The sequence below is a fragment of the Canis lupus genome, chromosome 7, assembly GCF_048164855.1.
Source record: "Canis lupus baileyi chromosome 7, mCanLup2.hap1, whole genome shotgun sequence".
NCBI classification, from domain to species: Eukaryota; Metazoa; Chordata; class Mammalia; order Carnivora; family Canidae; genus Canis; species Canis lupus.
In genome coordinates this window covers 27,326,626-27,398,714 of record NC_132844.1, presented here as the reverse complement: position 1 = coordinate 27,398,714, position 72,089 = coordinate 27,326,626, and the positions used below count along the sequence as shown (strand labels likewise).

Here is a 72,089-nt window from a genome sequence, read left to right as displayed (position 1 = left end):
AAAAACAAAACCCACTTTGAACCTGAAATTTTATACCCAGCCAAAACCTAAATGAAGTGCAATGATAGAATAAAGACATCCCTAGTATCATAAAATTTACCACTCATGGACTTTTTCTCAGAAAAATTGAAGTATGTGCATAAGTAAAATGAATGAATAAGCCAAAAAAAAAGAGGAAAATATGGAATCCAGGAAATGAGGGTCCCAACATGGCAAAGTGGCAAAGAGGATCCCCTGGGATAACAGGGATGGTGGTGAAGGAGATCCCCAGATGACACCTGGCTGGAGAGAAGCCTAAATATCAATCAAACTCAACAGAGCAGGTCAAAAGTCTGCTGAGATTGGTTCAGTCAGATAAAGCAGATAATCAGGTATGTTTGAATCTACCTGGAGGAAATTACTGCCGAAGAAGTTTGGGGATAAATTAGTGGTATACCTATGGAAACCTAAGAAATGATGGGGAGAAAAGGCCGTATACAAGTTCCAAGGAAACCAAAGATGGTGAGGAAAGGAAAAGTAATAATAAAATCTTGCACAATTTTCAAATGTGTTGACATAATGAAAATGTAAATAAAGATATTTACTGGCAGGGGCACCTGGCTGGCTCAGTGGGTAGAGCATATGACTCTTTATGTCAGGGTTTTGAGTTCAAGCCCCACATTTTGGGTATAGAGATTACGCAATTTTTAAAACATAGCTACTGACAGACCTAATTTATCCAAAATCAGAGCTAACTATACTGGGAGGACAGCGCACATGTGCACACATTTGGGAGTGTGTGTGTGTGTGTGTGTGTGTGTGTGTGTGTGTGTTAGGAAGTGGGGGAGGGCGTTGCGAAAAGAGATCAAAACCCTAATTTTCATAATGGAAAGGCAATAGAAATGTCTAAAACTAGAAAATCAAGTGGAAACTCTATAGCATTTTATCAGAAATACAAAAATCCAGACAAAAAATCATTCATAAGTTGAATGTGACTGCTTTCTGGGAGCAGGAACTGATATGTGGGAGAGGAGGTAATGCCCATTAATAAAAGTAAAAACCAAATTTAAAAAAGAATAATTTGGTTTTGAACTTATTTGTTAGCTTTATTCTACCAAGGAATCTCACTATGTCACCAAAGGTTTAATTTGAGTACCTTGCATCGAATAGCCAGAGGAATATTAAAAAAGAAAACCAAAGCCGGGGGCATCACAATGCCGGATTTCAAGCTGTATTACAAAGCTGTGATCATCAAGACAGTGTGGTACTGGCACAAAAACAGACACAGAGATGAATGGAACAGAATAGAGAACTCAGAAATGAGCACTCAACTCTACGGTCAACTAATGTTCGACAAAGCAGGAAAGACTATCCCCTGGAGAAAGGACAGTCTCTTCAACAAATGATGATGGGAAAATTGGGCAGCCATATGTAAAAAAATGAAACTAGTCCATTCTCTTACACCATACACAAAGATAAACTCAAAATGGTTGAAAGATCTAAATGTCAAAATCCTAGAGGAGAACATAGGCAACACCCTTTTTGAACTTGGCCACAGCAACTTCTTGCAAGATACATCTATGAAGGCAAAGGAAACAAAAGCAAAAATGAACTATTGGGACTTAATCAAGATAAGAAGCTTCTGCACAGCAAAAGAAAACAGTCAACAAAACTAAAAACAACCTACAGAGTAGAAGAGTATATTTGCAAATGACAAATCAGATAAAGGACTAGTATCCGAGATCTATAAAGAACTTATCTGAGACACCAGGGTGGCCCAGCACTTGGGCATCTGCCTTTGGCTCAGTGCATGATCTTGTGATCCAAGATCGAGTTCTGCATCAGGCTCCTTGTGAGGAGCCTGCTTCTCCCTCTGCCTGTGTCTCTGCCTCTCTCTCTCTCTCTCTCTCTCCTCTGTGTGTGTGTGTGTGTGTCATGAATAAATGAATAAAATCTTTAATTAAAAAAAAGAACTTATCAAACTCAACACCCAAGAAACAACAAATCCAATCATGAAATGGGCAGAAAACATAAACAGAAATTTCACCAAAGAAGACATACACATGGCCAAGAAGCACATGAAAAATGCTCCGTGTCACGGCCATCAGGGAAATACAAATCAAAACTACAATGAGATACCACCTCACACCGGTGAGAATGGGGAAAATTAATAAGGCAGGAAACAACAACTGTTGGAGAGCATGTGGAGAAAGGGGAACCTTCTTGCACTGCTGGTAGGAATGCAAACTGGTGCAGCCACTCTGGAAAACAGTGTGGAAGTTCCTCAAGAATTTAAAAATAGAGCTACCCTCCGACCCAGCAATTGCACTACTGGATATTTACCCCAAAGATACAGAGGCAGAGAAACGCAGAACACCTGCACCCCAATGTTCATAGCAGCAATGTCCACAATAGCCAAACTGTGGAAGGATCCACAATGTCCTTCGACAGATGAATGGATAAAGAAGATATGGTATATATGGTGTATATATATATGTATCATATACATATATGTATCATATATATGAAGATTGGTATATATATATATGAAGATACGGTATATATATATATATATATACACACACACACACACACACACAATGGAATATTACTCAGCCATCAGAAGAGAAAAATACCCACCATTTTCTTCAATGTGGGTGGAACTGGAGGGTATTACACTGAGTGAAATAAGTCAATCGGAAAAGGACAATCATCCATGGTTTACTCATATGTGGAATATAAGAAATAGTGGAAGGGATTACAAGGGAAAGGAGAGGAACTGAGTGGGGAAAAAATAGAAAGGGAGACAAACCATGAGAGATTCCTAACTCTGCGAAACAAAGGGTTGCGGAAGGGGAGGTAGGTGGGGGGATGGGGTAACTGTGTGTCGGGCAATGAGGAGGGCACTTGATGGGATGAGCACTGGCTGTTATACTACATGTTGGCAAATTGAATTTAAATTTTAAAAATGTGAAAATAAGTAAATAAATGTAAACTGCTTAGAAAAAAATAATTTAAGTGCCTTGATTTTGGGTTTGTATTAGTAGTAGTGTGGGGGCTACTTCATTCTTCTGGGGATTTTTACTGGATCAATGAAAATGGCAGAAAGAAATCATTTGCAAACAAGTTTGTAGGATTAAATGCTTCTTTTATGTAGACTCTTATTATTTTTTCCCAAGATCTCATTTGGCCAAGCAGTCTTCAGAGTATACACTTTGAAGCACAATATGGTTTTTTGGTATACAATGTACTTAAATTACAGTAATTTTTAATCAAGGATTAGAAAGCTGACCACGTCTGGTTTTGGAATTAGGTAACATCCCATGGGCTCACTTGGGTGGCTTTGGGAGTGACAATGGGACATTGATGCAGAAAGGGCATGGCAAAATGAAATTCACACCTTTCCAATACTAAACAACTGGGTCACCACACCTTCTCCACCCTCAATATATGTGGTGAATCAGTCCCTGGGGTGAATGGAACTGATAGAAACTCTCCGGGGATCGGAGAAGGACAAACATTATATGGTCTCATTCATTTGGAGAATATAAATAATAGTGAAAGGGAATAAAAGGGAAAGGAGAAAAATAAGTGGGAAATATCAGAAAGGGAGACAGAACATGGAAGACTCCTAACTCTGGGAAACTAGGGATGGCGGAAGGGGAGGAGGGCGGGGGGTGGGGGTGACTGCATGGCGGGCACTGAGATGGGCACTTGACAGGATGAGCACTGGGTGTTATTCTGTATGTTGGCAAATTGAATACCAATAAAAAATAAATTTATTATTAAAAAAAAAAAAACAGAAACTCTCCGGAGAGAGGAATCTTGGCCTCAGCTTATTGATTATGCATGTGAAGAAATACCCGTCACCAAATGCCCCATGGCTTAGCACTAGTGCCAAGCATGGTGTATGGCATACAGAAGACGCTTGATAAAAACATACTGGGGGATGAGATGGCAGGTACAAGTTGTAAGTGCTCTAAGCCCCACCTTTTAGAGACTTAAGAGAAAAGTTGGCAGACTAGCCAAAGTTGGTTTCTTAAAAATCTGCAACCATTTAAGAAGAAAATTCTCTCCCTGCATCATGAGCAGCAACACAAGCAGCTTTTCTTTCCTAACATTGGAATGGCCTAAGAAAAGAAGGGTTCCTCAAAGTATAGGAAGTAATCAGAAGCTGGAAGGGATAATCAGCTTGTGGAAGGGTGATAGGTGGAAATGAAAGCTCCCAGGTGAAGGGCGAGCTTAGCTGGACCTAAAGATGACAGCAGAGCACCATTATTGAGAACAAGTACACTCTTGATTGGCATGGATATTTGAAGAGGTGTCAAGGAGCAATGGCCAATGCCTGGTGAGCATAGGCACTGACTATGCTCCAGGCACTATTCAAAGAGCTGTAGCTGTGTTTCTGTATTTAATAATCACAACAGCAAGGATGTGCTGCATAACCCAAAGTCTGCCACCTTTCATACTGTGAAATGCCAGGGCTCCTCACAGCACAATGTCCTGTGGGTTTATTGCAGAAGATTTGGGGATGGGTGTTAAGTCCCAGAAAAGTCATCAATCTTGACCAAGAAGTAGAGTTTGTGGCAACCACCAACCCCTGAGGGTTGTAGAATCCAGTGTGGGTGGTGTACTCTGGAACTATTGCACACGAAAGAGATCATTTTATTGGCCTCGTTTTTATAGTGAAGAAACTAAGGCCCAAACAAAGTAGGTAGCTTGCCCTAGGTCACCTAGCTAGTCAAGTGGTGGAGCTTGTATTCAAATTCAGGGAGTCCCGATCCTATCAGATTTGTGTTTTAATAACCACACTTTACTCTTTTTAAAAAAATGGGGGGAGGGGTGAGGAAGGAGCAAAGTAACAGGAATCAAGGTAATAGAATGGAAAACTGCTGAAGGAAAAGGAAAGGAAACAGAGGGAAAAGCATTTGCTTCAGGTACCAACCACAGGTGTGGTTCCACATATTACACTGGAGAACAACAATCTGGTAATTTTCTTCATAGGGGCTCTCTTTCTCCTCTAGTAGGAGAAGACCTTCACGGAGGAGAAATTTGTCAGGAAGCACCTTCTCATGCAGTGAAAGTGGGGTTTGGTTTCTTCTGTTTTTAAGGGACAGCCTTACTATAGGACACCCCAGCTCCCGAGCACTGCATCTGCCTCTGCACCCCACCTCAGCTTCACGGTCTGCTTGCTTGAACAGAAGGCTCGTGCACCTGCAGGGCGGGAAATGTGACACCATCCTCCCCTGAGCTGGAGAGTGGGAAACAGAGATCCATCAACCTGAAAGAGATAGTTTGTGGGTGGAGGTGATGGACCTTAGTGGGCGGAAGCGACTGAAAGGTCCCCCAAACGCTCAGCTTGCCTGTCAGACACACCTCATCCAACGGGGAGGCGGCTGCCAGGATCATGAAATGGCTTTGCCTGTGCTCTGCTTTTGTGGAAGAAACATTACTTGCTTTGTAAAGTGAGAACTAGGATTCATGTTCCTTCATGTTTGAATAACTCTGCATATTCTGAACAATACCTATTAAAATATAGCAGTGGACATTTTAAATAGTGAATTGCTCAGAGTTCACTGGAGGTTCCCCTCCCTCACAGCCTGCCGCCACCCCAGGAAGCTAGATGAGAAGGGGTCATGCTGGAGCAAAAGAACAGGTGAAATAGCAACGTGATTAGCAAACTGCAGAGTACTCATTCCAAATCGGGAAACAGCCAGTGGTGTGTTTCTCATGCTCACAAACATTTCTTGGTTCCGGACACATGAGTATCCTGGAACAAAATCAGTGTCCTCCACATCACACAGGTGAGAATGTGACCTTTGGTTTGGCCAGTGTCTCTAAGATAGCTCTCATTTCACCATGAAGGAGGAATGTTCTACTTGCAAAAAAAAAAAAAAAAAACCAATTCACTTCACATCGAGAAAAGCACCACATAATTAAGCAACCAAGATGTTTACTGAGTAACTGAAATGTGCAACATGCTCACACTTCATGCCAGAGACACACTCCAGCTTTCACAGAGCTACCAGTCTAACTGGGAGGATATGTACACAGATACACCAAATAATAATAACGAAACACAATAACAATAGCTAACATTTACTAAGAGTATGTTCCAGACACTAAGCTTTACATACATTACTCTCAATTAATCTCATTTAATTCCTACAACAACCTTGAAAATAAAATTTACCCTGAAATGCAATTGTTATTTCCATTTTACTGAAGAGGAAACCAAACCAGAGAGTTAAGTGACTTGCTCAAAGTCACACAGCAAAGAAATGTCAGAGCTGGGATCAAACCAAGGCAGGCTGGCTCCAGAGTTTGGTCCACAGTTTATACTTCACCTTACAGCCTCTTTATAGGATGGAATGAGTATTTTGGGTGAAACAAAAGGTTATTATAAAATAGTGAATTGAAGTTTAAATGTCTTTTTGTTACTATTTTATTGTTAAAGATGGGAGAGAAGATTCTACAAGGTCAGAATGCAAACCCTACAGATCTATACAGAAATCCCTGATTACCTACAATCTATTCATTCTTTTTTTTTTTTTTTCCAATCTATTCATTCTTTAAGAAGCCTCCCATCCTTCAGGCTGGCTTGGAACAGTTGGAGGTTGGGCTCCAGGACTTGCATTCTTAAGAGTTTCTGAAAACTCCTTCACTATGGCCAGGGTCTGATGGCCTTTAATTGTCACCAAGAGTCCCCACGGATTCATTCACTCTCCACTCTGTGACCAAGGATCAAAAATCAGACGGCAAATAGGACTTCTTGCCAAGTCTGCACAAGGACAACAAATAGCCCATAAGGGAAGAGCAGAGCAAGCTACAAAATTTGCAGGGCTTGGGGCAAAATAAAATGTGGGGTTTCCTGCTCTAAAAGCTGCTAACCGTACTTAAAATTTTAAGTTATTAGTATAAATTTTACTGTTAATCTTCATATTGTAGAATGGCAGTTTTCAATGCAAATATAAGAGCACACATATATTATATACACATAGGTATATTACATATATGTATATAATGCCCCAGGTGGGACTCAGGGCAGCTGAGTGAAGAAACATTCCTGAGGTTTCATCAGTGAGAGCTTGACTAAGAAAAGTGTGACATTTCAATGAGGTAACACAGGCTTTCATGCCATGGGCTTGTATAAAATCACACATGCCCACGAACTGAGAAGGAGTCTTCCTTGGACCCACTTTATGTGCTTTTTCAAATTCATCCATTTCTACCTGCCTCCCAAGTCCTTGATCATTTACTCACTAGAGAGTCCCGGCTGATCACCTCATCTCTGGATTTCACCAGTTATCTCAAACTCTCTTAAAATAAGGACAGGCTTAGACAGAACCTCAGCTGCACTTCTCTGGGGCGGGGGGAGCCTCAAGCCCAAGGCCAAGACAATCAGATGCATAGAGGTTCTGGCTCCTTCCACCACACCTGGACCCAGAAAGCACTGTGCTGTGGGGCACTGTGTGCCACTGGGTTTGACTTCCCAGCAGATACCCAAAGGGACTAACATAACCTGGAAGGGTAGAGAAACCCACTCCCTATGGTGCAAACTTTGACCAATTAGAGACAAAAGACAGGAAGGACCAGCAGATAAATTCTTTTCCCGAACTGCAAGAACTGTTCCAAGGTAAATATTTCCAAGAAATCTATTCAAAAATGAACTCATAGGACAAGCCACCAGGGTGGGTGTGTTTTCTTGTGACCAGCTTTGCTAATATACCTTGTATATTAGCTTTCCCTCCGTCCCTGCTTTATTTCCTTTTACCCTTCACCTGCAGCAAAGCATTACCTAAACTTTGCATGGTCTCTATTTTTAGGAAACCAAGGCCAAAACACTACTCAAAAGCAAAATCCATCTCTTAACTATCATCTGGTACGGGAGTCCCCTAGCTAAGTGATCAGCATAGAAGATGGGTAGTGGGAAATTCAAAACAAAACAACTAACACCGAACCCTTTAATTTTATATCTTTTGAATCATCTCCTTTATAGTGTTATGGATGTCCTACTGTGAGCCAAGTACTAAAGATAAAGGGAACAAGAGAATTGTAATTCTTGTGAAAGCTCACAGTCTAGTGGGAAAGACAGAAAGAAAAGAAAAGAAAAAAAGAAAAGAAAAAAGAAAACGAAATGAAACGAAAGGAAACCTAAACAAAGGAAGTTTTGTTATGAAGACACAAATGGTGCCTAGATGAATATACTGGAAGGCATGGATGTGGACTATCCAGTGGTAAATGGTCAGAGGAGGCTCCTCTGAAGAGGCAGTGTTTAAGCTGAGACTGAATAGATTAGAGGATACCTGTGAGCAAAGATCCAAGGATGGGGAGCACTGTGGAAGAGGATGTGTCAAGTCTCAGAAGCAGAAACAAAGTTAAAAGTGTCAAGAAGCTAAAAGAAGATCCATGGGGCTGAAAGGGGGCAGCAAAGGTATCAGATAGCTTTGGAAAGCTGGCTAAACAGAAACTCAGGCTGGGCCATATCAGCCACGATAAGGGGTTTGGAATTTTATCTCATTTCCCTTGTTTTTGAAAATACAGTCAAACATCAGGATTTACATTATGTTTTAACCCCAAACCACCTTCAAGGTGGGTTAACCTAGGGAATGTTAACTTTAAGGAGACACATGGTTAGCACAATGAGACTAGTGAGGGTGGCTGAAAGCAGACATAATGAAAAAAATAAACTCTTAAACAGTCAGAAATTTGAATTCTGAAACAGAAATCATGATTCCGTGATTTCATTTCTTTTGTGACAGCTTGAAAATGTAAGATATTCGTCAACACTGAAAGTAAAAGCTTCTTCTTACCACAGCCAATGATCCTGTGCCCCCAGGACCCAAAGATTTCTGTCCCCCTGCAACAGAAACCCTTCCTTTCCAAAATGGCCTCTCGTCTTCACCATCAACGGTCACTAAATGAACTGAGTGTGACTCAACTAAAGCAGGCCTTCTCAAGGTCTTCAAACAACCACACAGTCTGAGCTCTAATCCCTTGGATTAGAGACTCTAAATCCAGCCTTTTGATTTGGACACTGCCTCCATGCTTACTTGAGAACGCAGGATGAGAGGAACCATTTAGAAATGTCAATCCCCCACTGAAACATAAAACTGACAGTCTCCTCGTCTGCCTGGATCTTTCAGTTAGCATTTCTTCTCTAGAAATGCCACTTGGAAAACTCAGAAACTATCCCTTTGTACAGTACAGCACCCCCTCCTTCACTAAACCTCCCCTAGATTAATTGGCAATTCTACAGCCGTTCACAGCTGTATACAAGATGTTGAGGAGTGCAGCAGAGAGAGGGGCGATTATGGTTGCCTGCACACTGTCATTGCTTAGTAAGAACAGACTCCCCTCCTTCAGAAATGGCATGATAATGAAATGTAATAGCAGAGCCTCTTGGCAATCAATGCCATGGTGGAAATAAGTGCATATCTCAGTGACAATAACAAAGATGAAATGTGAAACAACAAAGCCCTTTCTCTCTTGGCCAGAACTCTTGAGAGCAGCTCATTACTCTAACCTTTCCACCTTCACTGGATGCACAATTAGAAACATGCATTTCCACGGGCATTAAATCCACTTGCTTGCTCACTCTGCCCTCATTAGAACACTCAATGGGGCCCAATTAGCTGGATGGCCATAAACAGATGTTTGTGACTTGGGAAAACAGAAAGAGAAACTTTTTGGAGCCAAAAGAGTATGGAGAAAATCCGGCTTACCCCATCTTATTAATTACCTGAAATCTAGAGTTTTACTTTTGACGTGAACCTACGATCTTTATTTTGATAGGAAAATCTTACAGTCAGAAACATGGAATTCTACTATAGTAATGTTTCATGTGGATCATGGAATATTTTTAAAAATTTAGTCAACCTTTTAAAATTGAGAGATTTTGTAGATTGTCTGCATCCCTTGAAAAGATGTCAGAAGATTAGGCAACAGTAAACCAGGCCACTTTCCCACTTGGCCACCAAAGGTTGAAGATGACTCATGTCTGCCCCTCAATATGTCCTCCACATTACCACTGTCCCCAATACCCTGCTTACCTCCTGGACCTGGCCCACTTCTCTTGCTCATGTTGCCTACTTTGTATTCATGGGAAGAGACTCACAACTCTACAACTTATGAACCTGGGCAACTTATTTTCTCTGTGCCTTAATTTTGTGTTGTTTTCTTTTTGTTAGTATAAAATGGGGTCACGTGAGCAAAATGGGTGAAGGGGAGTAGGAAGTACAGGCTTCCAGTTATAAAATGAGTAAGTCACAGAGATAAAATGCACAGCATAGACAATACAGTCAATGATGCTGTAATAGTGCTGTATGGTGACAGATAGTAGCTACACTTGTGGTGAGCATAGCTCACCTATAGAAGTTGAATCACTATGTTGTACACTTGAAACTAATGTAACACTGTATGTCAACTATATTTCAATATAAGTGAAAGAATGAATGAACAAATAAAATGAGGTTATAATATTCACCTATTAAGTAACTGTGAGAATTAAATGAGTTAAAATATATAGATTGTTAAGAATTGTGCCTGAGACATAAGTACCCAGTCAATTTAGCCATTACTGGGTTATCAATGTCATCATCAGCATCATCAGCATCACCACTTGTTCTAGGGAACATAACTCAATCTGGTTTCTTCATTCCTCCCGTGGAGAAGTCAGTGCAATGTAGTTATCACCAACAGCATCACCTATCAAAAAAGATCTGAGAATTTTTATACCAAACACCACACCAATAATTTGTATTCTAATTCTACTGTGAGGTGAGCATTTGACTAGACACAAAATACAAAAATAAATAATAATCATTGTCCTAACCCTGATATCCTCACAATGTATGAAGGCAGGCAGGAGTATATGAGTATGTAGCATATATGGAGGAAGTGAAGGAGCACATTACTGGATAAGGAACAATAGCAAAGCAATGGCCTCAGGCGCACTTGGGAAATAATGGTAATTTGTTTTTTGAGGAGCTCTCAGGCTCAGACCTTAATATATTTCAGCCCAGTACCCAAATAAGAAAACTACTGTGGGAGCAGGAACCAGGCTTTGCTCCAGCAAAGATTATTCACTTTCCTGGGTCTGCCTGCTTCAACACCATGTCTTCCAGGGAGTCTTCACAGGGCCTGCAGCAAGAGAGGATGATGAAGCACCTCACCAAAATGCAACTAACAGGAGGCATGTTTCCCTATGTCTTAGTCAATTCAGATGGTTGACTCATATCACACTAGGAATACCTTTTAATCAAGGTTTCAGGTTTGATATCACTATTCCTCTAAGGGGCATTTGCAAACGTGAGCGTTTTTTGGTTGTCATAGTGATGAGAGAATGCTTTTGACAATCAGTGGGCAGGAGCTAAGGATGTTAAATGTCCTATTAATGCTCAGGAGAGTCAGGCACAATTGAAGTCCATACCAAAATGCCAAGGGGAACCCTCCTGAGAAAACCAAATGATTCATTATTATTCCTGTTCAAATAGAGCATAAGCAAAATCTGCCCTGGGCAGCATAACAAATGAATTCTGATAAACCATCATTAGTTAATACTTGACCCCAGCCCCAAACACCATTGTCAGAAAGCAGTTGAACTGAATTTTTAGTTGAGTTGTATAGGTGGTGGCAACAGTGGCATTGATTCAAGATGACTCTCTATAACTTCATTTGAATAAGTACACATGATTTCAAAGTTTCTCCTAGCGACTCAAATGTCCCCTTTACATGGAGATGCCACCAAAATCTTAGTGTGCATTAGTTCCTATACTGGGTGCTGGGTTATATGTTAATAGTCCAGATAGATGAGATTGATGTTCTTACCAGGCTCCCATTCCAGAAAGGGAAGACAAACAATAAACTAGTAAATTATGAATAATATAACTTCAGGTGAAGAGAATGGCCACACATGTAATAAATCTTTCCGGCTATGATAGAATACTGTGGGGCAGGGAGCCTTACATGGAACAGTTAGAAACAGCCTCCCTTAGAAGGTGTCACTGAAACTGAACTCACCATGTGAAGATGGATGGTGGGTAGAGCATCCCAGGCAGAGATAATAGCAAGACAAAGGTCCTTTGGGTAAGATGAAGCAGGCATGCTTCAGGAAGAAAAAGAATCCAATGTGGTTGAGCAAGGGGGAAGAGAATACAACATCAAGTTCAAAGGGAAGTTGGGAACAGTCCAAAATGGTCATCATATACCATAGAGAGATGTCTGGATTGTATTCAAGGTGCAGTGAGAAGCCATGCGAGAAATGTTTGCAATGTGAGACAGTGGATTGGAAGGCATAAGTGTAGAAGCAGGGATACTAGTTAAAAAAAGCTGTCAAACAAAATTTTTGATTAAATGCCTCCTATAATCCATTTCATCTTTAAAATTCTATCTTTGATCCAATGATATCATAAAAGGTGATGAATACAAGACAGAGCCTAGAAAACAAGAGTCTTGGTATAACATGACCACCTAAGGCCATTTGCCAGCAGGATCTTTTTTCCACCAAAGATATCAATTCTCCAGAGAGACCACAAGGGGCCTGTACTTTTCTGTCCTCATCCTCTGCAATCTCGACAGAGCTCTATAAAAAGGAACCCACAGTGGTACTAGTATATACTTGTAATGGTTTAAACCCAGAAGGGCTCTACATTTTGTTTTAACCACAAATATTTCTAATTGCCTACATTGGACATAAAATGTAGAAGATACTGATTTTTTTCCATTGTGATTGTTAAGCAATTTGCTTTTTTCAAAGTTTTCCCTTAATGGTAACTTTGAACAAGACATACATTTAATAAATGCACTGTCCCCCTCCCCCAATAGCAGATGATCCACATTCACCAAGAACAGCATCTGGCAACCATTATTGCACTGGGTTTGCAGCTGTTCATAGAGGAGTTAAAAGGACTATGAGAGAGGACATGGAAATCAATTTTTAACTCTTATTTTAATTATTGGTTGCTTTGGTTTATTACTCAGTTACTTTTCATAAACATCTTGCATTAGGTAGGCAGAAGATCTTTCCCTGATTAAAGGGCCCAACTTCTTAATTCATGTTTCCACCCAAATGACTGCCTTCCATGCCAAACAGAACTTGGCTTCCTCGGGGTACCTGCCTAAGCTTAGAACTTTCTTCCATGTGGATATTTGGTTATTCTGGAGGGAGACATTCAAACCCCTCCACCTGCATCCCATGAGCTCCCATCACATAGCAAAGCAGACTTCCCTGGGACAAACTGCCTCCTGTAGACACCAAAGTGATCATTGGTGCTTGCTACATAACTATGCTATTAGTAAGAAACTCTAAAGAAATTCTTCAATGCTGACATTTGCCTAAGAAAAGAGATAAGACTTAGACTAAATTTTGACTTCTGCACTCATTCAAAAATATGTATTGAGATTTTACATATACCCCTGCAATGAGAGAGAACTGAATCCTGAAACAAAATAAAAACAGGAAAGGAATTGGCTATACCACTGCCAGCAGCAGCTCTCTGTCCCCCATGTCCATCATGACACTGCTATATCCCGCTTTCCCAACTGCACTTGTAGCTAATGGTGACCTTATAACCCAGTGTGGCCAAAGGGACATAAAAGAAAAATGTGCCCTGATGTTTTTACTTTCCTAATAAAAAGTAACAGACACAGCTAGCATCTTCCTGGTCCTATCCTCCTGCTTCATGCTTGGAATTCCAAGATGGACGTAGCTTCAACTGCCCTGTGACCACGAGGGAAAGAACCACTTTCCTCAGAGGACAACAGAGAAGCCAGACTAAAACCCTGATAATGTGAAGCAGCTCAACAAGGACCTACAATTACCGGCCTCTGCACTTGTTGTGTAGGAAAATACAGTCCTATTTGATGTGAGCCATTTTAGTTAGGTTATCGTATCTAACATACTTTTGTTCCACATCATCAGCCATGGATGCCAGGAAGATCCAGAGCTTCTTTCTTCTCTGGATCCAGCCTGACATTTCCGTAGAATGTTATAACTTATAGGCCAACATCTACTGTTTCTTGGCACTCAACCCTGATATTGCTTGTGACAAGTCTTGATTAGACATTGCGTTGGTCAGGGTCCAGTTAAGAAACAAGAACCCATGTAAGGGAGTTTGTTAAGAAGGATTTACATCAGGAAGTAGTTCCAAGGGCATGGGTATTGCTGAAAAACCTGACCCATATGGTGAGAAAATGTGGTCAGTAGCCAAGCTGGATGCCACACCAGGCCCAGGGCTGGAGAGACCCAGGAAAGGGAGCCAGGGCTGCTCAATAGAAAGTAGCACCATGGAGGAAGCTCTCAGTGGAAGCTGATACCATAAAGGGGATATCTATCTCTATTGTGAAGGATCTGGAACTGTGGACAGAACACAACCAGGGCCTCAGTTGTCATCTGAAAGAAAGAGAGAGAATAAAAACCCAGACTTCACCCTTCTTCCTACATTTCAGTCACCCTTCAAGGCTTCTACTGGCTGAACTGCCCTGAAGACAGCTAACAAGGGAGCCTAAGTAAGGTAGTCATGGGGAGCCAGCCCCTCAGAGGACAGAGCAGAGTGGGAAGGGCAGAGCATGAATTTGAAAACAAACAGGTGATGACCAGGACTGCCTTTTGCTGCTATGAATAGTGAAGTATGCATAATAATACCTCAAGGACTTCTTTACCCAAAGATCTTTTGTACTCCCCATTCTCCAGTGAACTTGCAATCATCATAAAATGCTCAGGACACAAGATGCCAGGGGTGGGTGTTTCCCTGACAGAAAAACATGCACTTTTCTTAATATTTCGAGTGTAACAGCACAAGGAAGTTGCGTTCTAAGCAACTGCAGGATTGAATTGCAGAACAAAGCAAAAAAGAGCAAATGATCTAGGAGTATAATTGCCATCCTAATAGCCGTTTTGATTATACTGAAATCATAAGGAAAGAATTCCCCCTCAGCCTGACTCCAAGATTATGCTCTTCTCTGAATACAAGAAAGACCTGATCCCCATGCTTTCTACCTCAGCGGAGAAGGAAGGGAGGCAAAGGAGGGGCAGGAATTTCAACATCACTATCCGCAGAACATTTAGCATTACAAATGATAGAGCTGAAAAAGGCTCACATGAAGTAAGATTATAGTGGTAAGTATCTTGAAATCCATAAAGCACTTACAGAAGTAGAACCAATAGATGGATAGATAGATGGATAGGTAGGTAGATAGATAGATGAGTACATACATACATAGATGCATAGATATGTAGATATAGGTGCACATATAAATGTATTCTATCCTCCCATTTAATTTTGTGATCTTGCATATAAGGCAAATTATAATATCTCGGTCTCTGAAAAATGGACATTCTACTTCAGTTTGAATACATGCCATTACATGATGCTCAGTGGTAGTCACATGGCTCTGATTGCTAGAAAGCCAAGAGTCTTCCTCACATTTTCCTCTACCCTGTGGTGCTACTCTTGTCCTCCTTCCTCCACTTGATCTTCATCAAAGTAGATAAAACCAGCTACTATGCTGCCTCAGCTCCAAGCTAAAGTAGCTCATTCTCCTCAAACAGAGCTGCTCTTCTAATAACCTCTCAGACTTTTTCCTTAACAATGCCCTTCTTAAAAGGCACCGAGGACTAGACTCAATTATGTAGTTGTTGGTAGTTAGTACAGAGTGAGACTCACTTCTCATTTGAATAGCTCTTTTTTTTTAAGATTCTATTTATTTATTCATGAGATAAACAGAGAGAGGGGGAGAGACATGGGCAGAGGGAGAAGCAGGCTCCCGGTGGAGAGCCCGATATGGGACCATCCTGGGACCTGGACATTGCACCCTGAGCTAAAGGCAGACACTCAACCACTGAGCCACCTGGGATCCCTGTATTGACTCTTTTATCATACCTGGTTATTTTCCACAGGAACTAAAGGAATGCTCACAAGCACTTAAGAGTGCTTGAATATAGATTGCATTCAGCAAGCACAGTCTGTTAATCATGTGATTTTTATATTATCTTATGTATTATCATGGCCTATTATTATTTTTATCACTCACTGCTCTCAAGAGAAGTGCAATCATGTGGTAGCTATGCTATCGGTTTTTGAATATAAATATATAATTGTTCATTATTAAATTTTAGCACACGGTTTTGGCTCCTTTTTCCAGCCTGCCATTTCGGTATTTACTCCCATTTTAGACTTGTGCAACATTCCAGCTCTGTGTTTGCCACAGATCTGATCTAAGGTCTTCAATGGTTTCATAGCCACAGCAGAGACAGAGCCTCTAGTACCACGGTCCACTTCTCTCTTGGCTGCCATTGATTCATTAGTCAACCCTCTTTGGGAGCAATTGTTAAAGCAATATCAATAGAACAAGATAAACAACCATTTATTCACATTTCTCCATATTGTACATGAAGAAATCTGCAGGGATTTGCTAGCTCGGGGATCAAGCCAGTTTTTGATAGCTGCAGGAATACTATCATAGTGAATTACACAATGGCTGAATAGTTGAGATCCTATTTGGAAAACAGTTCTATCAAATGAAATTAAGAAAATGGTATTAACCTCACTATTAAAAAATTGAGTTTAATTTTGTGAAAGCTATTTTAATTAAATTCTGGATTCCAGTTATTTATTGTTGGCCATTCTGTTTACAAGTTTGCCCTTCTGTTTACAAGCTTAATTGGCTAAACTAGAATTTTTCCAGGAGTATATCAATATTTTTCCTTTCAATATGTGGACATTTTTTCCTATCTTAGGTATTCTGATACTTCTTCCATTTTGCATTTGCCAAAATTTGCAAAGGGGAAGCCAAGGAATTCAGTATCTCTGCAAAGTTAAGAACAGGGATTTCTATATATGGAACGCAAGGGTGGTTTAAGACAAACACTATTCCTAACAAGGTAATATATGATATATCACTGAGATAATCCTAACATGATGAAGCTACTTAACTTACCATGTACTGGAAAGTAATTTTTTTAATGATCATCCATGTCGATAGAAATTTCTAGGTTTTTTTCCCCAAACTGCTAACAAAATTATTTTCCTAAGCAAATGCTTGGTGGCTTTATAAGATACAAGTTTCTAGTTTGAAATTCCAGAATGGATTTCATTAGTTGGTTGCCATTTGGCCACACTCATAGCAAGATTTATAGGTGACAAAAAATGCAGTTGCAAGGAGTTGGTGCTGAATGTAGGTTTATTATTTATTTCCAAGCTCTTCAAGGCACAGATGTGTGGCAATTTGACTGGAGCACAAAGAGAGGAAATTATAATATCCCAATTCCCTGGCTATCTTATATCAAAATGAAGCAGCAAATTGTGAGGGTTCTTTATGCAATTATGGAAATTTATTTAATCATCCTGGACTTGTTTTTATTATAAAAATTGATTTGCACCATTTTAAGATAGTAACCTTTACCTGCCATTTCTCAGAGGAAAGCACAGGATCATGAGCCTCTTTGGGGGTCAGTCTGAGTTGTCATTGTTTTGATCTCTTAAATGAGGAAGACAACAGCAAAAGATATTTACATCCTCAGTCTCTTCAGGTGGGTTCACATTGACTCAGATTAGTAAAAAAAAAGTTATAAAAATAATGTTTATGGATAATTTTATACTTCCATAATCCAAATTTAGCATGAGGAAAATTAACAACAGCTACCTTGTAACAAGTACTTCTGTGATGTCTCAGTTAATCCCCACAAAAACCTAATAAGGTAGATATTTATGACTACCTTGGCATATAGGCAAGGAGGCTGAAGCTTGGGGAAACTCAGTAACTCTTCATGGGCTGTGATATAACCACCCAACCTAATGTCAAAACCTAATTGTTTAACCTTTGTATTATGTAGCTTCCTAAAGACCTGATCAAGTCACCAGGCATGACAAGGAACTTGATAATATATCTAGTTAGTATAAAGAGAGGAGATAATGGGTGTGTGTGTGTGGGGGGGGGGGGTCTAGGAGAAGCCATTATGTGACTTCATTAAGGCAGAGTGACAGAGGTCTTCTTGAGGCTTTACAAGTTCTGGTGGGACTGGAGACCACTCTCCACATTCCAACAGGAGAAATTATTATTGGAAAATCTTGCCCACCACTTGATGCTAAGATATAGGAGGTGTCATTGACAAAACTTGCCCTGAAATTGAGTTTGATGTTGAAAGTCTGTCATTAAAGACTCGGCTCACTGGTTGTTGCAGTCATTGGGTTTAGATTTACTCCACACTTAGGAGTTACATTTTTATTTCAAGGAAAGTCCTGTCTGCATTCTGAAGAGAACTCATTCTGAGTTCACAGACCACACCTGCAAATACAAAATCCAGTTACTATCGGTCCTGGTATATTTTTACTTTATTTCCTGCAAGAATCTATTAGCAACATACCTACCACGTGCCAAGTGCAGACATACATAGCTCCTCCAGCTGCAGCTGATTCCTCCTGTACCTCAGTTTACCTCACATTTGGCTCATGTTACCAACAGCAAAACCACTCCCAACTTTAATGTGGAATACTGTCAGACACAACCTCGTGATTTGCAGATGAGCTCATATGTTGCTCTCTAGCCCAAATCAGCACTTTCTCCATACCTCTCCTGTATGCCAGACTTTCATTTGGCTTTGGCTGTGAAGAATAATTAAGGTTTGGGAAAGGCAAGATGGTCTTGCCAACTCAGCCACTCTTGAGAGCAAGGATTCCCTAAGCTATTAGCACAGCCCAGAGGAGCAAGAGGTGTTGATCCAGCAACACGGAGGGAGGCCCTGGCCAGTGGCTTTCGTCTCTTTTTTCCAAAAGCTGCAGTTACAGATTCCATGCAATACCATGGCAATCCAGTGCATATGGGGCTATGTACATGCTTGTGGTTATGTATGCACACATTCAGCAACTTGAGCATGCACACACACACACACACACACACACGCCTACGAACTAAAACCCCACTTGTATTTGCTGTTCTATTTCATTTGTTAAAACATGTTGGCCAATGTATTAGTTGATGATGGCTGCTGTAACAAATTGCCAAAAACTTAGTGGCTTGATGCCACATAACTGTAGTATCTTATAGCTCTGAAAATCAGAATTCTAAAATCAGGTCTCAATGGGCTAAAGTCAAGGCATCAGCTGGGCTGGTTCTCTCTGGAGGCTCTGAAAGGAGAACCTATTTCCTTGCCCTTTCCAGCTTGCAGAGGTCACCTGAATTCCTTGACTCATGGCCCCTTCCTCACATATTTCCAACAACTTCTTAGTTATGCTGTCACATCTACTTCTTTGATCCTCTTAAAGGAATGCCTGTAGTTACACTGGACCCACCTAGATAATCCAGAATAATCATCCTATCTGAAGACCATTAATCACATCTATAAAGTCCTTTTTACCATGGGAGGTAACATAAACACAGGTTCTGGGGATTGGGATATGTACATCATTGGGAGAGGGGTGTTATTATTCAACCTACCACAGCCATGAACAATAAATTGATTTTTCATTAATGGGTCACACACAGCAGTGTGAAAATCAGTGGTCTAATGCATGTCAGCAGGCATCTGGGATGAAGGGGATCGGTGAGAATGTTACTTCCCTATAAAAGGACAAAGGGGAATGGGCATGTAATGAGCATCCCAGGCCTGGCTTTACATATTACACCCAGCCTATCCTTTCCTTCTCTAGTCATTGCTCACTGTGAATTAGACACTATTATTCCCATTTTAAATATTTGAAGACAGCCTCATAAAGGCTAGATAACTGCCCTAAGACCACACAGCTAGAATGGGGCAGAGCCCATATTCAAACCTGAGCTCTGCACCTACTATGCCCATGTCCTTTCCACCACATCTGGTCGTGGTTTCTCTCATGAGTGCCTTCTTTGCCTCCCAAAGCCTGGCCTCAAGTCTTCACTCCAACTCACCAGCTCACCATGTAAGGAAGTGGTCTTCCCTGTTGGGGCTCCTTTCCTGGGACTTCTGGATGTCTGAAGCTGCCACCCTTTTATTCCATAGACTTCTCTATTTTAACACTAGTTCTCTGTCTCCTTGACACCAGCACAAAGCATAGTACCTGCATGTTTTTATATAAGTTAGAGTCAACTAGCTTTTAACTCATTATCAATAACCCCCAAGACTGCAAAGCTGAAATTTAAGGCAGAAATGAGGTGAAGTTGAGCAGGAATTTAATACAGGAAGCTATGGAATTTTATCTCAAGGTTTATTTCTAGGCTTTCAAATGGACGTGGAGAAGAACATTCTGGCAATCCTTTTGAAAAACTTCTAAAGATTATTGACTGTTGAACAAAGTCGAGGCTAGGAGATAACCAATAAAATGGCATGTGGTACCTTAGACTACATTGTCAGGTCACCCCATGGGCTGTGTGGTTTGAGTGCTGAGGTGGAACTAAGGAACCCTGTGCTCTAGCCCCAGTTGACCATGTACCAGCTGTGTGACCTTGGACTTAGGGATTTAAACTCTGGCCTTCAGAGAGGAGATATGGTACAGAGGTTATAGCTGTGCTTTCTACAGTCAAACCCAATTTGAGTTCCCAAACTCAAAGGGGCCCTGTTGACATTTATTCATTAGCAAATCAATTGATTCCCATGGGAAAAAAAATTGCCCTGCCTTTTTCATGTGGCTCCCTGATGTAAAGAGAAATCTAAAGCAGGATGTATGTCAAAGAAGTAGTCATGGTTTAAAGTGTGACAGAGTCCCCTCTGGAGACTGCTGTCATGGCACTGCACCTACCCCCACCACCCCACGAGATCATGATTCTTCAGAGTCTTTGATCAAATCAACACACCCCTACACAAGTCTATTTCTCACTCTTAAGAATTATGCTTCATGAGATGAAAACTGTTTGTTTCTAAAAATTTGAAATCAAACCAAAAAACTTTACATGTCAAAAAACAAAGATATGCTGTAGGAGAGCACAAAGAAACCCAAGAAGCCAGCAGCATGGCACAAATCATTTATGTGAATAAGGTCTGGCCAATAGTAGGTGCTAAACAGATTTTTGTTAAATGGGTGAGCTTACAATATGAGAGGCCCTGCTAGCCAAGAGATCAAAGGTTTCCAGCTAGCAAAAGTCATGGACACATCATGGAATAAAAGGAGAGTGGTTATGGGCCCTGATATGATTTCACTGGGAAGTACACTGCCTTTTGGGCAGTTTTTGAAAAGAAATTAAAAATAATGAAGAAACTAGAAACAGCTCTTCCAGCTTCAGTGAAGCCCAGTCATCTTCCCCCAAAAGGCAATGAAGAGAGTGGGAAGGAGAGAAAGATGGAATATACTCATCAAAGGATCACCCTGGAGTGTTTGGCTGCCTACAACATGGTGTAAAGGTTTCAGGTTCCTTAAATAAATGGAGTAGAAAAGCATTCAACCTCCTCTCCATACTGCTTTTCTAGCCTGTATTCCCAGGATAGTATATGAATAACTGGACAATGAAAAAGAAAGAAACTAGGTTAAGCTACTGGAGAACCCAGAAGGGTTAATCAAGAAGGAAAAAAGTCTTGCCCTAGTCTTATTTTAGAAGGAAAGAGAGTTGAGAGCTGAAAAGAGGGTGGGGGGGAGAAGGAAAGAGTGTTATTTCATCCTAGAAACAAAACTCATAGAAATGGGATAAAGAGGGGAAAACTGAGTGATAGCTTGGAAATTTGCTAATAATGAGAAGTCTATTTCCCTGGAGGCAACCCATCATCTCAGAGCAGACTGGACTATGCTTGGGATGCTGTTTCTTAGAGAAATGGTTCTTCCCTCAGCTCGTTTCAATGACAATGAGCATTTCTAGTTGAGTGCGAGAAGACATGAAGGGCATCTTTTATTTTCCTAAGAGGAAATTGAACCTATGCATTGTAAGACTTCAGCATGTGCCTGTGTATGAAAAAATATGAGCCAAATGCTTTTGAAGAGAAACAGAAGTATGCTGCCCTTGTGACAGAGAAGTGTCCAAGAACAAAGACAGAGGTACTCTGGCATGCCATTCCTACCCTACGGATTCTTTGTTGTGATACATTTTATGACCAACTTTAAAGACATTGACCTGTTGATCTCGTTCTGGTTTTCATTCGCTACATCCTTCTTAACAGAAGAAAAAGTCCCTTAGGATAAGCAGGATTTTCATTTCTGGAAAAAAAAAAAAAAAAGAAAGCACTACACAGAGCCACAGTTTCCTAACAGTCCTTCTCCTGCCATGTGTATAAAAAGGGGGAAATGGCATCATGCAACGAAGTTGAGAGTATGGCAAGAGTCCCACCCATGCTTTGTCCCGTGGGTGGAATTAGAAATCAAATCCATAAAGACACCTCAAGTAGCCTTCCCAGATGCCCTCCACTCTGCTAAAGGCTGAATTATGTTTAAGAAATCATTCTTCCAGTGAACAAAATTTCTAATTAACACTGAAAATGCGTGGTTGCTAAGTTTGTGGTGAAGACAGGCCATCTCCTCATTCTTCTTAGCTGGAGCTTGATGAAGCTAGGAGAGGGGGATAGGATAATTGCTCACGGTGGGGCACGGTGTTTTCTCCTGCACAAACATATAATTAGGCTGTCTTAACCTCATGGTTTAGCAATAAACACCACTTCACAGACTAATTTACAGTCAAGAGTCACAAGAAGGCTATGGAATAAAGTCTCAATGCCACAGGCCCTGCAGTTCAGTGAACAGAGAGCAGCCTCACTATTTCAAGTCAGCAAAAATCCTTTTGCACTTACCACAAACTAAAATGAGATTGAAAATAAGGGCTATGCATTCAAAACATTGAACACACCAGCTAATAAAAAATACATTTGTGACTGGTCATAAAAATAGAGAATGTAATGGGCTCTACCCTAGAAATATCTTTTAGTTACAATATTTGGGAAGACAGAGGTCTCCATAATATTGACTTTGCTAACACGTCTACATTTTTCTGTCTACCATAATTACACGTCAGTTAGCGACACCTCACTTCTAAAGCTGCCAACAGGCCTTGATTCAAGCAGTGGGAGGTGTGCTGGCTGCAGCCCGGCACCAGATAATATTTGCCTGGCAAATGCCGTTGGCTTGGGTCAGTGGGAGGGGGTGGAGAGTGCTCTTATAAAGAGACAGCTCCTTCATGGCTGCATTATCCTTCCCATTGGCACCCCCAGGACTGGGGGGGGTGGGGTTCTGGAGAGATGTGGGAGTTCTTCAATTGCCTACTTTGCATTTTTTAAGCATGGTACACAACACAGATCCAGAGGTCACAGAAGCAGAGACACCCTTCTGTGGGAATTGTGTTTTCTTCTGCCGAAAGCTGATCATCTAGAGCCAGAGAGGCTGCAATTTGACACTGATTGGACATCAGGAAGAACTAGAGGAGGACTATGGGCCTGGGGTTGTTTTTAGACATGATGTATGTATTGGAGGGGGCGAGAAAGGAGCAGACACAGAGACAGAAAAGAGAGACCTGGAGAGCAGTCAACAAGACAAGAGATGAGACAAGCTGATAAATCATTTTATCTACAATCAAATCTGAATTATTTGTAGACTATTTTTCTCTGGTTCTCTACTCAAAGTATGATGAAATAAAATAGATAGTTCAGTCATTTTTTTTTTCAGTCTTCTTTCTTCATCTAGTCCTCTGTTTAGAGGAGATTTTTCAAGAACAAGTACCTTGCTTTTACTATCCTTAGTCCATAGGATCCAAAAGTGCCCAGTGTAGGTACACAGTCCTGCTCTGGTGAGTCAGTCAGTGGGAGAAAGCAAGCAAGCAAGCAAGCAAGCAAGACCTTGTTGAAAGACTGAGAAATAGAACAAACGAGAGGGGGGAAAAGAAGGAAGAAAAAAAAAAAAAAAAAAAGAAAGACTGAGAAATAAATATGGTAATCTTATATTTTCAAGATGCATGGTAACTACAAAATCCCATTTTTATGCTTTTACTAATAAAGGAAATATGATGGATAAATTAATTCCAATAAGAATAATTCAGATAATATAATTCTTATTTTTCCTAGACAAGCATTGCATAAAGGACATTTAAAATATTAGTGATTATGAGTAACATACAAGAAAAGCTATTTTTACTTCAAAAATGTACTTCACCTCTCAAGTAACATTTTTATGAAATAAACAAGACAACTTTAAATGGCTAACGATAACTACCTTGAGAACTACCTTGAGAAGCTGTGCAGGGTAAGGACATGAGTTTTCATGAGCATTTATTTAAATTTTTTGAAATTAGTAACTCAACATTTAAGGAAAAAAGTCAAATGGTACCAACTTTTAGTTTCCCCAAATTGATCCTTACTCAGATCTCTTTCAAAATCTCAGTACTAATTCTATAAATTCCTGATGATGTGCATGAGTACAAAAATTATAGTTGACACTTGAGGAAAGCAGAGCATAGTTGATACTGTATAATTTTTAAGTCATACTCATTATGTAGATAATTCTACTTAAGTGTGTTTAATTCCTTAATATGCTTAGGGGCCTTTTTAAAAATTAGGCTTCCTCATCTTTTAAACCAATTTTAAATGACTGAACAGTAGCAGGAACTGTGGTACTGAAATCGAAGATTTTAATAAAACTGATGGCTCAACAGTAACAAGATATTTTGTGTTCTCAATGTTGTTACAATTCCATTATTTTTTAGCTTCAAATCCTGCTTTGACTCTCGTGGTATTGCAGTTAATGGTATTTATCCGAAGATTAGTTATTGCTATTGAAAAACTTTCTAACCAGTTTCAATAAATGAGCTCCATTGTCAAAAAGATGTGTATTTTCATACATATATGGTCCAAAGACTTCAATTTTATACTCAGGATCTTCAGTAATTTTTTACAAAATTTTTCTTTTGTCTTTAAGAAGAAAATCGTTTATGTATTTTTCTTGAAGTTTCTAGAGGAACCAACTGGAATGAAATACATCAAAATACTTTAAAAAGCAAGCAAGAAAAATCATTTCCGTAAAATGATCATTTTAACAAAAGATCAAACCCCAAATAAGAGACACATGAGTGCCCCGGTGACATGACATACCCTATTCACTTGCGTGTGCATGTTCACACGTGCGCACATGAACATCTTAGCAACAGCTTTCTAACAAGTAAGAAGTCAGAAAGGCACTTTAAAAACTTGTCAAGAATCATTCACACACCCTCCTCGGGTGAAACATGGCAATGGTTTTAAAGTGAACATGAGCACTGCACACAACTACGGGGAAACGCTCGTAACAGTAACCCCCCGGTTCCCACAGATACCTTCAATTTAAGGCCCTGGCTCTGGAGCGGAGGTGAGAGCTAAAACCAATAATAATGCCAAGGGAGTGAACGGTCAGGTCGAAGTGCAAGGACAGTCCCTATTGTGCAAGAAAGGAGAATTTATCAAGGGAAGGAGCAACTGAGGAGCTTAATTATGAGTCTTTTAATGTCTTTTCATAATCAGTTAATAAATACCTTAACAATAAAATTGAATCTAAGCTTTTAATAGGCCATGTTGGCTTGAACCTAAACAAAGGAATTAGCAGCTCCAGGCATTGTGCAATAACTGCTCACCGTTTGGTGCCAGGAGAAACAAAGCATTTCAAGTGCATTTTTTTTGTGCCTCACCATAATAAACGCTTGTAATATTCCCCCAATTTCTGGAGTGTAAGACGCAGATCTTATTTATCACAGTGTGAGACACACCTGGCACGCGGATCAGGAAACAACTGTTTTACTTCATTTCTGTCATCACCTTCCAACAGATTTCTTTCACATTCCAATTTGGATGGGAGGACTTGACTTTCTCTCCATAAGTTCTCCATTAACAGCTTCACAGCAGAAGGCGCCGTTGGTCCGTTTCCTCCCGCAGCCCTTAGTTGGCTGCACGGAGCGGCCTCTGCTCTGACTCGGGCGGAGGCGAGCACCGGGCCCTGGGAGCGCAGCCTCCAGCCTGAGCCCCGCGTCGCCCGGGCTGGGGCGCGGATTGTCAGAATTCCTCACCCGGGGGATGACGAACACAGTGTCAAGTCAGCAGCACAAATTACCAGCTTCAACTCCCTTCAGTCACTTTTATTAATACGTGTTTGATTGGAGGGAGGCCTTCGGGAAGGTTGTGCCACTTCCACGCGGCGCTCGGCGGGTGCCCTCTCTCCTTGGCTGGTTGCAGGCCCGCAGGTCGGGCCTGGGCGCCTCGAGCTCCGTGAGCCCCGCGAACAACTCTGCACTAATAAACCTTGAAAAGCTTGAATTACACTAGAACCCACAAAAATTTTCAAATTAAAAAGGCATATTTAGAGGCCCCCGTGGATAGTGATTTTATTTAGTTTAATTCCCTCTTGTGGCCAATTAGATAGACACCCCTACACACAGGCACACACTCCGGGAGGGAAAATGAGGGGGGAAAAGAAGTTTAACTTTGGTTTTGAGGAAAAAGGCAGGGGGGTGGGGGGGGCAGTCTATCATTCCTACATAGACAGAAATTATTTTCCCGGCCGTTGTTCTGTAAAGAACAGGACTGTTAGAAATCAATGGAAGTGTACGCAAGATGGATTTTTATTTGGATTGGTTTTTTAAAACCGTACGCCCCACGTCTTCCTTATTCAACCCTAGTGAATTGCCAAATTGAAGAATAAAACCTCCACCACCGCAACAGAGCGTATTTCTTTAGTTCTCTTCAATAATCTTTTGGTCAAAATGACTTCTTCTGAGAAGTCTTTGAGTGCCTGGCGGATAGTAGGTGTGTTTGTATTTGTTTTTTAATTAAGTGATCTGCACAACCTAAGTGTGTTTTTTAGGATCATCTATGCATGAAGCTCATTTACCCCAACACAACTCAGGTCAACAACACAAGAGATATATGTGCTCCGAAAATTGCGCGTAGTGTCTCTCGTTGCTCACCGCTGCTCTTTCCATCAGAGTTTCTCATCTGGTGGCGGGCTCCATGTGTACCATATGAAAAAGGAGTTAATAAAATGCACGTTGGAAATATAAAACAAGGTCAGGGGCGACAGTTTGGCTGAAGGCCTTTCTTTAAGTGTGGAAAACAAAAGAACAAGATTGTTTTAGCAGTTGCAGCTGTCGGGCGAGCTGCCTCGGTTGGGGAGTGGCAGCCGAAGTCCTTGCTACCTGTTTCATGTGTCCATCAGAATAACTGTTCTCTCCCTAACACAAAGACTCTGCACGGTAGGTGCCCCAAGTTTTGGAAAGTCTCAACAGGAAAAAGAGAAGAGAAAAATCCCCATTTTGCTCCCAAAGGGAGCTCTGAGGGGTGAAGGGATGAAACTGTGGGAGGTGTGGGGTCAGGCCCAGGGTTGGGAGCCTACATGTGACTTCAGATTCTAAAACCCCCAAAGCTCTGTGTCTTCCCCGGAGCCAGCAGTGATGAATGGTGTTACTGTGTGTACTGTGAAAGCCACCCGGATTGGATGCAAGTCAGCAGTAGGTTTTTAAAAAGAAGTACTTAATATTCTGTGGTTGGGCCCATCCAATGCCAACCAGGCTGGAGGAAAGAAAACAACATTGTCAGTCAGGCAGTTGCTTGTTCCACAAGACCTCAAACACAACACTTGACAGATTTGTTTTCTTAATGAATTGACTGGTTACTTTGGCATCACTTAAGAGCCACAAGGAAAACAGTGAAACTCAATCATAAGAACGTTATCATTTTAAAATGAAGATAAAAGGGAAAACACTTAATAATTATGTCACGGGACAAAGATATTAGCCAACAAAACGCATTAATATGTGAACATAAATCAGTTATCTGAGTAGCTGTGACCCAGTAAAAGAGAAGACTTTATAGTCTTGATAAAGAATGAGAAAACTAGGTCATCCAAACAGGACAAGCCAGGCTCCCAAAAAGGGACGGGTACTATGGTGGGGGCAGGGGAGCAGTGGGGACCCTGAAAACTTAGATGGGCAACAAAGAGACATCATTCTGCACCCCAGTGGTTAATTCTATCTTCGGTTCCGCTTCTGCAATTGTGAAAAGGGAACAATAATCTCAGATTCAGTTAACACTCGGTTTAGTGCCTGGCACAGAGTAAGTCAACTGAGGTTAGAATATGTGCTTTCTCTTCCCTTTCCTGCCTCCAGCCATTCCCTAGAGACACCTTAGCCAAAGTAAACCATCACTTAGCATGGTGCATTCCAGATCAAATTGTTATCTTGGGGAAATCTTCCTTGTTACTAGGATTTCCCTATGCTAGATGTAGTGAAAGAATCTAGGCCAATGGGCCCAGAAATTCCACACAATGGAAAGAGCCTTCCATCCTGCCTTCTATCTTCCTTCCATTTCAAACTTCATAGTTCAGACATGACTTGTTTTAGCAAAAAAAAAAAAAAAAAATTCATACCAAAAGCTCCTCCTCTAGATACTCTCTACTGTAAGTGTGTTCTCAGACAGCAGCAGAAATATCACCCGGGAGCTTGTTACAAACACAGACACCTATACCCACCTATTGAATCGGGTTCTGCAAGGATTCCCAGGTCATCAATATGCACATTACAGTTGGGGGATTTTTTTTTTTTTAGATACTAATACTGGGACCAAATCCTAGGCCAATTATGTCAGACTCTCTGGAGTTGAAAGCCAGGCATCGAGACTTTTTAAACTTATCCAGATGATTCTAATGTGCAGCCAAGTTTCATAGCCACTGGTCAAGTCCCATTAGCAAAAATAAACCTTAAAAAAGAGGAAAATATTTAAACAAGAAATATAGGGTTGACAGGACTACCCTTGAAATAGACCCATTGACAAAAGAGGTCTTCAAATTCATGCTTAAAGACATCTACATTTCTAAAATCCTAGTCATTAAAGAAGGAGAACTAGCAAACATCTTCATATTTCAACTTTGGCCCTTATACACCTCTTGGGTAACAAGGTGCCCGGGTGGGCAGAACATTTATTGACATAAGTCACCGTGTTTATTGATGCTGCTCGTTTTCCACTGATTTTAGAACTCTGTAGGGGAGGTGTTGTGACTTTGAAAAGGCCATTTTTTTTTATAATCAAATAGTTTAACTTAAAGGTTTATGTAACATGCTGTACTATTAAACAGTAAATAAAAACCACTGATAAATCCCGGCTCCCCCACAGGTAGTTTGGCACATCCTTAATTATCTGGTTTATGAGCAAATTGCCAGCTCTGCTTTGGTTTTCAGCTTGTTAGATCCATGTGTGTACACACACTTCTTACCTGGCAACCTCTCAGCGGATTCAGCCTTTAAGTGATGTTGCCAAAACCTCTTGCATGGGGCCAGCGGGAGGGAGGAGTTGTCGAAAGTCAAAGGGCTCAACTTTCAGGTTGGAGTTTTGCTTTTTTTGTTTTTGTTTGTAGTGAGGACTTAATTTGATGATTTTTTTTTTTTTAATTGTGAATACTCATAGCCTGTGGGCCTGGAAGAGGTTACCAATGACAGCTGACTGCATCAAAATAAATGTCCTTCTTATACTGATGGGTTTTGTTAAAGCTGAAATGCCTCTTTCCTGGCACCCCTATCTGTGCTCCATTCGACTTCCCCTGCTGGCTCACCATTGCCTTCCAGTGATTAAACAGACTTTCCAAAGAGGAATATTCTTCTCTATGCATGCATCATTTGAACTTAGGCTGAATAACATTCTTCAATGGCATTGGATGACTTTTGTTCAGATTTTTATTGTTTTACAAACGGTTGTACTCAGTGAGTCTCCCAAGTGTTTATAATCATCTCTAATCCGAAAACTCCATGAAATCAATGTTTTTCTTCTGAGCCTTGGCGGCCCATAGCATCCTGAGAGTTCCTCCTGACGGGCTCCCCCTGGTGGCTGCACCAGGCCTCTCCTCTACTAGCCCTATGGGAAGATCAGAAACAAGTAGTGTGAGGCAGATGAGAGGAGGAAAATCATTGGGCTGTCCAGCCTGGGAGTTGGTCCTTGTTATAAAATGTCAAGAATTAGCCTCCTCGATATGAGAGATCTCATCTTTTTGGAGTCAAGTTCCAGGTCTTAGCACCCTTTACTGCCCAGACACCAGAGCACACATGGTATGTGCATTTATGGATGCCCCCTTTCCCAGGCCACAGGCTCAGGCTGTTTCAACAAACCATACCCAGTATTACAAACCATTGCAAACCCCTGCACCCGGTATCGATTAGACAATGTCTGGAGTTGGCAAACATTATTAATATATAGAATGCTATAGAGATTGATTGCTCCACTTTCATTTTTCTTCTTCCTGCGGGCCCCCTATAGGAGAAAACCCTGCAGCTGTTCTGAATCCCATTGCCAGAAGCATATTATAGCTTGTTTTGATGTTTCACCAGCAAGTTCTGAGCCTTATACGGGCACAAGCCAATGAGAACATCCCAAGTTCCAACTAGAGGCCGAGACACAATCACCCTGTCAGGTGTTGTTAGTAAGTCGGGATCATAAAAGATAATAAAGTCTCTCCCATCTTTTATGACGGCACACCGAGATCAAACACTTTCCATAGCAGAGCACAAAGCCCCTAGGACCAGTTCTCCCTGACAGATGTTCATCTGCTATCTCGGTATTGACGTGTTACTTAACTTATTGATCCACAGAGGGAAGAAAATAGCAAGACCCCGGGAATCTGGGAAGATTCCGGGGGGAAGCTGCTTTTCAGGGCTGAGAGCTCTAGAAGAAAGTGGAGACTTGACGTCATGTTTTAGGAGCTGTTTGCATATTGCCTTTTAATTGTTTTTTTTTTTCAAAGTTTAAACAAACAAACAAAACAGGTCAAAGACAAAGGAAGGAATTAGGCAAAAAAAAAAAAAAAATATATATATATATATATATATATATATATATATAACCCTTCATTGTTTTTCTTTTATTTGAATGGACAGTATACTTAGCAGTGACCAACATGGTTTTATCATCCCTTATTAAGTTGCTGATGCCTTACCTGGTGCCCTCCATCCCAGGTACACAAAAACCTGGCTCACCCTGGACTTCATGGGATTATAAAGAATGGGGTACACTAAAAGCTCATCGTGCAATGCTATGGCATTCACTTTTTCTGCTCTAATCCATTGGGCACAAGACCTCCGGACTACTTACATTAAGGCAGACCTCTGACCGCATGTCTCCAAGTGGACAGTCTTGGAAGGTAGCCCTGCCTGCCAAAGGGAGGAAACATGCCAATTGGTTTTCAAGGCACTCCTTGGGGTCTCAACCAGCCTCACCAGTGCCCTAACCCAAGCAGATTAACTATTCATTCTTCATTCTTACCTCTGACTTTGCTCATGAAGTCCTTGGCCATCTCTACAAATAAAAATGCTTGAAAGATCAGGAAAAATCAGTCTGTCTTTCCTCTGATTACTTCTAGCCTTCTAGCTGTAATTCCTTTGTATATATGGTTCTCTCTCTCTGGGCTTTAAGAAATTTAAGTAAAAAACCAGATATTATGCATCTTTTTGCTTTACTCATCCTTTTTCTTTATATAACAAGTGATTGATAACTACTGTTCAGTGAATGAATGAATGAATGAATGAGTGAATGAAATATTCTGCTCATTTAGGAATCCCCTGCTCCAAAGCCCTCCTTGATTTTCTGTAGACTAAGAATAAAGTTCAAACCACTTGGAATTCCCTCCAAATTTGGCCCCAACATGTATTCGGAACTTATCCTAAATATCCCAGACAAAAATCCCGTGTCAAACCCATCCACTTACTGTCTCCCACCACATGCTACTACCAACCTAGACTGCCTGCCCTCTCAACTGCCCTTCCCCACACACATCCTTTGGATTACAGACTCAGGCACAGCCAACCCCTCTACTCCCCGTGCAGCTTTCAACAGCACTCTTGACCTTCAGAGATCTCTGAGGTCATATAACAGCTCATATCTGTCCCATACATACATCAACCAATCCTTGCAAAGCTTCAACACCATTATGAGCTAGTATTTGAAATTTGCATTTCTTAAATTTTGAAGGCATGAATGATATTCTCTTCATCTTTAAATTCACCACCACCCCTAGCATTGTATCATGCCTTGTTCATAATCAAATATTATATCACTTTAAATACACTAAAGCAAAGTGTTAAGTTGTAGATTAAATCAAGCCAAAGGTTATTCCAAATCAAATGATTTCTCAGAAATGAATAATCAGTGCTTCTCTTTCTAATCTCTATAGGGGAGTGTTTTTCAAAATTTAATCATGACTCACTATAAGAAATCACAACTTCTCAAATATTTACCCATACTTTGTGTGATGCAATCTAATATTTTCCATTTTATTTCATTTTTTCAAAGTACTGATCATAGCCCACTAATGACTTTGTGACCTACAAATGGGACACAATCAGCTAATGAGCCAGTGTTTCAAACATTAATCTATAGGCTCCTAGACATTTCTAGTTAATGGATAGTCTCTAAAATCTTGCAAGGATAGAGATGTATAGCTTCTTTTTCCTGTTCAAAATGAATACTCAAAAAAAAACAAAACAAAACAAAACAAAATGAATACTCAAACTCCTAGACTATATGATAAAACAGTAGCAAGGCACTTCAGTAGATGTCATGGTGATGAGAAAAAAGGAAGTCCCAAGGTGAAGTGAAATAGCCATAGATGAATCAAATCTAAAGCTACACCATATAGCCAGAAAAAATATTGTTTGCCATTGTCTTTAACTGATTGCTTAGGCAGTGAGGACATAGCGCAGGTGTGGCTGAGGTCTAAGGGCAATCAATTTTCCTCTATTGTGTTTGTTTCACACCAAACCCCTTGCTTCTCTCAGTTTCTTGCAAATGTGCATCACTGGTCACTTGCAAAGAAATGTTTTAACTTACTGAAAAACTTATTATTGTTTTCTCTTAGCAATGGTTCTCAGTCAGGTATCATTTTGCCCCAGAGAACATTTGGCAATATGTGGAGACATTTTTTAGTTGTCATAACAGGGAGGGAAGGTTAGAGTGCTACTGGAGTCTAGTGGGTAGAGGCCAAGGATGACGCTGAACATCCTACACTACACAGGACAGCCCCTCATTCCATGCGCATGCGCAGGCACACACACACACACACACACACACACACTACAAAGAATCATCTAGCCCGAATGTCAAATCATCTCTGCCTGTGTAACTTCAAATTAGACTCTGCCAGGAAAGATGAGACCTGGCTCTGAAAGGTTCCCATAATCTCCAACCAACCATGCTTACAGGGGGCCAACAAACTCGTAGCTTCACCACTTGCATCATCCAAATATCAGGACTCCCCAGATGTCAACAGTTGGGCATAGCTGCTGCCACCAGAAACCAATCAAGGAAATGCAGATGCTCTTCTAACATCTGTAAGAAATGTAATATTTGGATCCCTAATTCAAAAAATATCAGTAAGCTGAAAACATGTCCCTTTAAAAATGTTCCTTGCTGCAAAGTCCTTGGGTCATGTGTTCTGTCATTTTCATTGTGTCCAGGTGTTACCAGCTGTTTAGGAGTTTTCCACCACCTCTCTCCACAGTCACCGAAAATAAGTCAATAATGCATTCCTATATATGTGTACTAGGAGTCTCGGCTGCACCCCAGCTGGGACCTCTTCAGATTCAGAGATGTCTGTAGGGCTGGAACCTCAAGTTCTCAAGGGTACTTTCTACATGAGAATTCCAGAATTTCTGTCATAGCTCACCAAATGATTTCCTTACGGCCAGTCTCTCTATTCTAACCCATATTCAATCACCAGATTGATTTTTCTACATACTACTTATTATGTGACTTCTTTACCCAAAATCCCCCATGCCTTCTGCTTTTCATAGGAGGACTCCAAACATGTCTTTCCCTAGCATTGTCTCCAAATTTACCTTGTGTGCTACACCCTCTCACTTATCCTTTTCCTCTTGTCTGACTGGGTTTGCCCAAGTTTATTTCTTATCTTGGCCTCCATGCATACTGATTTTTGCACACAGAAAGCCTCTAGTGTCAATCAGAGTCCCAGCAGGTGGCAGGATGATGGCACTCAGAAGCATTAGCAAATGAAAGGACTCTTTCCAGAGGTGTGGTCAGTGTTCAGGGAATTACTGCAAGGAAGATCTGTAAATCCCTCCACTTGCACAGCAAGAGGAGAGAATAGTACCTGGAAGAGGTGCTACCCAGACAAGATCTGTGGCTAACCGTGGAGAAGACCTTGCAGTTGCTGCCAAAGTCACAGCCAAGCAGGGAGGGGCCAAAGAACCGCTCCAGCCTCTCTACTTGCCTATTGTTGCCTAGCATTGGTTGAACCAACAGGAAATCAGAGTGCAAGGGAGCAGGTAATATAGTCCAGGGAAGAAAGCCTTCCAAGACTCAGAGCAGGGCAGAGAATGTGTGTGTGTGTGTTTGTGAATAACATAAACATAAAACTTTCTTCTCTTAACCAAGTTGTCATCTTCACATTTGAGCTCTCTTCTGCCTCCGAGCTCCTTGAAAATGTACTGATATGGCTCTCATTTGATATCATCATTTGTTCTCTTAATGCTTTATTGTTACTTAACATACTCCGTTCTACATCTTTTCTCCCTGGTTGCAACTGTGAACAAATTGAGACGGAAAAGACTATTTCCTATGGTTTTGCTTCCCCCTATGGCTAAACCAGTGCTGTGAATGTTGAGACGTTCAACAGTATATACTGAATGAATAGGGGGAATAAGGAAGAGTCGGAAGGGAAGTTTAATGGATGCTGGAAAATAATTACTCATTGTCCAAAATTATATATGGAAGACAAAATATAGTTATATTTACAACTTAAATTCTGTCAGAGAAGTGGCCAACTACTCTGAGGCATACCTTTCCCACTTTTCTTTTGCCTTCAAAGCTAATCCACTTCAAAAATAAAGCTAACAATTCTCAGAAATAGAGCAAGCATGTGGTCTGAGCTAACGAAGTCCTGTGCCTCTTCCTGCCCATTTCAAGGCCTGCCCAATGGAATACACAGTGTCTTCTAGCAGAAGAAGGGAACTCAGTGAGGTTTGAGTTATAACGATGCAGAAAATAGAAAAGAGGTACACTTAGAATACAAGGAATTAAAAAATATAAATCCTGTAGCTATGAGAATAAGCAATAAGCTATTTAAAAAATTCCATTTTAATTTGATGGCTGTAGGGTCCTCCAATTGTCTTAAAAGCCTGCCTAATTTTCTTTCTCATTTTGAAAAGGAATCTTTATTTTTGCATGAATTCAGTCTGCAATACTTAGAAAATCATAAATGTTTGTTTTATTAATGGTGCAGTTTGGGGAAACTTGAGTGGAAATGCACGTGGCATTCAATACTAAAGAGCTTTTCAGGAAAGATTGACCAGTTTGCATGTAATAGCATAGAGCGAAATCTATTACTCAAGAGACCTTAAATGAATAAGTTCCTTTAATAAGGTTTGCATTTTGGCTGGGTGAACAGTGGAGAAAATATCACTGAAAACTTTCCATGAGAAAGTATTTGCATAGTCATAGAATCAGAAAATAGAACTGAGAGAAACAGTTATCAACACTATTGTTAGCTAATACCTTGTAATAATATATCTTGGGAAGATTGAGTGTTTGATGGAGAAAGACCAAGCCCAGGCAGAGAACATGAAGAAATGCAGTGCTTGCTGGCACCTGGGTTAGGGAGAGTAAAGGACTGGCAGTGGGGCAACAGCTGGGTACCCCCTGGTGAGAAGAGAGATGGATGTGAGCAAAAAGGAGTATTCTCCAACTGGGCAACCTCATGGCATCTTCAATAAGTCCTCCCAGCTCGACAATTTGATTTTTGGAAATCAAAATTTGATCGTCAAAGCATTGTAATTTTTTCCTTTAGAATCAAGTGGCTTTTAAAATTTTTTGTTTAAGCTTTTTATCCACAAGGTTGCAGAAATTTTAAAAAAAAGATTTTTTTTTGACCTAAGATAGGTGTGTAGGTGTCAGCCAGGGAGCAAGCAACCTACCCTCTAGAACAAAAGACAGAGATCAATGAAGAAGGTCCATTCATTTTTATTTGGATAGCCATGATTCTCACCAGAATCCAAGCTTTCAACAAATCATTTAGTAGTAGAGAAGAAAGCCCAAGATTTCTTTCTGTCATTTTGATGCAGCCACCTTCAACTCAACTCAGTGCCACATGGGTACAAGCGTAAATAAATGTTTCAGGGAGAAAGAAGTTTTCGCCATTCTGGCCAGCTAAGATTTTCCAAAAGTATGATTTTTGAAGCAAATTTTTACAAAATATGTATCTTAGAATTCTCTGAACTTGGGAAAAAAGTGTTTTATTTGCTTAGGAATTTTTCTTTTTTTTTTTTTTTGCTTAGGAATTTTTCTGATGCTTTTCGAACCTCACTGAAATTTTTAAAAACTATTTGTAAATTTCCAAACCTGGAACTGTATGCAGAGTGATCCTGAATTAGAAATATAATCTTGGGCTTATTTAAATCTATTTGTTTTGGACAAAATGGAGGGCACATTTATAAATACAGAGTGTCTTCAAAATGTGATTCCTACTTTCTCTATAAAAATTCTTCCTACTGAACTGCAAGGCCTTTCTACTGAACTGCAAGGCCAGTAAAGTCACACTCTTGGATCTGACTACTCAGCCCTGCCCCTTCAAAGAAAAGTCACAGAAGACAAATGGATCTTGTTGTCTGACAACAGCCCAAATCCATCCTCAGAACTATGTTGGAAGTTAAAAAAAAAATTTTTACTGAACTCTCTTGCTATCACAATAGAACTCACCCACATTTTCTCACTAACCTCATGATATTCCTGAGAGGTCGATTTATTCTCATTTTTACAAATTAACAGAATTAGATAAGGAACTGGCACTGAGTCAGAATTTGAAAGCAGATTCTCAACTTTAGTCCTCTCTGGACTCTCCCATAATATGTTTTCTATACTCATCCTCTGCCCCTAAAGTCCAGATTATTCTAATCTGCCATTTAATGAAGCAGAAGATGAAACCTATGTCCTCATCTGTGCCATTCTATGTTCACCTTCCCAGAAATGGGCCATACTTAAATGCGAGGTAGAACCAGTAGTAATCTCCCAGCTCCAGTCTCCTCCTTCAAAGCCAAACAGCCTCATAACAGAAAAATCAACTTCTAACGAGCAGGTTACTTTGCTATTTTAAGTCCCCAGAGTTTCCTTCCATGACAGAGAGGTCGATGGGAGAACAAGGAATTCTGTTACCTTTCATGGCTAACTCGGGTCCCCAGGTTTCTTCCTGGAATTTTAGGAAGCCAGCCCCAAATTTTGAAAGCATAAAATGAAAAGGAGTGCCTGAGTTGGGAAGAGGTAGGAAAAGAAAAACCAGGGCCTATATGCTTATTGGCTATTTGACCCATTCACTGTAGAAAATTATAATTCTCTCTTCCTCCTTCCCTCCCCCTCACTCCTGTCCCATCACCCCCTACACACACTGCAAGATACGTTCCATCCTGAGTTCTCCCAGCCCAGAGCAAAGCAAATCAAGCAGAACCATATAATTTACTGCACCAAACTGGAAGTACCCCCACCCACTTAAAAAATCTGGCTTCATTTCAGGGTAACAGCAGCCCGGCTCTGGCAGGGCTCAGTCAACGTGGGTGATCCGTGACATGTGGCAGAAATATAGAACTCATCAGATTTAATAAACCAAAGTTCCACACACGACTGGAGGCCTCTCTCAACAAAGGCCTGGAGGAGTTAATGCACGCAGTCTCCAGGCTTTCTGGGGAAACAACCCCCTCCGAGTCCAAAGCTCCCTCTTCACTCAGAAGTCAGGAAAGACCAACGGGCTGTCCCCAGCAGACATGGGAGGTGGTGGTGTCAAGAACAAATGAGGATGAAACAAATGTTGTGTTTTAAGACAAGGGGACTGGAGGGAGCAGCAGTCACTGTGGGTACCGTGGGGGATGGGTTACCTCACATCTCCATGTCCCCTGGGGACGGAGGGGTCTGTTTGCATTCCCAGTGCATGCAAGAGGTGCCCTCTGCTGTCTCCCAGCCACAGTACACCAGGAAACCTCAAAGCTGGAGCCCTAAGCCCAGTCCCAAGGCGTGGGGAGTGACTGTCAGTCTGGTTTCTAGGACCGTGACACATGAGCCACTGCCCAAATCTTCCCTGGAACTGAAGTGCACATTTCAGGTAACAATTTAGAGGCAATCACTATGAGCCCTGGAGCAGCAAGGTAACTCTAAAAAACTCTTTAGAGCTTCACAGCCATTTCAACTCCCCAGTAATCCAATCGGCAAAATGGAAAGGTAGGCAGAGAGAGCTAGAGGTTTCACAGGGAAGGAGGGACAGAAGAAACACTCAGACCCTTGACATTCTGGTCCCTAGAAATTGGTCATTGAGACCCTAAGGCCATGGCTCTGCAGGATCCCACCTTCTGCTTCTTAGGCTACTTGTGCCTTGGGTAACAGTAATAATAGCACCAATTAATCACCTGCCACCATACCAACTCTGAAAAATACTGCCATCCACATTTCACAGACTGGCAGATCAAGTTCACAAAGTAATTTGCAAAGGACACATTTCATATGTTCTTGAGCAGTTGACCAAACTCCCCTACTGCAGAAGGTCAGCCAATGAAAGTCTAACGAAAGGCCTAGAAAAATAGTCAATCACAGTGCAATCAGACAGCAAGGGTGCGCTTTTTTGCATGCATTGTTGTGCTGTCACTCTCTTATTTTGATGATTGTGCCAAGTGGCTAAATATCCCAGGAAAGTCCTGACTCAAGCATGCCTGGGGCAGTCAGTGGCCTTCAGATTGGGTCAAAACTGTGGGGTCAGGGCGCCTGGGTGACTCAGTTGGTTAAATGATTCCCTTCAGCTCAGGTCATGATCCTAAGGTCCTGGGATCAAGCCCCACATCTGAATTCCCTGCTCAGCAGGGAGTCTGCTTCTCCTCTCCCTTTGCACCCTGCCCCACATGCTCACTCTCTTATGCTCTCTTTCAAGTAAATAATAAAATCTTAAAAAAAAAAAAAAAAAACTGTAAGGGAGACCAAAGGACCCTGGACTCACAATCAGAAGCCCGTGAGTTCAGATTATGTGTCTCGTTAGCTACAACCTTTCAGGCTCAAAGGTCAATTTCTCTGTATCCCAGTGTCCTCTTTAATACAACAGATGTGCTATTTTATAAAGTTATTATATATGTAAGTCCATATATATATATATACACACATATATGTGTGTATTGATTTATAAAGTTACCTGGATTAAATGATACCACTTATTTGTATTCACATGTGTTTACACACACACACACACACACACACACATTAGCTGACTACAATACATAAAAGTTAGGTGTTAATATATAACCAGAGCCTCACACCTGCTTGCTGCAAATCCTGACTCCTGTCTGGGTCCTGTGTCTTCTGTGACTGTCAGAACCCAGAAGTGCTACGTATTGTGACCTGCCCACCAGTCCTCATTGTTGACTGCACCGACTAATGCTTCCTATACTTGCTGAAGAGATGGACATTCTGCAAACTGAATTCATTCGAGAAGGATCTAGGACATACATGTGTTCCTATTCTCATATTCCGATTTTTTCACAGATAACTTTAAAAACTCTTGCTTTGCAAAGACAGAATTTTTAAAGACATTATCAATAAATGATACAGATCCTCTCTTTAAAAATCCTTCCAGGACGCCCAGTTTAGCACCACCTTTAGCCCAGGGCATGATCCTGGAATCCCAGAATTGAGTCCCACGTGGGGCTCCCTGTGTGGAGCCTGCTTCTCCTTCTGCCTGTGTCTCTGTCTCTCTCCCTCTCTCATTCTCTCTCATGAAAAAATAAATAAAATCTTAAAAAAATTTTCCAGCTCCCCTCAGATGCATGGCTTCCTCTAACACTTTGTACCAGTGACAAACAGTTTGAGAGTTACCAGAATCACCCCTCATAAGCAAACTACTCTTCACACTTTGCAAGCCTATCTGCTCCGGAAATGTCTAAGCTTACACCTGGTGAGTTTGTCTGAGTATTGACATTCCCATCTGTAGTTATCCAGAAGAAAGAGTTTTAGCTTATCCTCTGCCACATGAAATCACTATGATCTGAGTGGCATAAATACATTTTAGCAACAAAGAAACTCAATTGTTGTTCTACCAATAAGATTATAAGAACTAATTAAGGTTAACATTCCTCATATGTTCCAATAAAAGAGTACACTGTAGAAAGTGTGGCAATTGTTTTACACAATAGATATCTTTAAAAGATATGTTTTTATATTATTTTAGCTGTCATCTCCTAATGTGCTGTGTGTGTGTATATGTATCTGTGTGAATCATTTTGTAAGGTGGCATAGTTGAGTGGTTGAAGGTCTGTCCCTAGTATGGGTCAGACCCACTTTTTTTTTTTTTTTAATTTTTTTTCAGACCCACTTTTAATCACAGCTTGGTCATTTACAAGATGATGACTTTGGGCAAGCTACCCAAAACCTCTGAGCCTGTAAATGAAGATAATGATAACAAAGTCAGATATATATTTATTAAAACAGATGATGAAATATTAACTAGTATTTTTGTATTCCTACCAAACATACTTGTTTGGTAAACTGGTAATTGTGTAGCTGAAGTTTAAGTGAAAATGTCCCTGCCTAATGCTTCCTCACATCATGTATTTGGAATTTTTGAGGTTCTAGATGGCTTTTAATGACCATTTATCCTTATTTGCTAGAATTTTTACCCAACCCCAAATGGCTGTCACCAAATGAGAAATGGTACCAAAGTCTGAGAACACTGACTGCATTATATCCTTCCTGCCACATTTGTTCTCCCCATCAACCGAAAGTGCTAGACACCATCTCCTGCTTATTCATAAAACAAACATAAAACTATTGTGGCTATCTTCACCCTGCTGCATCACTTCTATCTTGTCGGATTTAGGATACAAGTGATCCCTCTTTAGGATACAAGTGATCCCACATAGCCAAAAACAAACAAAACCATACACACACAAACACGCACATGCGCACACAGACACACTTTAGTTATGCAGGCAGAAGAAACTGAAATATTCGCTAAGAGTTCATTTTCTACACACTTGGGATTTTCAAAAGGAAACGCCACTCTAACCTTAGCTGTCAACACATCAACAAAACTGTTCCCAAACTCTAAGACAGTTTTCTCTGGCCCTCTGGAGAACACTGGGGAACAGGACCTTTCTCCATGTCCATTTCCTTCATCCCATAACACAGTGTTCAGGTCTTTCTCTCTGGACCTCCACTGTCTTCAATCCTGGTTGTTCTCTTTCGGTCAGAATCTTTATCCTCAGCCCCTAAGTCCCCACTTAAAATGCAAAATCCAGAAGCCTCCCAAATCACCACCAAAATAGGTAAGTGTTCAAGCATTGCATTCAAAATAAGTAAGCAACTTCAATAATAAAATCTCAAAAATGCAGAAAGTGAGGCTTGAAGGGTTAGGTTTTTAGCTCATGTACTAACACCCCATTACTGGTGCCTGCCAGGTGGCTTTGAGTTGACAAGGACTCTGAGGCCAAGCTAAGGCTCAGTGAGAAACAAAGCTACAGTTGATGTGGGAGATGGCCCCACAGAAGTTTTACATTTGCCGTTCTTGGGGTAGTATATAATAAAATACTAGTTAACCTATTGGGTGATTTAAGATTTTTTAATATTGGTCAGCAGTACTATGGACATAACTGTTCACACAGAGGGGAGTCAAGTCCATCACTGCCTATTGTTTCATCACTGAGCTCTACCTTAAGTAACTATATTTCATGTTCTTCTTTGTTTATAATAAAAATCAGAAGTCCAGATATAACTCGTGAGGAGACATAGACACTTTCTGCAAGTGGCCACTTTGTTGGTAGTTATAATCAATGGGAAAGGCAGCCAAAGTTCCACATGATCAGGAGAGACCAATGATGGAAGGAGACTGAGACCAGAGACAGCTCCCTGACTAGGATCTATGGAAACAGGAGCACCTGGAGGGACATTCATGCTTCTAGCAAGTGGTCAAAGTAAGAGCAGTGATACCAACTAGCAGCTACTTCTACTTTTAACAGCCTGCTTCATTCCAGCCCCCAATAGAGGCACTCCACAAATGCTCTGTCCATAATAATACCCCTAAAATACTGAGGTGAAGAAACTTGTCCAAGGTCAAAGAACCAACCAACCACATTTTGAAACAATCTATTTAAAACACCAAACAAGGGCGCCTGGGTGGCTCAATTAGTTGAGCATCTGACTCTTGATAACAGCTCAGGACATGATCTCAGAGGTCCTGGGATCAAGCTCCTCCTTCTCTCCTTGGTCTTTTCACTCAGTGGGGAGTCTGTTTTTCCTTTGCCCTCTGCCCCTCCCCTTGCTCCCTCTCTCACTTTAAAATAAATAAATAAATCTTAAAAAGGAAACCTATATTTTGTATCAAATTATTTAATAGTTGACATAGAAAAGGTCAAACTGTAACCTGAAACAGACTGCAGGTAAAAGTAATTAAATGATACAAACACAAAAATCAACCTTTTGCTGTGATTTTAAGTGACCTGTATACCTAGAAGTCTTTTTGTTTTGTTTTCTATTTTTCTTTTCTACTTTTTGTTTTCTCACAAGGCTTTTTAAAAACACTTACTAATCATATTTTGTCATTCTAAATAATTTTTTAACCCATCGATGAGCATTTTTAGAATGGGTGAATCACTCATCCTTTTTTCTATTCTTGAAGAATAGAAAGAAAACACACACACACACTAGTTCTTGACTATCATCCAAGTCTATCAGACAGGGTTCTGGCTACAAGCGATCAAACCACTTTCAGTAAGAAAAGATCACTTATTGGCTGGCATAACAGACAAAACCAATTTCTTCACATAGCTTGATTCGAGACTCAAACAATGTCCAGCACCACTTACGTCACACAGACTAGGGGAGGAGAAAGCACAACACTTCAGAGGGATTTTGAGGCAGTGGAGGTACTGATAGGGCTTACAGATACCAGCAGTCAGGATCTACCGCAGAGGAGCCCTGAGAACACCTTCGTGGCAGCGTTCAAAAGCAAAATCACTGTGGGTATGTGAGAGGATTTTCAACATCTCTCCAGGACACCCTCAGAAACCTCACAGCAGAAATATCAGGATTAAAATCAGCAAATGCTGCCTACCTGAGATACAGTCCAGAGCCTCCCACTGCTCTGGAGGAGAATTTCTACTTTAGTGAATATGAATTACATGACTCAGAAATGAGCTGCAATCCCAGAGAGAAGTTCTAACCCCAAAATGAAGCTCTATGTTGTTTTAGGCCAGTGAGAGGAAACTGGACACTTAAAGTTATCACCAAAAAATGTACTGTGGCCTTAGCAGACCAGTCACATGGATACTCATGCAGTCTTCTCACAAAACAAAAAGAGAGAACATGTTGAAATATTCTCCAGGAGGAAAAAACATTTAATAGGAAACTAAGGAGGCAAGGTTTAAGAAGTCCTAAGCCTAAAAGCGGAAAGTCCCATTTCTCCTCAACAAGAGTCTGCTATTGTCACAAATGACAAATAGAAGTGAATGAAGTCATTTTCTTATTAGTCAGAAACAGTACGAGATAGCCGTGAATAGAGCTGGTGATCATGATCACCAGTGTAACCAGTTTTGGAAAGTTTTATAAAATGCCTTAGTTCCCTTGATGTAACAGGGAGGTTATAATTTTGAGATATAGATACCCCTGTGACACACACCAACTGCTTGTCACTAACTAAATAAAGCAGCAGAATAGCATGTTTGGGAACAATGGCCTCTAAATGGGCTGAGAAGTGTTCCTCAGCAGTTCAGATTTAAAGATAAGGGCAGGAAAATCCCTACTGGCATGTGGTAGAAAGAAAGAGAACAAAACATCATAAAGGGAGAAAAACCATGAGAGACTCTTAACCATAGGAAACAAACCAAGGATTGCTGGAAGGGAGGAGGGTGAGGGAATGGGGTAACCGGGTGATGGGCATGAAGGAGAGCACATGATGTGATGAGCCTGGGATGTTACACGCAACTGATGAATTATTAAACACTACATCTGAAACTAATGATGTGCTGCATGTTGGCTAATTGAATTTAAACAAAAAAATTAAAATTAAATGAGCAAAAAAAAAAAAAAAAAAGAGAATGAGAAACAATTGTGGATAATAAGAGAGGGGAATATCCGTGGGTGAAAATGAGAAGGCCTATGTGTTCTTTTCCATTTGGAGACAAGGGGAAAAAAAAAAATTTAATAGCTGTATCTCTAATCAGCTTCAGCACGCCAGTCGATCTCTCCAGACCTTAATTGCCTCATCTGCTGCGTAAAATTAGATTCAAAACCCTTCTTCTGAGAAAGATGCACTGCAAACTTTTATAATTGAGAGATCTAAGAGTCCACTGTCATGCACATTGTTGAAATTATTTTGGTCAGATTTGGGAGCCATCTTCAAAGATGTTTGTTTTTCTATTAATAATAAATACTTGATTATGAGAGTCTGAATTCCATTTCTGAATTAAGAGGGAAACAGGGCTAGGAAATAGAGTAGAAATAACACTGAAAAAATAAATGAATAAACATTCTGACACTTGTCTTATTACCACTGAAATGTTGGTACTTTTAAGTTTATCAGATGGCTCTTGGAAGAATCCAATAAAAACATTTGCAAATAAATCTCCTCTCTAGAATAGCATTAACAGAAACATAGATCTGAAAACTGTCTTGTGCCATAAAGCAAATCCTATCAGCAGACCCTCATGAGTCTCATCCTGGAGACAGAGGATTCCAGTCTGTTCATGTTGCTCCTCATGAGATGTGGGGCTTCCTCTATCCTTAGGTGGGTTTCAACCTGGTTCTAAAGCAATTTTGGAAAGAAAACTTCGAAGACCTCTGAAGATAATACCAAAAGAATAGATGAGGATTCCAACTAAACTTGTGAATGCATCTTCTCTGCAGTGAAGACAATACATATATCATTTCAGTTTTAACACAGGATATTATTCACAAAAAAAAAAAAAAAAGACATTATTCACCATGGTTGGGGAGGTCAACCTAACTTTAAAATTATTATAAGCCTTTAGACAAATGCAATGTGATTCCACAGCAAAACAAATTTTCTATCAGAGCAGGGATTAGCAATCTTGTCAAAATCAGGGGCCAAGTCTTATTCATCAGCTCTCTTACTGTGGGAGGGTATCAGCGGGAGGAAAGACATGTCTCAGCTGCCTTCATACTTGTGGAGATTTTGCTATTTTGATCAAATGTGGCTGCATTGCTGCCTTGTGAGAAATGCCCCCATGCCTCCACCTTCAGTCTGTGCCATCTGCCCATGGGCCAGGGTGGAAATCCAAGACAGGTCAAGGCTGAGGACCACAAGGCAGGCCTTCCCAAGCACTCTGTCCCCACCCATCCACACAACCCTGAAGGGAAGCCCAAGTGCAGAAACCCTTCAGCTCAAAGGGCCTGGAGCTGCTCTAACAGAAGAGAGACTCATTTGTTACTGCCTTCACTGTAAGTATTCAGAAGACCAAAACACACCCCAAAATCAGTTTGCTTGTCATCCTGTTAAGCAGAGTATGCCATTCTCAAAGTAGCAATATATTTAGCAGATATGATTTAATAGTCATATTTCATACCTAATGGATAGTCTAGATGAATGGATTTAAAATAATCAAAGTTCTCCTACTATCTTCTTTGAAGAAGTCAAAAAGAATTAAAGCGCTATTATTTACATACTAAATATGTAAAAGAAGTTGTAGCTACTCATTGACAAAAGATCAAAAAATTTTAAAGTCCTCATGTTTATTTATAGAAATGTTATTTTTTAAAGGTACATTCAGCTTTGAAGAAACGTTGAGTAAATAATAACAATTTTGAAAATGTAATTAAAGCTTTTAGGTGGGGTACTGAGATAAATTTGTCATCACTGGACATGGTTTTCAGGATAATAGAAATGAACACCGAACACAGAGTCCTGTCTGGCTCACACCCGTAGTCCCATAACTGGCAGTGCTTTATGCCATACAAGCATCACAAAGCACCCTGGCCAGACTCTGCAGCATCTTTGCTTCTCAGAAATAAATCCCGCATCTGTCTAACAGAAGCCCTCTTTAACCTCATTACAAGTGGACTCCAAAAGTAAAACATAAAAGTTTATTGAACTTTATTCAAATACATTCATTCATCAAATATTTATTAAAGTTCTTCCATCTGTTAGACTCGGGGGGGGGGCAGGGAGTGGAGGGAGGAGACATTAGCAGAGCTAAATGAAACAATTCCCCCTCACCAGGGCTCACAGTATTATAGGGCAATGATACCTACACATCGCACACAACCTTTCTTCCCTGCCCTCCCCCCTCACCTACATGGATGCCCTGCTCATTCTCCCTCAGAGCTCTATGGGACAGGTAGGGGAGGGTACTTTGTAGGAAGCATAAAAGGATTACCATGTAAGTTCCCTCTTTTCTTTGCCCATTTGGGGTTGGGTGGTTCATCTCTATGGGACATGCCTTTACCTGTGAAGGACTAAGAGGAATTCAGGGCTGCTGCTGCTCAAGCAATGACATATCATGATGTGTTCAGGGAAAGCAGGTAAAGTCTTCCATAACCCATCTTTCTAGCTTTAAGTGAAACCTAATTTCTGAAATATCTATTAATATACAGATGTGCTCAGTCTGCCCTTATTTAAGGCATTTCTTCTTGATCCTTTCCTATTTGCCTAAGTCCCATTCATCTTTTTGTTAAATTTAAATTCAATTAGCCAACATATAGTACATCATTAGTACCAATACCAGATGTAGATTTCAGTTCTTCATCAGTTGCATGTAACACCCAGTGCTCATCACATCACTTGCCTCTCATCCATCTTTTTTTTAATAAAATAACTTTTTATTGGTGTTCAATTTACCAACATACAGAACAACACCCAGTGCTCATCCCGTCAAGTGTCCCCCTCAGTGCCCGTCACCCACTCACCCCCACCCCCCACCCTCCTCCCCTTCCACCACCCCTAGTTCCTTTCCCAGAGTTAGGAGTCTTTATGTTCTGTCTCCCTTTCTGATATTTCCCACACATTTCTTCTCCCTTCCCTTATATTCCCTTTCACTATTATTTATATTCATCCATCTTTTAAGGACCATCTTAAACATCTCCTCCCCTGTTGTATATTTCTGAAGCTATGCCCCTAACCCAACCCACTCCAATACACACTTTCCTTTCTCTAAATCCCTATAACAGAGCTTGTAATGACCACAAGGAATTCACCATGCTCCAATTTGCATTAAAACAATTTGGGGACTTCTGACTCCCCTAACTTCATTAGACTACAGAATGTTTGAAAGCAAGCTCTGTGTTGGATTTGTCTTTCTGTCTGTGGTCAAAGTATGAAGGAGGCCAGCTTTCATTTCTTAATTAATTTATTTAATAAACATTTATTGGGCATAAACTATGTGCCAGACACTGGACTAGAGATTCAATAGTGAATGTATTTGCTTCCCTGCCACCAAGAAATTTATACTCTATGGATTAAATAGTTGATGTTTAATACATGTCTGTTGAATTAATCAGAAGAGCACCTCCTACGCTAAAAAAATCTCTCTCTCCTCCTTAACGAAGAGCATCTCCTATGCTAAAAAAATCTCTCTCTCCTCCTTAACTCCATTCTTCCCCATTTACCCTCTAAATTTTATTTCCAAAAACAGTAACTAAAGGAAATAAAAACTGAAAATGAAGACAAAGATTTAAGGAAAAAGATACTTTATTCGTTGAGTAGCTTCAACTTTCTTAATTGGTGGTTAAGGAGCATGTTTATATTTTATGGTTTGACTTTTATGAGCCCCTAAAGGCAAGGAAGGTATACACCCCTAGTGTCTTGTTTAGACTTTGTCTGAACAAATGATCCTCTCTTCATAATGGAAATAATAGTAATAACAAGTGAATGGCCTTTGCTGGCAATGTCCCCATTCACATGTATAATGAGAACTTAGAATTATGCAATGACTAACATGTGACAATAACCAGACTGTAATTAATCAAGGGGAGATGAACAAGGCTGTAGAATGGAAGAATCTTCAAAGATGAATGCACTCCCTTCCTGCTATTTCTCCTTAGCACTCCTCTTCTTCTGCGGCTGGCCCCCAAGTAAATGTCAATGTTATTTAGGGCTGCATACATTGCACATAGTGTTCCTGAGTTATCTTGTATATGGCTACTGCTTCAACCATGAATCCGAGACTCCTAAAACTGTACCTTCAGATCTCATTTCTCCTGAACTCCAGATTCATAGACCCAACTGATGCTGACCTTTCTTCCTGGATATTTCATGGGACCATCATCCTCTGAAAGTAGAATGTATTGTATCCTTCCTCTTCCCTCACCACATTCCTCCTCAACTCGTCTCTGTTTTAGCATATTTCCTTGCAAAGACTACTCCCTGGAGCAGAATGTCCACTCCACTTCAACTCCTGTAAAAAATACCCCATTCTCCTAGTTTCAACTAAAGCAGCCCCTTCTCTAGGTTGGTTTCTCTGAGCTAGAAGGAAGACCTACATGGTCCTTCTCTCTACTGCCAGAGGACCATGTTCCAATTCCAGTTATAGCTTTTATCACACTATTTTGCAATGTTATATTGACTGACTAGCTTGTGATTTCTTGGAGCACTGGCTACACTTTGGAATTATCTGGATAACTTTTAAACCTACTAATGCTGGATCTCACTCCCATCACAAACACAGCCCACCTTCTGAGAATCTAATTTAATTGGCCTGAGGTGCAGCCTTGGCACTGAAATTTCTAGGATTTCCCAAGTGGTTCTTGTGCCAGATAAAATTAAGTCCTTGAAGAGAGCAATTTCATATTGATAATCTTTGCGTGTTACAGATGTCAAGTATTGCATAAGTATTTGTTAAATGAATGAATAAGTACAACATATACCCAGACAATTGAAACCCATGGGATCTCAAATCCCATCCATCACCAATACCTGTCAATTCTACCTCTCAGAAATCACTTTTATTCACCTTCTCATATACACATAGAATTTTTACCTTATTTCAGGTCCTCACTTTTGCCTACCTCTTCCTCATTGTCTCCTTATCTTAGAGTCTCCACAGGTGACTTCTAAACTGCTAGAGTTATCTTTCTAATATTCTAACCACATATCCTCCCTGTTTAAATGGATTTGTGTTGCCTACATAATAAAATCTAAATTTGTCAAATGAGCACTTTCATTTTCCTCCTTCTCTCTCTGGCATACTTCTACTCATCCTTTATGACCTATCTCAAACATCAACTCTTTTACCAAGCTACTCCCCCACCTTAGGTCTCCCCAGAGAAGTTATCGTGTCCCTACTGTCCCTCCACATTATTCAATGCCTGTCTCTACCTCTTTTATAGGTTTTCTGATTGTTTGTTGACATTACTTGTTTACATGTCTGTGTCCCTCATATGAACTCCTTGAGGACAGAGACAATGCCTTGTCATCTTTGTGTCCTTACTGCCCAGCACAGGGCTAGTTGTGCTAAACACTAATGAAAGGAAACGAGAAAAAAGCAGAGATATTTATATGTAGAGGAAGGAGCAGCACAAGAGTGTAACAATAGAGATGGGAAGTTCCTGTGGGAAACCTAGATTCATACTCTGCAGGAATATGTTCCTGGTCACAGGAAGCCCTCAGCAATGGTGTCACAGGTTAGAACACCTGGATCAGGCTTAACAGACCACTTAATTCCCCTGCCTTTGTCCACAGTTTTGTCAGTCCAATGCTCCGTATGCTAATGGCTACCAAGGCAAAATGACTCCAACCTGAATATATCTAACATTAGAAGTGACTCTCAATCACAGGAAGTTCTGGGAAAGCTTTTGGCCTCCTTATCCAAGATGATGTCTACACATTTAAAATTAACTTATCACTCTAAAGGAACAAGAATTTACAGTTTAGATTCTTTTATTCTCATTTCCAAATTGGCCACACATCGTGTGATTTGCTGCATAAACTCTGCACTGTGGGAATGCTCTCTCCCCCAAGGACAACCAGAGATAGCTATTCTTTAGGCACTGACACAGTCATGATCGATCTGAACACTTGCAGATGCATGTTTTATTAGTGGGGGAAGGGAGGAGTTACTGCCTTCCTCTCTGGACCAAGGGAGGGTGGATCAACTCGCCTATAGCACTGGCAACTGGTCTACACAACACACCCTCTCCATTGTTATACTTCTTGCCCGGGTTAGTCAGGGGGCTAATTATGAAACCAGTGTCTGTGATGATTACACGTTAAGTGTGAACTATACTGTCAGTGATAATTACGGGTTATTGAGGTGGTTATTTGTGTTTGATTGACAGAATGCAGGTACCTCTGTGGAAAGCACAGTATTTCTTACTTTCTGGCACTACAGCTCTACATGAGAAAGAATTGTTTTTCTGAGGAAACTTGAAAATAAGCACAACAAATTTCTGTATCTCTGAGGATAAAGGGGAATCCTTTCATAAGGACCTGCCTGAGGAAGATGATTTAGAGTTGGGAGTGGTGGAGGAAAGGGGAGTGTAGAAAGTCAAGGGTGACTATGGGTTTAAAGCAAACAATCTACAAATTGACCCAGACCCACCCTAATCTGCCCCAGCTTTAGAAGGAAAAGGAAACAGATTCTTATAAAACCTTAATAGGGCTTTGAGAAACCAATTGTTATTTTCTGAACATAAGTATTAGAAGCCTATTTCCTTGGCATTATCAAGCAGTAATTGTGCAACACAGATGAAGGACTACTGCCTTTACATCAAATATTCATTAGATACTATTCAGACCTATGCCTTCACACACACAAACATATACACACACAAACTGCCTTGTTCCACCTCCGAAATTGCTTCTTATTTCCCCACAACCTTCAAATGAATAAGAAAATAGCATTGTCACTGATAGGCAGAGCTGTAGGGCTAGCTCTAAAATGAATGCCAACAAAAAGAAAACATGTCTCACTAGAATATGGAGTTCTCTGTGCAGGTACTTCCTGGTGGCACAACTTGAAGGTCCTGGTAGAAACTGTCAACTGTTTGACAATCTCCAACTTCAACCTTCTCAATCATCTTTGAAGAGCAAACTTGAATGCCACTAAATGGTGCTAAAATGACTTTTTGGTTTTCTAATTTTAACCTAAAGCTTAAAAATGAGCATTAGCACAGATCTCACATAGATTATGATTCTGTATTAGTTCTACGTAAGCCAGAATTACCCCCCAAACAGACTAGAAGTTTGCACAATGCTCTGTGCTGCAAGTTGGCATCACTTGACTAAATGTTCTGAGATTCATATTGCAGAAAAAAATTGTGTTTGTTTGTGGTTAATGTTCTCATTACAGTTTGCCATTGAATCATGGAGAAGGGGCTCAGTAGATCAAAACGCAAAAAAAAAAAATTTTATACCCCCCCCAAAAAAGAAAGCCTATAAAACTACTAAGCTTGCACCTACAAATCAGTAACTCTTAAAATAAACTATGTTGTTGCCAAAAGACGTGTAAAAAGTAAGAAATTATACACGATAGGACATGATTTAAGCCATAAAATTGGAACACCCTGGAACATTTAAAAGGAAAGACTAAGACCAAAGTCCAAGTCTTCTCACAATCCATGTAGAGCCCAGATCACCATAAGCAGTATTACTGACTTTACTTTTTTTTCCCCCTAAGTTTTCAAAATTCTCCCTGAAATAGAAACCCCTACCTTGTGTTTAACTCTGTGATCCATTGAGGGAATGTAGCAGCCCCACACTTTAACATGTGTCTATTTATACGCATTTATCTTCCAGATTCATAGTTGAGATTCAAAGTTCTAGAACCTTCCATGATTCTTAGAATCTATTTGAAGTTGCCCCACATATTCCTGGAAATTGCCTGCCTTTGATGCCTTGAATAGGTAACAGGAGAATACAAAACAGAAGTCTGCCCCCTAAAACACAGGGCTCTGTTAAAGGCACAAATCCACTTAACATTAGAAGTAGGGGGATAAACCATTAATGAGAAGAGTCCAGCCAACATAAAAAAGGAAACAGCCTCATAATAGAGTTAATTTCACATCACATTACATGTGAAATATTATTTTTAAGAAGATATTTTGAAATCAAATGCAAATTCTGAATTCCCTAGGATTCTAGGATTCCAAATAAGAGCTAGGATATCTCCATATAGCTTAACAAAGCTTTCTAAACCTTACAAACAGAAACAAATTCTAAATGCTGACATCAGTAATAAGTAAACTCTTACATTTGCTAAAAGCAAAGAATCAGCTTCTTTTTTTCATTTTTTAAATTTTAGACTAAACTTTTCACCACTGCTTAAGTTGTTCTGACACTATCAATCCCTTTCCAGGCTAGCATTTTCTAAAGTGGACTAAAAAGGAGGGGTGGCTTTTTAATGAAATGCAAGTCTTCATTACTCCTTTGATACCAGATCAAAACCTGATTTTATCTCTGAAATGACACACGTTTTTTTCAGTTCATTTCATTCCTTATAGAAATGTCCATTGAATCTAATGAAAATTAAGAGGGCAGCAGAATTCCAGAATGACTTCAGTAAGGTGGTTTTCTGAACATACACCAATATGATGAATACTGGTACTTTTCCAATACTCCCTTTCTCTGGAAGTCTATTTATTTTCCACTGACTGGAAACCATTCATGAGCATTGCATCTGTGATGTTCTCCTATGCCTTTTCAAAGTAGCAACACATTAACATAAAAGCTGCAAATCCAGCCAGAAAGGAAACTGCCTCCCTGGACCTATGGCTGCTTTTATATTCAAGGACTAATTTCAACTGATCAGGGGTAGCATGTCTATATGAGTAAAATATTTCCAGGACAAAAACCAAACCAAAACAAAATAGAAACCTGCCTCGAGCAGATTTTCTTTTCTGAAAGCATCCTATAAGGTACCAAGAGAATGACTTTAAGAAACGTTTTTGGAAGTTTCTTGACCCCAAAATGTCTTTAAGGTGTTATTTCAGGTTAGTCCCTAGTGGTGGCAATCCATAGGTTAGTCAAATGTCAGGTTTTAAAATGTGTGGCATTTTTAAGAGGATTTGTGTCTTTTCTCTTCCTTCGAACATATGCCAAAAGTAAAAACTACTTCAATCCATCATTATACTTTTCAATTACAGATCTTGCATCTTTGTCCTTCTCCTCTCTCTACCAGCACCTCAAAATGCAATAAACAGAAGGCATGGGTGAGGAGGAACCAAACAGTATTATGAGGTACCACTTAGGGGATAGTTGCCTCAACCTCTCAAATCTTTAGCTCCTCCCAATTGTCCTAAAAATTTGCAATTTGATCTGGCAGGGCTCTTTGGGTAGATGCACTCTTCTAAGACAGTGAAAAATAATCTCTCCAAACATAGGAAAGTTCAAACTTAGAAATCCATAGAAAGTTATATCTTCTCTTGGCCAGATGAAGAGGACCCACTGTTTGGCTGAATGGAAGCAGAATGCAAATAATGAGAATTGGAGTTCTACTCTGTGGGGTGAGTCAGTTCTGACACAACATGAACTTCCTGAGAAAAGACATGTGCAAGTAAACTTTGTTAGAAGTAGTGGTTGGGGGCACTTGGGTGGCTTCCTTGGTCAGGTGTCTGCCTTCAGCTTGGGTCATGATCTCAGGGTCCTGGGATTGAACCCCACATCTGCTCCCTGCTCAGTGGGGAGTCTCCTCCTCCCTCTGCCTCAGCCCCTCCCTCTGCTCATTCTCTCTCATTCTCTCTCTCTCTCTCTCTCTCTCTCCCTCCCTTTCATATAAATAAATAAAATTTTTAAATTTTTAAAAAAGAAAAGAAGTAGTGGTTAGGCTTTACAGAGTAGAAAATAGGCCTAAGTGACAGAAATGCAATGTCCTCATCTGCCTGTGACACTGAGTGCTACGAGTTAATTTTTTCTTATTCCTAAATCAATAAATTCAATCCAAAAAATTCTTGGAAATTTACAATGAGATGAGGAATAAATGATTCCTAAACCTCCATTATCTTATTTTATCTGTTAAGTCAGTGTTACAAAAAAATCCATTATGGGCAGAACATTAAGCTAGGTTTCATGAAGGACACAAAAATATACAAGGCCTAATATATTTTGAACATTGATGGCATGACAAGCACAGCAGCAAACACTTTATAAACATCTCTTTTAATCCTCACAACAACCTGCTGAAATGGCCAACTGTGGTCCCAGATCCAATATGACTTGATTTCAACGCATGAGACTCTGAACCAGGACTGGCCATCAGAACCCTTCCCAAATTCCTGATTTACAGAAACTGTAGAGCTAATGGAGGGCTACTGTTCTTTTTTTTTGGGGGGGGGGGGGGGAATATTGTTCTTTTAAGCCAATAACTTTTGTGGTAATTTATTATTCATAAATATATAAATGAAACAGATATTAGTGTCTGGAATAGGGAGATGCTGTTACAAAAAGCGAGACCATGTGGCATTGGCTATGGATCTGCAAAATGGGTGGAAGAGCCCAAAGGAGGCTGAGTGAAAACCTAAAGGACCCCAAGGAGAGTGTCCGCAGAATCCTAAAGATTCCTGAAGATACTGTCAGTGAGAGCGTAAAGGAAAGTAAGGAAAATGTTATTAGAAGCTGGAGGAAAGGCAAGCCGTATCACATAAAGGTGGAAAGTTTGGTAGCACTGTCACTGGAAAAGTATCTAATGAACCTAACAATCCAGCTAAGTTTTCTTCAAGGCAGAAAAATATCCTTTAAAACCCTCAGAATCTATGTAAGTAGTCTACTGCCCTGATGCCACCACTCAGACAGGAAGCCCAAGCCAGCCTGTGCATAGAGATCATATGAAGAGATGCAAAGATTCCATGAATGGTGTCTCTCCACACAGTCTCTCCTCACAGCTGCTTCAGCATCCTGATGTTAGCCACCATCTGATTGCTACCACATGAAGGATAATCCAGAACCACCCAGCTGAGCCATTCCCAAATTTCTGAATTGTGATAGAATAATAAAATGTTTTTCTTCTTTTAGCCAAATAATGGAAAGAGCCTAGATGTTCACTGGCAGATGAATGGATAAAGAAGATGTGGTATACATATATACAATGGAATACTACTTAACCATCAAAAAAATTGAAATCTTGCCATTTGCAATGACGTGGATGGAACTAGAGGATATTATGCTAAACTGATTAGTCAATCAGAGAAAGACAATTATCATATGATCTCACTCATATGTGGAATTTAGGAAACAACACAGAGGATCATAGGGAAAGAGAGGGGAAAAACACCAAGACAAAATCAGAGAGGGAGACAAACCATAAGACACTCTTAATCATCGGAAACAAACTGAAGGTCGCTGGAGGTGAGGGGATGGGGTAACTAGGTGATAGACATTAAAGAGGGCATGTGATGTAATGATCACTAGGTATTATATAAGACTGATAAATTACTGACTTCTATCTCTGAAACCAATAATACATTATATGTTAATTAACTGAATTTAAATTTTTTAAAATGCTATTTTTCTTTTAAGCCTTTAAGCTTTGGGGTGATCTGTTGCATAGCAGTAGAAAATTAGAATAATGTTAATATAAAACAAAAAATAAAACATTGCCTACACTTTTGCTCCTTAAAGATGAAAAAAATTTCTCCCATTATTCATCAACATTGTCAAATGAAAACAATGCCATTCTCCCCAAATCATTCATGGAGGACCATGTATTAGGAGAAAGGTTGAGCCTGGGTTTGGGGCTTCTGAAAACACAAGGAAATCAGTTCTTTCTGAAAGTCTAGAGAAAGGCTAAATAATGAACAAAATTATAAATTGCATCCTATTCTGAAGGTTCTCATAGCTACTAATATTTTTCTTCACAAATATTTTTTTTCTTTTTTCTTTTGGTGTAGAATAAGTGGAAGAGACTACTTTGATTTATTAAGTCCTGTCTTATTTTCCTCCTGGGCATACGACAAGACTGCATTTCCCAGCCTTCCTCACAGACAGGCAGAGACATGTGACAGGCCAGTGCAGCATGGCCCAGAAATGATACTTGCTACTTCTAAGCCTGACCTATAAAAAACCTCCCATCTTCTCATTTCTTATCACAGACTAGATGCAGAGGATTGAGAAGAGGATTCCAAATGCTTGAGGATGGGGTACTCTAGATCAATGATCCACGGCCTCAATGACCATGTGAAGTAGACCCCACCATACTTTCCCTCCAGCCTATACTGTACCATGACATCAGCAAAAGGTAAATTTTTACTGTGTTAAGCCATTAAGACTTTGGAATTGTTAATTACAACAGTTAGCTTGTCCTGACTAATACCTGATGGTTGGAAAATTACTGAATTATATCTCTTCCTATAATAAAAATCACTAACATGTAATAGGACAGACTGCTTTGACTTCTACAGAGTAACCCTGAGTTCTATGATTTAAAGACTTATATGAACATCAAGTTGTAGGCATTAAAACTGATTTTTTTTTAATTTCATAAAATCCCTTGTTTCGTGGTATCTATCCAGTACCTTTCCTTACCCTTCCAGGAAAATAATCCCTTTCCTTTACAATATTCTGCCCTCAGATTTGTTTCCTTCTGAATTGTAGCTCACTTTTAAGATGATAAATGTCGTAAGATGTCACGTTTTCCCACCATCCCATAAAGCAAACATTGAATCTAATTTGGGTAACTATTAGCCAAATTTCATCAAAATTAATCATCTCTTGAGCAAGTTTATGGTAGGGCAATTAAGAAAAATAGGAAATGCTGACTGTTCTAACTTTTTTTAAAAAGTATCTTGTGCCCTTCAGTCAAGAAAATACAAGCTTCCCCTCTAAAAGAAAAAGCACATGTCCTCCAGTGTATCTCAGCAAGAACATATACACATATATATGAGAAAGAGAATGTAATATATATTTTTATATGTGTAAAATATAATATATAAAATAATATATGCTGCATATAAAGGCTTTATTTGAGAAGGAAGGGTAAGAATTCTTACTATACAATAGAGGCAGCAGAATTGAGTATGGATGCTCTAAAACCCAGATGCTATAGTATCTAATCCACACTGAGCTCTAAGGCACAATGGAGCCAGTATCTTCCAAAACAAGGTAAGGAATAGTTTCCAATATGACATTCCACTGTCATACCACTTCAAAGTGGTAACAAGGATTTGCACTGTACAACTCTTTATTTAGAATATCATTAGGAGAAATAGTCTTAGTCCTTAAACAGTGAATATCAAATTTCCTTTGGAATTTACGTGTATAGTCAGCTTTATCCCTTTAACACTGAGGATTTTTAAAATATAAGATCTAACCAACTTTTAACTGGAGCTCAAGCCAGTCTAACCATAAAAATGCATATTTCCAGAAAAGACTCCAAAAAGTAATTGCTTTACTATAATAAAAAGCAGTAAGGTAGGTTATATATCCTCAGGCATTAATGTAACCTAAAGAAAAATAAGCACTTTTAGGCCCTTACCACAAGTTTGTAGCTAATTGCATTTTATTGATCTATGTACGTAGCCTAAGGTTTTGGGGTGTGAAAGAGCCCTGTTTCCAGCTCTACAAAAGGAGTTCTGGGAGAAAATATTTACAAAATACTGATAAATCTGTTAAAGGACTAGTCTTCAAAATATACAAAGCATTTATGAAACTCAACAATAAAATGACAACCCAATTAACAATGGACAAAAGACCTAGAAACCTCTCAAAGAAGATATACAGATGGTTCACACAAACATATGAAAAGATTTCTAACATCATATGTCATCAAGGAACTGGAAATTAAAGTAACAATGGGATACCATTACATACCTATTAGAGAGGCTAAAATCCAAAAATCTGGCAATATCAAATACTGATGAGGATGCAGAGCAACAGGAATTCCCATTCACTGCTGATGGGAATGCAAAATGGTAAAGCCACTTTGGATGGTTTTTACAAACCTAGGCATTGTCTTATCATAACATACAGTAGTCATGGTCCTACATATTAACCCAATTGAGCTGAAAACTTATAGCCACACAAAAACCTTCACATCAATGTTTATAGCAGCTTTATTCATAATTGCATAAGCTCAGAAATGACCAAGATGTCCTTCAGTAGCTAAATAAATAAATAAACAAACAAACAAAAACAAACTCTGGTACATTCAAGATGGCTTTACAGCTGAGTTCTACCAAATATTTAAAGAAGAGGTAATACCTATTCTTCTCAAACTATTAAAAAAAATAGAATAGGAAGTAAATTCATTCTATGAGGTCAGCATTATCCTATTACAAAATCAGATAAAGACACTCCAAAAAAAAATAAAAAGAAAACTACAGGCCATTATCTCTGATGAACATAGATAAAAATATCCTCAACAAAATCCTATGATACATTACAATCCTCCCCATCCTACAATATGTTTTTAAAAATCTTTTATCACAATATACTGAGATTTATTCCAGAGATGCAAGGATAGTTCAGTATTTGCAAATTAATCAATGTGATATATCACATTAACAAGACGAAAGACAAAAATCATATGATCATTTCAATAGATGTAAAAAAGGCACTTGACAAAGTACATCTATTCACGATAAAAACCCTCAACAAAGTAGTTTCAGAGGTAACATACCTCAACATAATAAAGGTCATTTATGAAACCCACAGCTAATATCATACTCAATGGTGAATAATGAAAAGCTTTTCCTCTAAGATCAGGAACAAGACATCATCTCTTGGGGAATGCTCAATAATCAATGTAATGATAAATCTCACCCTATTTTGAAGGATCTCATAGCTACAAATATTTTTCTTCGCAAAGTCTTTTTTAATGTAGTCATAAGTGACAGAGACTACTTTGACTTATTAAATCATGCTTTATTTTCCCTCTGGGTGCAGGAAAACAATAGTCCTTCTTTTGGAAAGCTTGCTTCCCCTACAATCTAGATTCCTCAAGAAGGCTCCAATAATTTAAATTCAATGAAAATCTTAAAGTTTGGATTATCTGTTAGTCCAGAAATGTGTGTGTTCCAATGAAGCATGGTAATGTGTATAAAAATTGATTTGTCTTTACAATAAAAGCAAATTCAAAGAGGAACAATAAAAAAAAGTTTATCTGTTCCAGCTAAAAACAAAGGGAGAAATTCTTGTTTTCAAATTAGTAACTATTAAAAAAAAAGGAGAAGTTTTAATGAACTTTTCTAGGAGACACTGTAGCTAATTTTATTGATATATACAATTTCTTTCCATATTTATTTTTATTTCTGGACCAATTACATCTTTTTGTTTTGGTTGACATGTGCTCTAAAATAGAGCCCGTTTAGAGAAGATATTTGCAAATGACATATCTGATAAAGGATTAGTATCGAAAATCTATAAAGAACTTACCAAACTCAACACCCAAAAATACCCCCCAAATAATCCAATTAAGAAATGGGCAGAAGACATGAATAGACACTTTTCCAAAGAAGAACTCCAGATGGCTAACAGCACATAAAAACATGCTCAACATCACTCCTCATCAGGGAAATATAAAACAAAACTATGGTGAGATACCACCTCACACCTGTCAGAATGGCTAGATTAACAACAGAAGAAACAACAGGTGTTGGTGAGGATGCAGAGAAAGAGGAATGCACTCTTGGTGGGAATGCAGACTGGTGCAGCCACTTTGGAAAATAGTTTGGAGGTTCCTCAAAAGTTAAAAATAGAACTACCCTATGATCCAGTAATTGCACTACGAGGTATTAACCCAAAGGATACAGAAGTACAGATTTGAAGGGGTTCATGTACCCTGAAGTTTATAGCAGCATTATCAACAACAGCCAAACTATGGAGAGAGCCCAAATGTCCACTGACAGATGAATGGAAAAGATGTGGTATATATACAATAGAATATTATTCAGCCAGGAAAAAGAATAAAATCTTTCCATTTACAATGCTGTGGATGGAGCTAGGGTGTATTTTACTGTGCTGAGTGAAATAAGTCAGTCAGAGAAAGACAAATACGATATGAACTCACTCAAATGTGGAATTTAAAGAAGAAAACAGATGAACATATGGAAAGGGGTAAAAGAAAAGAAGGAGAGAGGGAAATAAGTCATAAGTGACTCTTAAACAGGGTTGATGGAGGGAGGTGGGTGGAGGATGGGCTAGATGAGTATGAGTATTAAAAGGGGCACTTGTGATGAGCACCGGGTGTTGTATGTAAGTGATGAATCACTAAATTCTACTTCAGGAACTGATATTGCACTGTATGTTAACTAACAAGGTTTAAACTTAAAATATATATATATATATATATATATATATATATATATAGCCCATTTATTATTTTTTTTAGTCATAAATGTCTTCTTTTAAAGACTTTAAATTTTAAAATTAAAGAGACAACTGTATCAGTTTTGTTGATAGCTATATCAGGAAAGTCCACAAAAGTATAGTTAATAGATTTCCTTCCACATCACTGTCCCCCAACTCCCCTCTGCTGCAGGATTCCAGAGGCTAGAAAGCAATTCTGTAACTTAGAACCCCTTTCTATAGCACATAAAACATACCTATTTCTCCTTAAATGGAAGAAATTCCATGAAAAGAGAATAACAGACTTAAAATAAGAGATGCTGAAGATACACATCCAAACAAATCTTGCAGGGAAAAAGCTTCCAACAAACTACTGCATAACTGGTTATTTTTAAAGTAAATTACTTACTAGCTTGTTTCATTATTCATTGGCTGTCAAACTGCTCGTCACTCAAAAGCATTTGAATGTGTAAACACATCATGACTTGAGAAAGCAAAAGGCTCTGATGCCCTTCACAGTACGATTAGGCATTAAAAGGTAGCAGAATCCACTTGGAGGACCCATGCAATTGCTCTGCCTGGCTGAGGTAGGTACCATCCCCACCCACACCATCACCTCTCCCTTAAAAAGCCTGCATCCTCAAGACAGGAGAGATGAATGGAAGAACAAACAGCTGGATAAAATGTTTGGTGAGGGAAAGGACACAAATTATGTCTGAGCATGTGGTCCTGTTTCTAATAATCATGTTTAAATGATTTGTTTTTGAATTCCTGCCCTGTCCGCCTCTCCCTGGTTATATTTCTGGTTACAATACAGAGATCACCCACTACATGCATTATCTTAGTATAGAGTGGTGAATACGCAAGTCTGTCGTGTTATTTCATGCCCATGGCTCTCCTGTGAAGCATTACCAAGGATACCTGGAGTTGGCCATGCCATCATGGATGCCTCCCAAAGGGACTGTAAATTAGGTGCCCTTCCTTGGGACGATGCTTAGAGGACTCGGTCCTGATATCCGAATCCTACAATTGTGTGGCCAAGGAAAACTAGAAGGGTTTTATTTTTTTCAATTAGCTTATTGTTACCAAGACCAAAAAACATGTGACTCCTACAATATGTGATGACAAATCTCTTCTTCCAAGCAGACTCTTAAGGACAGCCTTCTCAGATACCCAAGGCATTCATCCACTTTAGGCAAATTTCACCTGCCTGGAATATAGGGAAGGAGGAGAGTGCTCCATGATTTGTTCTGAGATCCACACCTCTACGGAACAACCCTGAAAATACGGCTGTATTTACAGAGGAGTCAGGCTAGGAGCCATTTAGTGACTTTAACTGCATTCTTTCCAACTATCGCTTGATTAGAAAAGGAGAAACTCCACTTATCTGATCTATTTCTTAATGCTTTGTAAAAAGACTGCTTATATTCATTGCTTAGCAAGTCTCCCACTTTAAAATGAGACAATTCCCAGATTAACAGCTTGTCAATGTCAAGTCAAAGCTAGGAACAGAAACCTGAAAACATTTTGCCCTGTTTGCTAGTGTGTTCTTCTGGGAACTCAAAGAATTTAGTCCATTATAGCTTCTGAGACTCAAGTCAAGAAAGAATCCTCATTAGCATACAGTTGCAATAGACTTTTCTCAGTCTATTTAGGGACTTAAAAACTGAAAATTTTCTTCTGGATAAATACAATATCAAAATTGTTGGTGAGTATAAACGTCCATGTCTATTTTGTTAATCCAGCTGACTCTGACTTTATTCGAAACACAGAACCAACACATCCCAAGAGGCAGCACTAAGATCTACCAGCATTTTCTCCAGGTGGAGAGATACTATTTCAAATGACAATGGAAACTTAATAGTTGAAGGCACAGGTGAAAATGTATGATACACAGAGTCCCTTATCATATTAAGCTAACATGTAGTATATTAATTAAAGTAATGCCTCATTTAAAATGCCACATAAGGGATGCCTGGGTGGCTCAGCGGTTGCGCATCTGCCTTTGGCTCAGGGGGTGATCCCACAGTGCTGGCATCGAGTCCCACATCGGGCTCCCTGCATGGAGCCTGCTTCTCCCTCTGCCTGTGTCTCTGCCTCTCTCTGTGTGTCTTTCATGAATAAATAAATAAAATCTTAAAAAAAAATAAAATGCCACTTAAGTACAAGTAAAAATCTAAATTTAGCATTTCATAAGTGCAGTTACATGTGACATCAATACACATTCTGCTGTCTGTGAAACCATTCTGTGATTTTTCTCAAAATGTTATTCATTCCAAATAAGCTCAACATAATAATCTTAAAAGGAAAAATCCTTCATGCTTAAAAATGTTTGCTGCTTTTCAACAATGGCTAACTGAATGCAGAGGGACTCTACTTAAGTTATAAAACCCTGAAAACAACCTATATTGTTGTTGGAGGTCTCCAGTGCACACTCTCAGAGGAGCCCAGAGATTCATTTTGATTCAATCTTGCTGTGTGATTTCACCCCTGGTTTACAGCTTTCATGACACAGACCTCAGCCTTGAGTCTTTCCAGGCCAATCATGCTCACTGGGGGTGATTTTAAATAGACCGCGAGCCCAGATAGCATGATCCACCATCCTTCTGTTTCTTCCTAAGCCAACCTTGTTTCTGGGGAAGCTTTTCAGGCCTGAGTTAGGGACCTCAGGACCTCTCCCTCCTTCTACCATCCCTGAAGCCCCAGCTGGGCTGTCCAGGTGGAGCTTGCAGACAGCTCTCTCCTGCTGAGCACAACTGCCACGAAGCAGGCACTGCCGTCTCCCCTTACATGTGATGACTGTCAAAACCCATTCTGTTCTCTTGCTTTGCACAACAGACAGATTGTGCAAGAAGAATAACATATCAATGGAGCACTTCCCACATGCTTCAATCCTCTAAACTAGATTAACATTTTTAATCAATATAAAACACTATGAAGTCGATTCTAATATTATCTCATGTCACTGATGAGGAGATTGCAGCACACAGAAGTAGAACTGTGATTCCCGCTCTCTAAGGGTAAGCAGAAAACAAAAGGGAGTAAAGTGAGTCAGGTTCCCAAGGCAATGGGGAATGGAGGTAGTTGACTGGAGAGGGTTGGATTAAAAAGACAGATATTATTTGGCCTCATCGTGGTCTTCTGTCACATAAGAAACTTTACAATATAGTGTAATGTGAATGGCCGGTCATGGAATGCCAGGCATAAGCTAAAGAAAACATTCCTGAGAGCTGGCTGCAAGAAAAACCCAAGAATTTAAAGCCAAAAACCAAGCGATTTTACGTAAAGACAATGTCTCAACCTGTTTCCCTGAATCCTTATCCCCGTGAGATTTGCTGCTATAAAATATGTTTTTACTGGATATTTGATCAAGTTATTCATAGACCTTCTTTATCCAACTGCTGCTAAGAAGAATTAAAGTCTTCTCTGCTGGAGGTGAACTTTTTGGTCTGCCTGTTTGTAAATCTTCCAGACTTTGTATCGAGTAATAGAATGACGTTGGAGGGTCTTTCTCAGGAGCAGTTAAGCACTCAGTGTGGAAACCCTGCATACACCGCCCCTGAACTGCTTGCTCGTCAGAAATATAGCCCAAAAGTGGATGTCTGGTCCATGGAAGTAAATCACCAAACTCCCGTGTCAGGTTAGGAACCCTGACTAATAATCCCTGCAGATTTAGAGCTATTGGAAACCTGGCCAGTTAGGAGGACAGCATGTCAGAAAAGGCATTTGTTCCCACCCTAAGTTTAAAAAATCACACACATGCATCACCTACCTCTTCGCAAAGCTTCTGCACAGTTTTATAATCTTGCAGTGTAGGCAATATGGGAAGATGTGATCTCTGATGTCTCGTGGTCAACTTTTTATCTCACCCTCAAACCCAAAGTTGCACAAGCATTTCAAAGGAGCACACTGCAGCAGAGCCTGGGTGGCTCAGTCAGCTAAGCTTCTGTCTCTTGATTTCAGCTCAGGTCATGATCTTAGGGTCATGAACTCCAGCCCTGTGCTCAGCATGGAACCTGCTTGAGATTCTCTCTCCCTCTCCCTGCCCCCCTCCTCCCCACTCACATGCATGCTCTCACTCTCTCTCTCAAAAAAGAAAAAAAAAAAAAAGAAACACAATGCAGTCCCCCTAAACAATTCTTTTAAGACCCAGTCCAATGTCCCTTCCTCCATGAAGCCATCCCAGACACTCCTGACCCTCACAGCAGGATGGTTGGGTGCCCTACACATTTTGTTTTCTGCTTGGCTGGAGTGCTTACCACCTTGCAGAGTCACTTTCCTTTGGCTATGAGATATCACTGCAGAGCCAGCACCTACACACTGTGGGGAGCCTACCAGGGATTTCAAAAAAATTTTTTTTTTGGATGGACTTTTGAATTATCCAGGCTTGTTAATGAGCCATCCATCCCCCGTTAGTCATCCACAGTTTAAGCAAAACATTCTAATAACAGAGCTCAAGTTTAAAAGTGTGTGCAACTTGTACTTACATATATACTGGTGTTAACAAATGGTGGTAAAGAAGGCAAATGTGGTTGCTTTAAGGAAGAAAAGCATGTGCTTAATTAATATCCCAAAGTTCTACAAGCATTTCATCATACTATTGCTCAGTACAACCTAAGATTCAATTGTCCATAGTAGCATACAGTTCATGTAGAGAGTCTGCAAAGGATTTGATCTTAATTAATTTTAAAACTCCCCTTGGAAATCATGTTTGCACTCTATTCTTTTAACAAGTCCCTTTCTTCATGAATATCACAAAGAAGGTGTCAGAACCATTGTGTCCAAAATGCCACAATTTCTAATCTAGAAAAGTCTAAATTATAAACACTTTATTACACGAAAAAAGACAGTGGACTGAATATTGTTGTAATGGTTTAAAAATAAGTAAGGAAAGAAAAGAAAAAATAAAAAGATAAAAGATGTGGCCCAGACTTTTCCTCCCATATCTTCTCCAGCTACTTTTGGATCTGGCTAAATTTCATCCTAGACTTGGAGAGTTTGTTAAAGGATACATTTTTACTTTTAAATTCACACATTAAAAAGAAACGCTCTAAGTTAACAGGACTCCTTAGTTGGTTGGTCTTTGATTAAGCACTTCTCATGTCTAACTTCTGGGAATAAACTATATAGTGAGGTTTGGGGGTTTTTTTGTTTGTTTGTTTGTTTCTTTGCTTTATTTTTTGGAAACAAAAGTACACATTAACTCTGACTTCCATTCAACCCAAGAACTCCACTAAGGAAACACCAACAGTGACTGTGATTGTTCATTATTTTTCGTGCATCTAGTTTTAAGATCCTTTGGAGGGCTGAGGCATGATTAAACTTCACATAAGTTGACTAAATTAATAAACCAGCTGTTGTCTTTAAAGCATGTCAGAGATTTCAGTGGACTGGAAGAGTTGCTTTCTGCTACAGCTAATAAATTTTCAAGTTAGCGTATCATCGAGTTTCAGTTAAAATTAAATCTCAAATTCACAATTGTTAGACTAAACACACTGTGTGTATCACCTTTTGAACTACTGCCTGTATAAGTCTAACCCAGCTGCTCCTTTATCTCTAGCTCTTCTTTGCAGCATTAATATTTCGGCAGGTGTTTTGGAAGCACAAGACACCTGTGCTCCACTCACCTCAACCAGATTTGTGCATTCAGCAGATAATTCTGATGGCCGAGGCAGTGCCTCCACCATTGAGACAAGCACTTTGTTTTGAAAGCAAGATTTCCCAGGCATCCCACAGCGTGCAACTCTCCCTGCCTGATTGCTTATATCTAAATCCCAAACTAAAAACACCCTCAGGTTTATGCAGGCAACCTGCTCAGAAGTGCTGCTTCACTGGAATATTAACACCCACTACCTCCACCTCGAAAGAGCTTTTTGGCACAACCTGTCTGGAAAACAGCTGAAAAATATTTAAGTCCAGTGCTTAAATGGCTTAGAGGATTATTAGTGGGATAAAGAGTTTTGGGGCTGTAGGTGGCTGATTCAGTGACAAACGTGGTTGATAGTGAGTTGGAAATCCTGGTTGATGTTGAGCATGAAAGTCATTATTACTGCCTCACAGGTCTTCTCTGGCCTGATATTCCCTGTGGTTTCTGGTTCCTTCCCTAGGTCCCTTTACAAGAAGTCTCACAAATTTGAGATGATAAAAATGTCTCTGAGGAACATTTGAATGTTGGTCACAAATTCCAAATGGATTTTGTTCCGCTTTCTTGTAAGTCTCCATAGTTTTCATATGTTTCTAAACTCTCTGGCCCCGCCAGGCTGAAATGCTTGAAATCCCAAGATTCCTACCTAAGGAATGATTTCTTCATTTATTCTGTGGCCTGGACACATAAAGGCCACTAAGAATCACGCACAGTTAAAGACATCATTTAGTGGTTAAAAGCCTGGACTGTGAAGTCAGACTCTTTGGGCTGAAACCCTGACTCCTAATTCCTAACTGTGTGTGCTTGAACAAGCTGCTTAATCTGCTTGCTGAAGGGGCATGGCACACACATACACTGTGACAGGGTGGGCCTAGGGGGACAGCAGCATTTAGTGAGCAAAGCTTTTAGGTATAGAAACAATGGGCACTCTCCATTTGCCCTCACCATGCCATAGGCAGGTGTAACACGTTGTGAGCCCACCTTTGGCTTTTATCCTTTCCCACCTCTCCTATCTCAACTATGCTTCAAAAATTCCTCCCTTCCTTTCTCTCCTTTCAAACCTCCAAGTTAAAAATCCCAGATTCCTAAAACCTGATTTATCCTTCATACTGTAGTACAAATACCGATTAAATCTTACCAGGATGAATTTGCTTTGTAAGTGAAGAGGTTATTAGCCAAATAAGTCATTTAACTGCTAAGTTCAAAGAGGGTTCTATTAGCCAGAGTCCTAACAGATCAGATATATATTCAAATTAAGATAAGAAAAGGGGCACCTGGGTGGTTCAGTCGGTTAAGCGTCCAACTCTTGGTTTCGGCTCAGGTCATGATCTCATGCATTCTGGGATAGAGGCCCATGTCAGGCTCAGTGCTTAGTGCTTAGTGCAAAGTCTGCTTGGGATTCCCCCTCTCCTCTCCCTCTATTCCTTACCCTTCTCGAGCTTTCTCTCTCTCTCTCTCTCTCTTTCAAATAAATACATCTTTTAAAAAAAGATAATTCAAAGAGAGATCATTTCCAAAAGGGATCACACAGTCATAAGTGGGTGAACAGGAAGAGTGCAGGGAGAGTGCAGGAATCTAGGGCTAACAGTAGCAGAGCTGCCAACACCCCCAAGATCCAAAGGGTCAAAGGAAGGAAGAGGGTACCAGAACTAGAAATAGAATCACAGAACATTGGCTTTCTAGACAGATCAAAGTACCTAATATCAAGGACAATGTCCAGTTTAAGACAGACTAAATGAGACAGGGCCAGGAAATCAAAACCTTGGCCTCATTCTCTTCCTTCCCTCTAATCTACATTGGCTGAGCGCAGAGACAGACAGAAGTTTCTAGAGTCCATCAGTGCAGTCCATGCAGGTGGGCCTTGCGGCAGATAGCAGGCTGGAGAGGGGTGGGGAAGAGAAGCAGAAGAGCAAAGGAATGTATCTAGCAGAGAGGCTATGAGGCATTTGGGACAAGACCGTTGCCCTCATCCCCTCCTCTTCTTCTAATCTCTGTTCTCATCTCCTCTGATAGGTTTAGAGCTCAGCAGCTTGGCACAGAGCTTCTAATGTTTTGTGTTCGCAAAAGAATAAAACTTTACATATCCTCTTCCCACCACCATAAACCTTCTTCAAAGTTTCAAAAAGAATCAGGTTTTGGCCATCAAGCAGGAAAAGTAACTGGGAAAAACAATACTCTTTGGCACGCACATAGCTTAAAGTCGGCATCTCTCCTGGAAAGGCATTTCTTGAGCAGCCATATATCTCCAGACTTTGGGTAGAAGCAAGGCAACAAGCAGAACATAAATTTAACAAAGAAAATGAACCCAAGAGTCCGGTTCAAATCTCAGGAAAAGGGTGCTTTGTATGGAATTGGAGATCATGACTCACACTTAAGGCAGGATATGGCAGCGAAGAAAGAGACCCAACCTGAACACACACACCATGTAAATCCTCTTTTACTGTCAGCTCACATCTGAAGGTCAATTCTAAATGCATTTTGCAAACAGCATCAGGCAAAGGAACTGTGATGCACTGAAAGCAAAAAAGAGTTGGCAGCATACTTCTGGCAAGGTCAACGTTATCTGCGTAGAGATGGATCAGCAGTGTCCGATAACCACAATTCCACTAAGGCAGATGGAAACACCCTACCCTTGCACTGGGTGAAGGTAATCTTCTGAGATGTAGTTAATACACATGGCCCTTAGCTGAATATACAGAAAGGTGAGGCTGGGACCTGGAAAAACATACTGAATGTGTTCCTCTACAGCTTGAAGACTGGCTGTCTATAAGACACAATGAAAACTCATTTGCAACCCTGGAGAACTATTCCTCTAGGATGTATTTTTGGACTTCAACTTGTCTAGCTCTGGGTGGAAAATACAAAATTACATTAATATAACATAAATTTACAAGAAATAGAACCAGACCCCATTAAGAATTGTGACCTACATTCAGATTCTCCTCTGAGACATTTTCAACATATTTCTGTTGCAAGACAGTGCTACAAAGGGACATACATAACGAGCTAGAGATACAAGCCCCAGCGAGTCTTTCACTGACATGGGGTGACTCAAACTCCATAGCTCTTTTTAAGAAATAAGATGGTGGTTTAATTATTCTTTTCACTATGAGATGGAGTGGTATGCGAACTAGGCAAGAATTACGCATCTTATGATGTTGCTGAGAGATTGTAGCATCCTCCTACTTCTAAACCAAGGTTTCTTTTCAGTTGGTTCCTCTCCTCTCCAATGACAAGGGATGAGCATGTTTGCAATATCAAGTAGCACCTTGCAATTCATGGTGGGGCCCTTTATACCGAGCAACTCCATCAGGAGATGGTGAATGGTGACATCACCAGTGTCCCACTTGCAATCTCTTCTGATAATTTGTTGTAGTCTTGGTAGCAAACCCCAGGAAAGAAAAATGGCCAGATTCCAAGGACATAGAGAAACTTGGCTTACTTTAGGGAATTCCTCACTTCATCTTTTTTTTGTCAGTGTTCAATATGAATCCTCCTAGGAACGTCTGTATGATATAACAATAGCAGCCCAGCATATTCATTTGAGATCTTTTGAGATGATAGTACCAAGGGTTTTACAACCATACCACTGCTTTTGAGTTAGGTAGTGGTTTCTACTATCAGTCTCATTGGTATGCAAGCTAAAGGTGATTGAGTATAGCTAGGAAACATTGCTGATGTTGTCTGTTAGGACTTAAAAGAGTGTGCAAGCTGAGAATGAACCAATTGTGATTACCATCCACATGGTCTCTAAAAGGTGGCCATCCCTATTTAAAGGCTTGAATGTGCAATTTTCTGACCACACAAGAATGTACAAAGCAAGATGGCAAAAACACTTTTTTTTTTAGATTTTATATATTTATTCATGAGAGACACAGAGAGAGAGGCAGAAACATAGGGAAGGGAGAAGCAGGCTCTCTGCAGGGAGCCCGATGCAGGACTATCCCCGGATCCTGGGATCATGGCCCTGAGCAGAAAGCAGATGCTCAACCACTGAGCCACTCAGGTATCCCAGATGGCAAAAATTGCCTGGAGAATTCACTAGCCCAAGTTCCCTCTCAAAGAATATAATGAGAAATTGGGGAAATTGAGAGTCATGTTCACAGTGTAATAAATAATCTTTTGGGCTCTTTCTGACTGCTCTTGTGCAAGTGCTTCATAAATACATCAGCCAAAACTATTCTTTTCTTTCCCCCTCTCTCTTTCCTTTCCTGTCTCCCCCATCATTCATATATTATCTTTCCAGAATAGAGAAGACCTTCACAATTTAACTATCTAAAATAGGCAATCAAATCTTCACAAGACATGCCTAAATTTTAGTTTGGGCCTAAGCAGTTAACTAAGTGCTACAGTTAGAAATTGAATAACAGGCAAAGTTTTGTTTCAACAACAACAACAACAAAAAAAAAAAATCTGCCCTCAGGGGACTCTAAGATCAGTGGTTGAATGCATAAAACCTCAGGGTTTTCCCCTCAATTTTTAAAATCTGGATTTCCCTGTAGGAGCTGTGAATTTCACACATTCCTTACTTGGTCCTGACCCCGCCAAACCTCCTGATACAGAAAAAAGCAATGAGAGACAAATGGCTGAATGAAGGAAGTAACAGAAACGACAGTGTTCTTTAATACACAAAAGCAGGTAATTAATTCTCCCCCTTTCCTATCCCTTATTAACTGTGACCTGTGCACGCACTGCTTTGAGTTTCTCAGTACCACAGGGTAGGCTTTAGCCAAACTGGAAATATCCACCCTAATAAAGGTCCACTCTAGGCTTATTGAGAGCAGGTCTGTTTTTAATACTGAAAATAGAGGACCCATAGAGACATCCACATGGGCGAATTTCCTGTTCTTGATTACGCCGTGTGTTTTGGGTTCTACACTAAGCCTAGATTAAGAGATTTAATCCTTTTTGTTTTTAGAAGAAAGGAAGAAAAGAACCAAATCCCACTTCTCTTCCTACCTAGATTTAAGATCATAGTATATTTAAGGCATTTACAAACCAGCCCTGTATTCCATCAACTTTAGTCAGAGGTCAAATACCTTTACCTAACAATCCACACTACTGCCCAGGAAAGATCTGTCCTTGGAATTTTCTTATATTCATGAAAGATTACCGATTTTGCCTTATGGTTTGGACTAAAGAAATGAAGGAAAAAACAAAATCTCTCTTTCTTTCTCGCTTACATTTTTAACCTACCAAAAGACCTTCCAGGGCGTTATCAACAATAACATGATGTACTCCCCCATATTTTACTTATTTTAATGATATTCCCCTCAAGAAAAGCTCTGATATACTTTGACTGAAATGGAGGAGATGCTAGAGGGTCAAGAAGATCTTGCTAATTATGTTTCACCACAATAAGCTGAAACTTAGAAGATTTTAAAATACTTGCAAACTTGCAAACACTAGAGTCAGATTGATCCACCACCTGCCCTCTCTCCCTACTAGCTTTTGGGAAAACGTAGGACCTTTAGAGAAACTATGAGATCATACAACAAAGAAACTGTGAAACAGGAAAAGTTCTATATGGTTTCTCAAATGTTTCCTCTGAGGATCCAGGTAACCAGAGGCTGCAAACTTCTCCCCCGCCCCAAATGTCTGCTAGCAGAGCCCGAAGTGGCCCAGTGTAAGCAGGCAATGTGACTGAAGTCTAATGTTTTATTCAAATGAGTTAGCATCCTGTAACTAACACTTCCGTATTGTTTTATTTAATATTTGTATATTTTAAATAAGCTACCCTAAGGATGATTGACACTCCAGGAAGATATACCACATCCTCTGCCCAGGCTGATATATGGGTGCCTGGTTTTAGAAGCAAGACTTCAACGTCTGCTCTGCAGAATAGACTGGTATTTCTTACAGTGTTTTTCCTACCCCAACCCAAATACCCTTACTCTCTCCCAACTTTGCTTAAGTGTACATTTTCACTTTCTTAAACTCCCTAGAATTCTGCTGATAAATATTTGCCTGGTCCTTCTTTAAAAATATGATACCACAGGTAAGTTAACTACCAACCATGGGTATGTTAGTATAGGAAATTCAATCAGATTGTTTTCCTGTTAGTATCTACTTGGCATTAGCTTTCCTTAGGATATTTAGTGGCAAACTTGTAACTTCACGGAAAGTAAATATATGTAATTGCTGTAGCCCAAGAGCCCCAAAGATAAGAGGGCTGGGGAGAAAGCCAGGGTTTAGAAAAGGTATAGGAAAGTGACTCCCCAGAAAGCATAATGATTTGGAAATCTCACTGCAGTCAGTCTATACCCTAAAGTTTAAAGAAACCTTCTATCTCCTTCCTATTCTCCTGTACCATATGCCTCCAATTTCTACAACCTAGAAGACATACTAGTAATAATAAACATTTTATGTTTACTAATGGCTGGCATTAAATG

The 72,089-nt window shown here is 40.0% G+C and overlaps 1 long non-coding RNA gene across 1 annotated transcript; it reads left to right on the top strand.

Annotated features, from left to right (window-relative positions):
• The first annotated feature begins 53,170 nt into the window (after positions 1-53,170).
• Positions 53,171-70,310, top strand: LOC140636262 (uncharacterized). The gene is made up of 3 exons (XR_012033558.1): positions 53,171-53,281; positions 55,862-56,007; positions 70,200-70,310. It is a non-coding gene; the product is annotated as an uncharacterized lncRNA (long non-coding RNA).
• Positions 70,311-72,089: the final 1,779 nt, after the last annotated feature.